Genomic DNA, 72089 nt, shown 5'->3' on the forward strand with positions numbered 1-72089 from the left:
GCAAAAGTAATTTCAAGATAATGCTGTAAATTTTTTAATTTGAAAGTTTTTACAAAGTGAATACATTAATATCAAATACCTGATACGTATTAGATAAGTGGACAATAAAATTTCGATTTGCCGTGTGTGTGTGTGTGTGTGTGTCTGTGTGTGTCTGTGTGTTGATGGTGGTTTATGCTGTTTCAAATATGTGTGTGGGGGCTTCCCTGGTGGCGCAGTGGTTGAGAATCTGCCTGCCAATGCAGGGGACACAGGTTCGAGCCCTAGTCTGGGAAGATCCCACATGCCGCGGAGCAACTAGGCCCGTGAGTCACAACTACTGAGCCTGCGCGTCTGAAGCCTGTGCTCCGCAACAAGAGAGGCCACAACAGTGAGAGGCCCACGCACCTCGATGAAGAGTGGCCCCCGCTCGTCGCAACTAGAGAAAGACCTCGCACAGAAACGAAGACCCAACGCAGCCAAAAATAAAAAAATTAATTAATTAAAAAATATATATATATATATGTGTGGGTATTATAGGAAAAGAAATTAAATTAACTCCCTCATGTTCAACATGGGATTTCCCCCCTCCCTGTCTAAGCATTACAAGAATTCAGGCCAGGATCACACAAAGCCACATGAGGCTAAAATAGCCATTTCCTCTTCTGTGGTTTTAGTGTGATGGGTACCCAAGGAAACAAATGCTGTCTACAGATGGTCTTTGCTGCCTGCCCAAACATGTTTGTTATCAGCATTGGCCTGACAGGATCTGGTTTCTGATCCTAACTAGCTGTGTGGGAACTAAATACGAGTCATTTAATCTCTCTGGAGGAGACTATCCTCAAAGTCCTTTCTATTTCTTAAATCCTTTGATTTAATGGTTCTGTTCCATATCTATCTGGTCTGGGAATTAACTAGTTTACATGGTCAACCAAGACCCGATCCATATGCAATAGGGCTCCTCCACATCTGTCACAGTAACAATACCTTTCTTCTAACTTATTACAGGGGGTGGAGAAGTTATTTGTTGGTAGGTTATTTGTTGCTTTTCTTTTTTTTTAAGGTTTTTTTTTGATGTGGACCATTTTTAAAGTCTTTATTGAATTTGTTACAATATTGCTTCTGTTTTTGGGGGGTTTTATGGGTTTTTTTTATGTTTTGGATTTTTTGGATGTGAAGCATGTGCGATCTTAGCTCCCTGATCAGATATCGAACCCGAACCCCCTGCATTGGAAGGCGAACTCTCAATCACTGGATTGCCAGGGAAGTCCCTGTTGTTGTTGTTTCTTGAATAAGAAAACCACAGCATCTGGGCTTCCCTGGTGGCGCAGTGGTTGAGGGTCTGCCTGCTGATGCAGGGGACACGGGTTCGTGCCCCGGTCCTGGAGGATCCCACATGCTGCAGAGCGGCTGGGCCCGTGAGCCATGGCCGCTGGGCCTGCGCGTCCGGAGCCTGTGCTCCGCAACGGGAGAGGCCACAACAGTGAGAGGCCTGCGTACTGCAAAAAAAAAAAAAAAAAAAAAAAAAAAAACCCACAGCATCTGATGCATATTTTCTAACGACTAGGATATTCTGAATTTTTGTAATTTTTTTTTTTTTTTTTTTTTGCGGTACGCAAGCCTCTCACTGTTGTGGCCTCTCCCGTTGCGGAGCACGGGCTCCGGACGCGCAAGCTCAGCGGCCATGGCTCACGGGCCCAGCCGGTCCACGGCATGCGGGACCCTCCCGGACCTGGGCACGAACCCGTGTCCCCTGCATCGGCAGGCGGACTCTCAACCATTGCGCCACCAGGGAAGCCCTGTAATATTTTTATATACCTGAATAAATCATGTAATTTCAACACTGTTAATGTCCAAAGCCACCATGTTTGGAAAAGGCAGGAAATGTCAGAAACTATTTAAGCTGCTTATAAATTGTATCCCAAAGCAAGAAGTTTACTGGACGGGAAGGACCACAACAACAGTAGCTTAGACAAGAAAGGCTTCTCTGAGGCTCTAAGACTGGGCTGGTTGCTCTACCCAAGCACTTTCAGGGCACCCTGTCCTTGCCCCTATTGTCACACCCCAAACTGTGTTGTTTGTTGGCCCCCCTGATTACACAGTGCAAGTTCTGCAAGGACAGGAATTGTCCACTGATGTACCCTTGACAGTACATCAGGGGTACAGTATCTGACACATAATAAGGACTCCATAAATAATTATTGTATAACTGTTGAATAAATAACTGGCTGTCCTCACTTATTGCTCTTCCAGGGGCAACAGAAGCAGGCAAGGGTAGCATCACATGACACAGTAATAAGAGGCACCATTATCAAGAGCCTAGTGTTTGGTGGTTGCCAGGTGGACATAGGTCCCTATCAAAGTGTGATTGATGGGATCCCCAGAAATTTCCATTCAATGATGTCCCTATAGTACGTTATACTATACCTGCCTACTCTGAGTAGCACCAAAGGATACAAGACATTTTGATGGGATAATTTTGACGGGACCATTTATCCAACTCTAACACATACCTCAGCAAAATGTACAGTGTATTAATCATGAGTAGCTAAGCACAAAGAATGAATACTCTTCAAGGAAAAGTGAGTTGGTGTGGGCTATATTTTAACAGGAAATTCCTCTGGCTATGTTTCATAGGAACTAGGTGCAGTAACTGTTGTGTAATTGCTCAGCATACCGTTTGGTAAAGGATTAACAAAACCTTTTCCCCTTCTGTGTGAGAATTTAACCTTGGGTTACCTTCCCCTGGCAACCTAATAAAGAGTAGTATATCAACCATGTTGGTAGGCAACATTACATATGGTAGAAATGACCCTGAACTGGTGAACTGTATCCAGACTGGGAGAACTACAAATGCCTGATAGGAAGCCACACCTCTGGGCTTCCCGAACCACAGTGACTCTTGGCAGAGACATGTCTCTTGTGGGGACCCTGGAAGTTATTTCTATGGAGTTGTTATAAGAGATACTTGCCCCCATGGGACAAGAGGCTTTTAAGCCAGAATAGCTTCCATACTTGCCTGATGTGTGTCTGTCTCCTTGCACCTGATCCACAGGGACAGATGCAGGGACTCCGACAGAGGAGCAACATCTGGCTCTGCCCTGCTGGTGACCCGTGCTTCCCATCCTATGTCCTTCTAAGCGAATCTGCTGTGGTAGTTCATGAGTTTGAATGTTTCTAAACATTCAGTTGTGCCTAAGTAGACCCCTGGAGGGCACTATATTACTATTTGCTTGCTTTTTCTGGTGGCAGGAGAAGCTCCTCAGAGACTATGGATAATAGAAAGAAGTGAAACTGTCTGGCATATTCTTCTGCTTCCAAAAAAATCCTAATCATACCCTTCACAGTCTGCATGACAGATAATCCATATCCATTACACATGATCAAGACATATATCTCAATTGATGCCTTCCCTTAAAATCCCCAAGCTTGTTACTGCTAAACCTTCTTCATCTGAACACATAATCCCAATCCTAACCCCCAATAATTTTTAATATGCTACTGACAGAGGGCCAAAAAAAAATCAAATGATGGATATAAAAATTGTTTCCCCAAACCACAGCTGTCAATGAAGCATTGGCAGTAGTAACATTACCCATCTGGAGGGTCAGAACAAATGCTAAATGTCCTCCTCAAGTTATGAAGCTTCCATATCATCTGATCACAATGGTGTGAGTTAGTGTCACCTTTGAAAACTAGGACGTATTAGAAACCAACCAAACTACCCTTGCCAAGCAAACAACTTTTCATTTAACTCTACAGAAGCATTATTTGAAAAAAAGAATTCAAATTTTCAGAGCTTTAATGAAAGGTTTGAGGAACACAGCAATATTTGGTGGAAATATTGAGCAAAAATCAATGAAAACATTGCCTATCATAAGCAACTGAATAAAGCACCCCCCTTTTGGGGTTAAAACATAGCACGAACACATGAAAGCACAAAGCAAGTTACAAAGGACCAACAGTGACAGGAAGTACAGTGGTAATGCTCAAAACAGAGTGTAACAGGAACTTCTCACCCACCCCATCCCCTTGCCCCTCTCTACCCTATTACATTACACTTCACAGAGATAATTCTATTGTCAATGCACAAAGGACACACAAGAAAAACCTAGACGTCCAAATGAAACAGTAAGAATTCAAGTGACCAAAGGCCACTCCAGTCTCCCCACCGCCCTCAGAATCAGTGCATGCAGCCCTGCCTGTTGCCTTTGTCTACGTGGGATTTATTACAACATCAGTTAACAACAACAAAATAAAAAACCCTTCGTAGTATTCTGAACCTCCAGAATACTCAATTTCACAACATTCTGCAGACCACTGGGTCAATAGCTTTCTTAAGGAATATTCAAAGTATAGTGACCACCAAAATATTTACATCAGACTGGCATCTTTCTGCCAAATGACCAGAAGCCATGATGCTCTATGTCATTTCTAAAGGTATTACAGATCCAGGCCTTATTTATATTCCTTTCCAACCCCTGTGAAAGACTGTTCCCTTCTCCCAAAAGAAACAACTTCCCAAGGGTGCCACTTTTCAATCCCATTACAAGTAAAAATCCTGTTCCCATCCATGCAGTATATGTAATATTAGAAAAAAAAATCCCTTTGCAAACTTGGACTGAATATGCCAGAAAGATGTCAAATATAAACGAAATCACTAATGGTCTGCGTTGGGCCCAACTGTGAATTTACTTATAAAAATATCACCGGGCTTCCCTGGTGGCGCAGTGGTTGAGAGTCCGCCTGCCAATGCAGGGGACACAGGTTCGTGCCCCGGTCTGGGAAGATCCCACATGCCGCGGAGCGGCTGGGCCCATGAGCCATGGCCGCTGAGCCTGCGCGTCCGGGGCCTGTGCTCCGCAACGGGAGAAGCCACAACAGTGAGAGGCCCGCGTACAGCAAAAAAAAAAAAAAAAAATTCACCAACTCCACAAATTAAACCTCAAAGACACTGTGCAGATTATAAATACTGACCACCAAATGGGAACATAAATTTAAAACTGAGGACAGTTTATTATCTGATAGTCCACATAGAGGAAGTATCTCCTTTAAAAGTGATAGAATTCAGTGACGGAATTCAGTTATTCCCAATGCCAACACGCAAACTCCAAACAGCCAATGTCTCCAGACATTGCCAGATATATGTACTCTGGGGGGCAAAATCACCCCCAGTTGAAAATCACTGTCTTAGAGTGTAATCTCTAATGTAAAATTTTTTATTTTGCACCCAGTGATGTGAATAGGTTATGGGGTCACCAGAGAGGATCACTGCTTTGCCAGAGAAAGCAGGCAGAGCGTTGAACTGTGAGGTAGAAAAGTCATATTAAAACATCAGAAATGCTTTGAACGGAGAGAGTGAAAATATCGAACATAACTCCCTGCAAAGTATATCTTCTACACCTCCTTTTAGGTTTCCCTTTTGCTAAGGTCCTGCTTTTAAAACAATGCTAATATTTTCATTTCTGGTAAGAAGTGTTTCTGGTCCTTGAAAATTTTCAATGTAGAACAATACTTTTCCAGCTATCTCTGTTAATATACCGGTTTTTAAACTTCCAGTCTACTTCAGGCCAATGTGTGGTCCTACTGTGTGGACTGGGATCCAAGAATTCAGCTGCTGTCTGGGGCTAGCACCATCCTAGGGTTGTAACTTCTATTGAGAAGTACAGTTTAAACACCTTCTGAACCCTTCAATGCTAACATTTATTTACAAGCCAGTTCACAATTTTTTGATTATCTCTTTTTGTTCAAGAAGCAGAAAGGAAAGTGTTTTTTTTTTTTTACCATCTTTTGAAATATAACTATAGTAAAATTAAAGGAAGAAAATTCATTTTGGATACTTTAACATAAGACAAAATTATGAAAGTGCCCTAAATATCTTTAATCCCTAATATTTCCTGCTCTTTAGACTTTTAAAGAAGTACAGTCTCTTTTGTTAGAATAATTGCATGGCTGCAAAGTGGGTGAAAAGCAGACTCGTTTTAAAAACCTGTTCTTGTAGTAACCTTCCCTTTCCCTCCAAAGGATCTTTTAAAAGGTAAACAATTTAGACATATAACTTGCTTATATTGGCTTACCCTTTCCCTCCAATTAAAGTTCTATTCATAAACGAAGTAAAGGAATGTCAGTGGTGGCTGCATTTCCAGGTTACACAGCAGTGGCTTCTTGGAAATGGCTGGAAAACGCATAGGAGCATTTTGAGTTTTGCCCAAATGCCTTGTTTTATGATCATAAAACAGGTTATTTGTGTGCACAGAATTGTTAAATCCCAAGCCAGACAGGGAAACCACCCAGACCTGGGCTCTCAGGCTCCCTTCCCGGGGTTAACTTAAAATTTAATTCAACGGGACAAGTCACAGTGCCATAAGGAAATTTTCAGCTCATTTCCATGCTTGTCTGCACATAAATACCCCCAGCCTTTAAAACTGCAATCTTAGATTTAGAAAGTAATTTTTACAGTCATATAGCCAGATGACCCTGTCTGCCTTATATCAAGGAAACTTTCTCCTTAATACTTCACCAGAAAATTAAAGTACGGAATTCTTTAGGAGAGGCTTGGCAGAAGTAAGATTGATCTCAAAACTTAATATATTCTTGCCCACCTTTTCAGAGCAAGAGGATGACGACACAGGAATGCAGAAAGATTGAGACACTATGAAAAAAGGATGGAGATTTTCTTATCTTCCTTCAAACCAGAGTTTGGATGCACGGCAGGAAAAACGGGATGCCTCAGAGCCAACCTTGATTCACTCAGAAAGCTTTCAGAAATCAAGGGCGGCACTAAAAAGTCCTTTGAGTCACAGAATCCAACCTCCACCATGTAGTCTAACAGAAAGGCAAATAATTAACAGTGAAAAAATGTTCCTCTCAGGGTTCCACAAAATTGGACAAAGGGTGGCTTTCAACCACAGAACTGGCAAGAACAAATTCTAAACCCTCTTCTCCACTAATTTATTGCTACGTAAGCATCTCTCCATCTGATAAGCTGGGCTGAATTTGGGGTCTATCATCCGAATCCTCTCCGCCGGGGGCGTTTTCCTCACCAGACTCCACGTAGATTGGCCAGTCATTGTCTGTGTCACTCTTTTCTTGGCTCTCGGACGAAGCCTCCACCAGGCTAAGGTTGATGGGCATCAATTCGTCATCATCATCATGTGTGTCTGTAATGCAGGTGCAGCTGTCACACAGCCCGGAGCGCCGCAGCCCCTGTGACAGGTGACTTGTGAAGGTTCTTCTGCAGCCCTTGCAGATAATTGAACGGTTGGACCTATGGACCTAAAATCACCAGCACAGTAAATGTCACAGAAAAGAGGTTGAGTCATGGCCTTCAGGGCCCCATGAGACATGGCCCCTGGCTGACCCTCCAGTCTCATTTCTCACCACTCTCCCTCTTGCTCTCTCTGCCACAGTCTCAGCCTCACCAAGGTCCTTTCCACCCCAGGGCCATCGGACATGCGTGGAGTGTGCCCTCCTCCCCACTGTCACCCCTCCCTCCTTATTAATGCCTTTCCCCCCACCACCAGCTGTGCCACACAGCTTATGGGGATGTTAGTTCCCCAACCAGGGATGGAACCCGCGTCCTCGGCCGTGAAAGCTCAGAGTCCTAATCACTGGACCGCCAGGGAATTCCCACTAATGACTTTCAAGGAAGTCTTCTCTGATGCTCCAGGCCAGATTAGGTCCCCCAGCTATATAGCCTCACCTATACTTCTCCCTTTGTTTTATTCCTAACAAATCATCGGTAAAATTCACTAGATTCTAAGCTCCAAGAGGTCACGAACTATCCTCATTCATGTTCTCTGTCCTCTGTCACATTTGTTACTATATCCCTAGTGCCTGGCACATAAAGGGCACTCAGTGAACCGATTAGGATTTTAGGCATGGCATCTTACATACCTTGGATTGTTTAGCTATTAGGAAGGCAGATTTGCCAGACAGTGTATTCTCTAAAAGTGCCAGCAGATGCTTCACCCTTGACTTTTTCATTGATAAATGCGTTCCTTACTTATGAAAAGAGCTTTGCATACTAGAAGAGAGAACCTGATCTCCTACTCCGTGCAGCTCCTTGTGAGGGCAGCAGTCCCAGGGGTCCCCTCTGTATAAGGAGCTATCTTTCTAATGCATGCACTTTTCAGGAACTCCAGCCAATAGGGGATCTGTGAATCAATCAGAGCCTCTCTTTTAGAGAGCTCTGGATGCAGGATACACACAAGAGGCAGTGACAGAGAGAGGCTGATGCAGGAGAAGGGTCAACAACGATACCCAGGTTGCTGGAGTTGCCGTTACATCCTGACCTATGTCCCTGCTTCCCCTGAGGTTTCCTGGGCTTCCTATGCTAAGCCCTCAATGCCTGAGCCAACCCGAGTGTGTATGTGACCCTTGCAACCTGATGGAGCCTTTGAAGATCACCTCTTTGGGCTGCAGTAGACTGGACCTCGTACAAAGTGGAAAAATAGAGGGAATGAGGATTCCAACCAATGAAACATCTTAAAGGTACCCAGGGACCTACTGTTGTCAAGATGGACTGGAGATATAATCTGAAGAAAAAAAAAAGACAAACAAAAACTTAAGGCCTTGGGGTAAGGCCACTCTCAGACAAGTATGCTAGGGCCAGCACTGAGAGCAGAGGCAGTCAGTAACCTTGTACTTATCTTAAATCTGGATTCTTTCAAAACCATAATTCACATACCATAAAATTCACCCTTTTAAAGTGTACAATTCAGTGGTTTTAAGTATACTCATAAGGTTGTACAACCATCACCACCATCTAATTCCAGAACTTTTCATCACTCCATAAAGAAAGCCTGTGCGCATTAACAGTCATGCCTCTTCCATCCCCCAACCACTAATCTACTCTCTATCTCCATAGGTCTGCCCACTTTTTATATTTCATATAAATGAGATCACATAATAGGAGGCCTTTTTTTTTTCTTTTAATTAATTAATTTTATTTATTTTTGCTGTGTTGGGTCTTCGTTTCTGTGTGAGGGCTTTCTCTAGTTGTGGCAAGCGGGGGCCACTCTTCATCGCGGTGCGCGGGCCTCTCACTCTCGCGGCCTCTCTTGTTGCGGAGCACAGGCTCCAGACATGCAGGCTCAGTAGTTGTGGCTCAGGGGCCTAGTTGCTCCGTGGCATATGGGATCCTCCCAGACCAGGGCTCGAACCTGTGTCCCCTGCATTAGTAGGCAGATTCTCAACCGCTGTGCCACCAGGGAAGCCCTAATAGGAGGCCTTTTGTGACTGGCTTCTTTCACATAGCATAATGCTTTCAAGGTTGTTCCATGTTGTAGCATGTATCAGGAACTCATTTCATTTTATGGCTGAATAAAATGTATATATCGTATAGATATGCCACATTTTGTTTATTCATTCATCAGTTGATGGACGTTTGGGTTGTTTCTACTTTTTGGCTATTATGAATAATGCTGCTACGAACATCTGTATGCAAGTTTTTGTGTGAATGTCTGTTTTAGTTCTCTTGTGTATATACCTAGATGTAGAATTGCTGGGTCCTAATGGTAACTTTATGCTTAACCTTTTGAGGAACCGCCAAACTCTCTTCCACAGTGGCTGCACCATTTTATGTGCCCACTAGCAGTATATGAGGGTTCTAGTGTCTCCACATCCTTGCCAACACTTTGTTATTATTTGTTTTGGGTTTTTTTATTATTATTATAGCAATCCTAGTTTGTGTGAAGTGGCATCCCATTGTGGCTGTGATTTATATTTTCCTAGTGACTAATCATGTTGAGCATCTTTTCATGTGCTTATTGGCCATTTGTTTATCTTCTTTGGAGAAACGTCTATTCACATCCACTGTTTAATTGGGTTGTCTTTTTATTGTTGAATTATAAGAATTTTTTTTTTTTTTTTTTTTTTTTGCGGTACTGGGCCTCTCACTGCTGCGGCACCTCCCGTTGCGGAGCACAGGCTCCGGACGCGCAGGCTCAGCGGCCATGGCTCACAGGCCCAGCCGCTCCGCGGCATGCGGGATCTTCCCAGACAGGGGCACGAACCCGTGTCCCCTGCATCAGCAGGCGGACTCTCAACCACTGCACCACCAGGGAAGCCCAAGAATTCTTTATATATTCTGGTTATTAGATCCTTAGCAGATAAGTGATTCACAAAGATTCTTCTCCCATTCTGTGGGTTGTCTTTTCACATTCTTGACAGTGTCTTTTGAAATCCAAACCATTTTTATGTTGGATTTTCCAAAGACTGGTTGCCTTGCTCAAAGACGATCTTAAATGCAATGCCTTTCTAAATGGCCTGAATGCTTTTTAGCAGGTAGGAATCACCCACTCACATGGGAGACAGAATCCTAGGTGGCAGCCAGTGGGAGGGAAGGTCCACTTGGGCTGGAGTCCTCTTTGCTGCTCACAGGTAGCCCTATAAATGGCAGTATATCTCTTCCCCACCCCGGGGTGCTGAGGTTGGGTGGGAAACCGAGAATGCAGCTTACCTCTGGCATCACACCACAGGGAACAGACCCACAATCCCCTGTCTAAGCCTCAGTGTTCTCTACCTTTAGACAACCATCCCTGACTAGGGTCTAAACTTTCTTAACTTTCCTCCTAAGCAAACTAGTCTGTTACCGTATAAGTTTTAACTTTCTCTAAGTGCCACCAACCCAGGTGTAATTTAGTAGCAGAAATACATGTTTAAAATTCTCTGGAAAGACCCCAGTGGACAGAGAAGAGAAAGACAGACTGGCCTTGCCCTCACATTAGATGAACGTCATGAACCACCGCCACTCCCACCCCACCGTCCCGAGAGAACCGCCAGCTCCTCCACTTACGCTGAGCGCGTGGCCCCGCAGATGCTCCTGGCGGGTGAACCTCTTGCCGCAGGTCTCACAGGGGTAGGGCCGCTCCCCCGTGTGTGAGCGGATGTGCCGCTTAAGGATGCCCTTCTGTTTGGCAGTGTAGGGGCAGAAAGGACACTTGTGCAGCTTGATGGGCACCACCAGCACACCACCTGGGGAACCAAATGGTACTGTAAGCAGCAACAACACTGGCCGCCCTCCGATGGATGGGATCCAGAGCAGGGGAGTTCGACCAGCCCAGGTTGAGAAGAAGGACCCCAACTCCACCAGCATCTCACAGCAAAACATTGTCTGCAAATTGCCACTCTGGCTCCCAGTCAGCCAGAGGAGAAGGTGGGCTTCTCATATAAGATTGCAAGGAATGCTGTAAGGCCTCAGCTTTGAAACTTCTCTGTGGCTCACAGTTAGAAAACACAGCTTACATTACAACCTTAGGACACATATACCTTCATGTGGACAACTTGAAAAGCTTCCCAAAATAATACTCACTCTGATAATGTCTATTCTCTTTGATTTCATTTTAGGACAATAATGATTGAGACCCTATTCTAGACTGAATTTCATCCCCCTCAAATTCATACATTGAAGCCATAACCTCCAATGTGACTATATGTGAAGACAGGGCCTTTAAGGAGGTAATTAAGGTTAAATGAGGTCGTAAGGGTAGAGCTCGAATCTGGCAGGATGGGTGTCCTTATAAGAAGAGGAAACTATGCCAGAGATGGCTTTCTCTCCCTACTCTTGCACAGAGGAAAGGTCATGTGAGGACCAGCAAGAAGGCAGTCGTCTGCAAGCCAGAAAGAGAGCTCTCACCAGACACCAACACTGCTGGCACCTTGATCTTGGACTCTGCACCTCCAAAACTGTGAGACAATAAATTTCTGTTGTTTAAACTGCTCGGTCTGTGGTATTCTGTTATGGTTGCCTGAGCTGGCTAATACAAACCTCCTGAGTTGATTTAATGACCCCCAAAAGTTTGAAAAAACTATTATGATGGAACAGACCACTGGGTCAGGATTCATGCTTTCTTTGACAGCAGCTCCTAATAATAGCTTCCAAGCATGTGTAGAAGTGGTTTGCTATGATGCAGACCCTACATTGTTTGGAGTTCATATTAACTCTATATATCTGAAATCATCAAATGTCTTAAAAATTCACTTAAATTTTTTAGAACTCTTTTTTTTCCACCTTGCTCATACACCGGTTAAGGTGACAACATGATTATCACCCACATGTATAAAAACTGTTCCTTTCAAGTTTCCTGAGTTACCCTTATTGTAGCATTCCAAGATTTGTCTCCTCTATCCATGCCCTTCAGAATTTTACAGACTTTGATCACATCATATTATATGTGGAGGCACTAGTAACTCAAGCTTTCCAGGCACAGAAACCTGAGTTCAAGTCCTGGCTCTACCACTTACCAGCTGTGTGACCTTGCACATCTCACTTAACTTCTCTGTGCTTTACTCATCTGTAACATAGGGATGATAATAGTTCCCACCTCATAGGATTGTGGTAAGAATGAAATGAGGTAATGCCTAAAGCACAGCAGCTGGCATATAGTAAGCTCTCATAAATGTTAACCATTTTTGTCACATCATCATCACCTTGGTGTTTCTTTTCTGATTAAGCTGGCCAGGCTCCTGTGGTATCTCTCAACACGGGAGTAACTCCTTTTCTCTGGGACCTTCTCAGGACACCTAATTGGGCTTTACCTTTCCTGAGGTCCTGCCCAAAGTATGGCAAATTGAATGTCAAGTGAGAACCCAACATCATTCTACGTACTGGTGAAGATTATTCTCTTTAGTTTCTAGTTCCCATCCTGATAATGCTTAACATTTTGCATAATCTATAGTGACTCCAAAATCTGTTTCCCAGAATAAAAGCAGCAGCTCATGGCTCAACACTGCATATATATGTTGGATTATTTATTTCTCACTGATCACACTGGTGCTGAGATGCCAGTTTCCTGGTCACTCCTCTGGCACTGTGGACTCTTCCTGTCATTTATCCCCATCAGCCTGGCATTGTACTATCACCTTCTTCCCGACTATAAAAACATTCAGTAAAATGGGTCCAGTGTTAATCCTTGGAAAAAAACAACTGTTAACTATTTTTCCAGCAGAAAAGTATGAATTATCGCAACACTTTCCTTCCTCTCTTATGATCTGATTGCTCCAAAAAAAAAAAAAGACAGTTCACCTGAATGCCTATTACATGCGAGGCACTGTGTCAAGGTGCATCTTTACCAAGATACCTGTTTCTTCCCTCAAGAAGTTAAGTCTAGCAGGAGAGAAAGACATGGAAACAAATTCATACAATATAATATAACACATGTAAAATTCAAAGTGTTGAAGAAATGTAGAAAAGAATGTAATGAATTCTCTCCTGGAGTTCAGAGAAGATTTCACAGGAGAGATGACCTTTGAGCAAGGTTTTAAAGGATGAATAGGAGTTCACTGGGAGTTTGAGAAAGAGAAAGGTATCTCAGGCAGGGGAACAACATGCTTAGGCACAGAGGTAAATGAGAATAGGAAATATTAAGTGGGGTGGAGAGGAATGAGGAATGAAGCCAAGGAAAGGGCAAGGAAAGGTCAAGAAGGTCACATTCATGCATTTACTCAAGAAATTTATACTGAGCACCTATGATGTGCCAGGCTGTGTTCTAAGCCCTGGGGATACAGCAGTGAACAGAAAAGACAAAAATCCCTGCCTCTGCAAAGCTGATATGTTAAGGAACTTGGACTTTATTCTCTAAGCAGGTGGGGTTTTAAGCTGGGAAGGTACAAGGTGAGACTTGACTTTTAAAGGATCCCTCTGGGGATAATGCAGGGGAAGGATTTAAGAGAGGCAAGATTAAAGCCAGGAAGTCCAGGTGGGAGGGGATGAGCGATGACATGAATTAAAGCCAGGGCTGTGGAGGTGGAGAGAAGGAGAAAGGTTTGAGAAGTAAAATTAATAGCACTCGATGACCACGTTGGGGAGGAGAGAGCAGGGAAAGAGAAGATTCTAAATGACACTGATTCTGGGTTAGCTGACTTAGTGGGTGACGGTGGAATAAACCGAGGCAGGGAACACAGGAGGAAAAGCAGGTGCAGGATGGATGAGGAGGTTTGTTTGGGTTTTACGATGTTTGAGGCAGGCTCAGAGCATCCATGGGGGAATATCTGGGTTAGACAGATAAATCTGGAGCTCAGGGAAAGAAGAGAAGCATACAGTTTTGAGAGTCCTCAGCAGATTGGAGTGGTTGCTTTAACTGAGGTCTGGCGCTCCCCTAAGCACCCTGCTTCCCTTAACCCACTGCCTTGACACCCTGGATCAGGGGAGGGTGGTCTTCCTTGTGCTTCACTGTCATCTCCAGACCACTGTCCCTCCCTCCTTCCTTAAAAACCCTAAGATCTTTTGGAGCTCATCCCATCAGATATACTGCTACTCATCCTTGTTACAGTCATCCAGGAGCCCCTAGATCATCCTCTCACTCCTGATCACATTGCCTTCAGACTCAACTCCTGGCATAATTCTTGGTGTGAATACCGAAAATGACCCTTGCAATACCCTGGTCTCTCTGTTCCCGGACCTCCTTTCTTCCAAAGACCTTATCCTCCACTCCACCTCAGCCACCCAATCCTAGACAAAGAGCTCCCAACTCTGCCTGCATATTAGAATCATCTGGGAAGCTTAAAATGAAAATAAATATTGATGTCCAATCCCTATCCCAAGCTAATGGGTGGGGTGGGACCCAAGCATCATATTTTTAAAGCATCCTTCCCAGTCTAATGTACGGACAGGGATGAGAATCATGGTCCCATACCTAGATATTGCCAATAACTGTACTCACTGCATAACCCACATTTCAAGCGCTCCACTTTCCAATCACCGCTTTATATCTTTCCAGCTCACCCCGTAGGTGTTCCTTCTCTACCGGGACGTCCAAGCCATGGACTATACTGTCATTTTACTGCCCTTCTCCTCCTCGAGTCCTCATTCCCCTCCTTCCCCAGCTGAGTGCCTAGAGCCCATCAATTAAATCACTCCTTTGCATATACCCTCAGCTGCCTTGGTCCACTGTCTCCCTCTATCTGCATTCATCTAATTCAATATAACTCTCTGCCTATTCTGTAGGTAAAACAAGGCAAGTTAACGTCACTGGAAAAAAATGCACAACTCTGTTCCGGTCTCACTTTAAATCAATCCAACCATCACCATCTGACTACTATAATATCAAAAGAGCCCTTGGGGGGCTTCCCTGGTGGCACAGTGGTTGAGAGTCTGCCTGCCGATGCAGGGGACACGGGTTCGTGCCCAGGTCTGGGAAGATCCCACATGCCACGGAGCAGCTGGGCCTGTGAGCCATGGCTGCTGAGCCTGCGCATCCGGAGCCTGTGCCCTACAACGGGAGACGCCACAACAGTGAGAAGCCCGCGTACCGCAAAAAAAAAAAAAAAAAAAAAAAAAGAGCCCTTGGTTCTGCCCAGTAACCCTAATAACCCTAAGTATTTCCCTGGTTCATTCACTCCCACTCTTCTCAGTGACTACTTCATACCTTCCCTCTGCTCAAATCTCCCACCCCTCCTACCCCTTCCTCACTGTCAGCTGCTGTCCTTGCTTCTTATTTCATTGAGAAGGAGGAGCAAGCAGAAGAGAATGTCTACATGGTCCCAGCCACCCCCCAACCTCCATTATGAACCCATCTAATCCGCTTTCACTCCTGTTACTATGGGTGAATTGTTCTCCCTCCCATCCAAGGCGAGACCATCCCTCCACTTATACATGGGACCCCCATCTCTCCTCGATCTATCCATTGTCCCTCACTCTTCCATTATCATTTATCTTCCTCTCTCTTGGATCATTCTCATCAGTAAAGAAATGCTTTTAGATCCTCCACCTTAATAAAAACCTTAACCTTATACGCTCTTTCAGCCAGAACTCAGAACCCCTGAGTTCTCTTTTAAGGCTACTCTCTTTGGTCCTTTGTCCACCACTTCATTGATACTGCTCATCAATGACCTCTCCATTACTAAACCCAATGATCAGCTCTCAATCTGCCTATACACAGTACTGGACATAGCTGATTTCTCCTTTTTCTTGAAACATTTTCTCCTCTTGGCATCTATCAGTCTTTTTGATTCCCTCCTACCTCACTGGTTGCCCCTTCCCAGTTTCCTTCGCTGGTTCCCCTATTTTCCTGACCTCTAAATGTTGGGTCAGGGCTCAGTCCTTAGGTCTCTTGTCTTCTCCTTCTAGATCTATAGGTTCATGGAACATACAGGTTTTAAATTCCATGGACCCATTAATGACTCCCAAATTTATATCTCAGCTCCAATTTCTCCCCAGAACTCCAAACATATAAATGTAATTACTTACTGCCTGTCTTCAACGGGATATCCAAAAGGCACCACAAACATAACATTTAAATCAATCACTCAAGCTAAAAACCTTAAGGTCACCTTTAATGCCTCTTTTTCTCATACCACTTATATAAGCCATTAGCAAATGTGGTCAGCTCTACCTTTCAGAGACAGTATAGTCCTAATCCAACCCCATCTCACCTCTCTACTGCTACCACACGGATTGAAGGAGCACAGCTCTCACCTGGGTTATTGCAGTCACCTCCTAAACGGTCCTGAGGCTCCCACCTATGCTCCCCTCTAGTCAACAGGAGAGCAAGAGTGGAAGCAAGAGGCCCACTTAGGAGAATGACGGCACACAATACCCAGAGGGATCCTTTTTTTTTTTGCGGTACGCGGGCCTCTCACTGTTGTGCCCCCTCCGTTGCGGAGCACAGGCTCTGGACACGCAGGCTCAGCAGCCATGGCTCACAGGCCCAGCCACTCCGCGGCATGTGGGATCTTCCCGGACCGGGGCACGAACCCGTGCCCCCTGCATCGGCAGGCGGACTCTCAACCACTGTGCCACCAGGGAAGCCCGGGATCCTTTTAATATATGTCATCTCAAGTCACTCTCTGCCAAGACCCTCTGGTGGATTTCCTTCTAAGAGCAATATTCAAAGGCCTTCTCATGGCCTTCAAAACCCTACCCTGTCCGCCCTCACTCAGCCTCTCTGACTTTATCCCCCACAACTCTCTGCCTTGCTCACTCCACTCCAGCCACACCAGCATCCTTGCTGTTCCTTTCATTCACTTGCCAAGTGTGATCCTACTCCTGGGCCTTTGCACCTTTCTCTTCCCCCTGCCTGGAATGTTCTCCCTGATATCTCTACAGTTTGCTCGCTTAAAGGCAACCTGTTAGAAAGGCCTTCCTGGTCAACACTAAATAAAACAGCATCCCCTTCACTTTCTATCAACTTTGTCCCTGCTTTAGTTCTTCTTCATACTATATACGTACTTATTGGTTTATTGTCCGGCTCCCTACGCTAGAATATCAGCTCCATGAGGACAAAGACTGTCTTCTGTTCACTGCGATGAATAGTGCCTGGCATATAGGAAGTGCTCAGTACATATCTGTTAAATGAATGAATGAACAGGAATAAGATGTTGAAGAAGCAAGGCAATGGTGAAATGCTGACACACTGACATGAAATGACCCCATGATGAGGCTGAAAAGGAATGGGCAGAGGTGAGAGCAATGGGTACCTGTAGTGTCAGAAGCCAGGGGAGGGAAGAATTTCAAGAAGGAAAGATCAGAGTTAACTACCAAGAGTAGTCAAGAAAGATAACACCTGAAAACCACTCCCTGGATCGGCCCTGGAAATGTATAGCTCACCTCAGGACAGTGGTTTCAGGGAAGGGGGAGTTGGTGGTAGTGTCAGAGCACAGTGGGCTGAGAAAAGATTGGGAAGTAAAACAGTGGAGGTGGCCGATATAGATGAACTTTTCAAGAAGCAATGGCAGGTGCTGGAGCTGGGGATGGGAGGTCCAGGGGAGAAGATTATAGGAGGACCATGTACTTTGACAGTGTCTGCTAGTGTCAGAGATGAGCAATGTGAACACAGAACTACTGTAACAGCCTCCTGACCATCTCCCTGCCCTCGTCTCCCATCTCTGCACCATCTTGTGCTGAGGCCAAATTAATCTCTCCTGTCCACTCCCAAGCTCAGAAACTACTAAAAATTCTCCTGTGCCTACAGATAGAAACCCACATTTTAGCATGGGTTTAGCTTTTCCATGATCTGGCTACAATTTCTCCCCATGTCTTCTCTTCTTACCTTCAGATGCCACTTTTTTTTAATTGAAATATAGTTTGATTTGCCATATTCTGTTAGTTTCAGGTGTAAAGCAAAGTGATTTTATAGGTATACATGTATTTTTTTCAGATTCTTTTCCATCATACGTTATAACAAGATACTGAATATAGTTCCCTGTGCTATACGGTAAGTCCTTGTTGTTTATCTCTTTTATATATAGTAGTGAGTACTCAGATGCCACCCTCATAAAGGCTCTCTGACCTACCAGTAGGAAGCCAGTTCTGCTTCTGGACTACTGTGAAACTCACACCTCCATCTGTCTTCCAGCCCTAGTACCTTTCTACCACACGGTGCCATTTACACACCTCTTAACTCCTCTAAGACACCATCAGTTCTTTGAGAGCTGGAGCCACATCTGACTTATCTTTGTATCTTCACAAGGAAGGTGCTCAAATATTTGAGCAAATAAAGGAGTAACCAAACAAATCAGTCCTACTCTGTGCCTTGGCACTTGGAATAAATGTAGCCCAGAGCCAGGTGAACCAAATCAACACCTGGCGGACAACAGGCATGGCAAGCGGCTGGGATGGCTGCCTTGCCACAGACCCCTGTAGCTGGAAAGCTGCCTCTACAGATGGACAGATGGACTTGAATGAGGGTGACGTACAGCTGAATTACTATTTCTTGATACTTGTGCTTACAGGCAGAAGGGTTGACAGACAAAACCAGTGCATTGAAATCCTCTATCCACTTGTACTGCCTTCACAGTTTGTTTTATGAGTGAAACGAAGCCAGCCAGGGTTGCTAGTATTAGCTGTGACATTTACCAGCTCTGCATTCTTAAGAAACTCACTAAACCCTCTTGGGTCTCAGTTTCTCCACACTTCTTCTACCTAACTCATGTGGCATCATGAGGGGCTGATGGATGGGAAAGGGGGACACAGTCTGTGAAGTGCTACTATATACACGGAAATTAGATTTCAACAAGTTCCCACAGTGTAGTCACTGAAAACAACCGCTACCTTTTACATGCTGGTTAAGCCACTGTCTCTGAGGACCAGAAACCGTACTTTCAAGTTTTTCAAGTCAAGTTTTAATCAGACATACAGAGCATTCTTGATTTTTTAAAAAATGAAATTTAGATGCAGGAATGAAGTAATCTTTCATTAAAAACTGTAAAAATGAAAAAAAAGAAAGAAGTTAAAAGTCTCCAGACAGACTCAGTTTTCCTGGGTCTCTCCTGTGTGTTCATGTTATTAAATTTTTGTTTGATTTTCTCCTGTTTAAAAAGTCTCCCAAAGGATACAAGAAATTTACTCACATGAAACCAAATTCAACTCTAAAATATTCTACAGTGAATCACACCATCAACCATAACATGTTAACTGAGTGTCTACGTGGGCCAGGCACCATGATTGACACAAAGAAGGATAAATTTCCTACCTGTATAGAACATGTTCTCATATGTGAGAAAAAATTCTGAAAACCTTTTCATTTGGTCCTCAACCCTGTGAGAAAGGCAAGGTGGGGGTGATTATCTCCTGAACAAAAAGAGTTCAAAGAAATTTCATGATTTAACCAAAGTCTCTCTGCTGGTTAGTGGAAGAGAATGGGTTCTTTCCATGTCTCCATACTGCACTCAACATGCTTATACTCTAGTTGCAGAGGTAAAAGACAAACATATGTGAAGAGGCAATGCCCTGCCCACAGCAGGTGCTCAATTAATACCTACTGGTGGTGGTGGCAGTGATAACGTGGTGATAACAGTGGCAGTGGTGATGGTGGTGATGATGATGACAATAGTGACAATGCCAGTGATGAGGATGACAGTGGGAGACCAGAAGGCACACAAGTGTGTGCTAAATGAGTGGCAGACGATGGAGGCTCATGGAGCTCACCTGAGTCCTCTCCATACCAGTCAGTCTGCACATCCATCATGGAACTCATGGCTGCTACTTCTGCACCACCTGGTCTTCCCTCCAAACTCCGAGAAAAGTGCTGGTCCGCGTCCTCTTTGCTCTGGACAGCACTGTGGCGCAGGAGCGCCTCCAGGAATTGCTTCACGTGGTAGCTACTGTAAGCCAAGTCGACCGCCTGGCCTCTGGGCAAACCCTCCTCCCCGTGGGCCAGGCTCAGCGGGGCCATATGCTGCTGCAGCTGTCCACCCACCTCCACCTCCACCTCCACCTCCTCGGCATCGAACTCCACCTTGGGCTCCTTCTGTTTGGGTCGAATGGAGCAGTCACTGTCCACTGAGCCACTGCCCTGGCTGTCTTTCCCCACCAGTGCCAGAGGGTGGCAGCCTCTGCAGTCACCACGGGGGGACTCTCTGGGCCGATCCACACTCTCTTCCCCCTCGGCTGGAGAGACCAAGCTCTTGGTCTCACAGGAGGTCCCTTCCCTGGCTGAACTGGGGCTTCCACTGTCCACCCGATGAGGCGCTGCTGCCGCTGCCGCTGCCGCTGCTGCTACCGCTGCAGCCACAGCGGCCTCCTTCTCCATCTTTCCGCAGATGTCTAGGGATGATCTGATGTATGTCTTGCAGAAGTTCACCACGTCGTTCATCTGCAGGTAGCTGGCAGCCGACATAACTTCAATCACGTTCTCTCCACACAAATCCAACTTCCCAGAATAGAGGAAGTCTAAGATGGTGGAGAAGGCGTCGGAGGTGACGATGTCCAAGGAGGCGGTGCTGTGCCGCCCGCTGTCCTGGATGTAGTGAATGAGCAGGGCTCGGAAATAGCCGCTGTTGGCAAACAAGATGTTCCTGTGGGCCTTGAAGATCCGCCCTTCCACAATGATGCTGCAGTCACAGAAAAAGTCCCTCTGCCGCTGTTCATTCAACTCCCCCAAGAGCTTGGCGTAATAGGATTGCAGCTCCATTTCTCCACCAGCTGCTGCCGCTTGGAGTAACCTGGATCTCTGCCAAGATTTTTTTTTTTCAGTTAATTCACAAATCCCAACCTTACAAATAAGATGTTCGTTTTTTGTTTGTTTGTTTTGTTTTGTTTTTCTTTTAATTCTTCCATAAACCTTGGTTGAGTAATGTCTTTATAATATGGGCTGTTTGGGATCTAACAAAAATCAAAGGTGGTCTAACTGGGTTAACTGATGAAAACAAGAAAAGTAACTATTCCTAACTGTATATGTGGGTGCAATACTTAGTATTTTACATGGATTCTTTCAATGAATTTTTATAAAAACCCTACGAGTAAGTACTAATATTATACGTTACAATATTGTACTTATTAATACTGTACTTTTGAGACTCAGAGAGGATAGGAGATGATCCAGCTGCAACAGAGCCAGGACTCAAAACCTCCAGAGTTCATGCTCTTATAAATTACATTCTACTTTCTTCAAGGCTCAAAATATAGATAATACCTGAATCTAACAGTTACAGTCTCCAGGTAGGTCTCCAGTGTCCCAATACAGAACTTAGAGACTGACAAGTACAGTCTCAGCTCACACCCATCACCATAAGTTTGTGGAAGCATTTAGTGGATGCTTGGGCTACGCAGCATGCATTCTCCATTCTTATGGTTTTAGTGCCCTTTTTGGCTTTGGTGGAATCATCCTTGGCCCCAACCACAGCCAACGTGCTTTGCATAACGCTGGCACCATCCCCAGGCTCCGGACGTGTAAGAGGTAACATAGGCTAAAACCATCAACACATCTTACCCTCTGACCACAGTGACTGGCTCAGAGATGGCCATGCGACTTGGTCAGAGCCAATGAAAAGCAATGAAATGTTTGCTGGGGTCTCCAGAAAAGAGCGCTCTCTACTCTGTGGGCACGTGGGATGTGAGGGGTGCTGCTGCTACACCACAAGGGGAACCAGCCTAACACAGATGACAGCCCAGCTCAAGCAGGAGCAACAGAGGGAGCCCAGGGACACCATCTGAGCCCCAGCTCATGCTGTGCCAGAAGCCAATTGAGTCCCTTTTTGCTTTAGCTGGTCTGAGTTGGATTTTCTATCTCTTACAACAGAGACACTCCTAATTGATTGACTCCATAACCCTTGGTTCTCTCCTCTGTGTTTTTATGTCCTGGACCTTCTCTGTCAGTGGACTATAAGCCCTTTGAAGGCATGAGCCCTGTCTTACTTCATAGATTTCCCCCACAGCCCCTGGCAGAGTGCTTTGGACAAAGTAGGTTTGCTAAATACAAAGGAATACTCCTTTCTTACCTGCTAAGTAGAACAAGTATAAATCAAGTTTAAAATCCGTCTGCTAATGAGGAAGACAGAAGCTGACCCTCCCCGAGCTCTCCTCTCCATCTTTTCCCATCACACAAAGCACGCAGCCATCCATCAACTTACCCCCTTTAGTTACTGACTCACTGAGCTCTGAGAAGTTCCTACATCTTCTCCCTCTATCGGAATCCCAAAAGGCCTAGTTAGAGCTGCCAACCACAACTAACAACTCTTCAGCACTCTTTCTTTCAACAAATGGAACACAACAATTACCTCACCCAACAGAAATGAGGCACCTCCACCCCCCAGAAAGACTCTTTCCACTGGCCAAATAGATCCCTCAAGGCCTATGTGCTAACCGAACAGACTTTACTCATAAAAGACCAACAACAACCTCATTAAATGGCAACGTACATCTACTTTACACATATTTATAACAAGTGATGCATTAAGTTTAGAAGCTAGAGAACCAGTTAGGGAAAGAAGTAGAGGGGCCTCTCTAAGCAAGTAAACTGACAAACTTAAAAGTGAGAACTGACAGTTAGGAAAAGGTAAAAAAGTTATAAAAAACAGACCTAGAAATTTTTTCAAAATATCAGCCCGAGGCCACTTGGCTAAGGGTATTAAATGCTCCTACATATTCAAAATGACCTAAGGACATCACTAAATTATAGCCCAGGGCTATAATAGATGGGACTAAGTCATCAAGATGATTCTTTTTATATTGATTTTAGACTCAAGGAAGTTATAATTTTGGGAATTTTTTTTCATCCGAAGTAGTTATAATTAACATTTTCATTCAGAAAGGAAGAGAACTGTCAGATATCTGAAAATTTCTACTCTTCCCAAATAAATCAGGTCTGAAAGTTTTCACAGGACTAAGACTTCACTGTCATTCTCGCCTCTTCCAGCCACTCCAAACCTTCCTGGCTTTGGCAATCAAAATATTAAGGGGAAAACAAGACACAAGAGAATGCTACCTTTAAACACCATATTCTGTTCTTCCTCAGAACTGAAAGAAAACCTATCAGACTGGTAAAATCACATTTTTCAATGTAATAATATCCACTGTTGATGGAACTGTCATTTGGAACACCATTTTAGTGGGGAATTTGTCAATATTTATCAAAACTTGAAATGTACACATCTTTTGTCCCCAGAATTTCATGGCTAAAAACTTACCCTTTTGAATGTATTCCCAAAAGTACATCAAATCAAAAGTACAGAGATGTCCATTGCACGAGGTTTTTGTTCAAGTGCAAAAGTAGAAACAATCTGAATGTCCACCAATGGGGGACAAGTTAAATCAATGAGGTACATTCACACAGTGGAATACTATGCAACCATGCATTTAATGAGCTAGAGCTGTCTGTGTTCATATAAAAAAGTCACCAAGGGCTTCCCTGGTGGTGCGGTGGTTGGGGGTCCGCCTGCCTATGCAGGGGGCGTGGGTTCGTGTCCCAGTCTGGGAAGATCCCACATGACACGGAGCGGCTGGGCCCGTGAGCCATGGCTGCTGAGCCTGCGTGTCCGGAGCCTGTGCTCCGCAATGGGAGAGGCCACAACAGTGAGAGGCCGTGTACCGCAAAAAAAAAAAAAAAAAAAAAAAAAAAAAAAAAAGTCACCAAGATATATTAAGGAAAAAGGCAAGATGCAAAACAAAATGTACAGTATGATCTGATCTATGTACATGTTTTTGCTGGTATATGTAAGAATTTTTTTCTGGAAGGTTTTATGAGCAAGAGTTAACAGCAGATATCCTTGAGGAGAGGGACTAGGGGTAAGAGGTGGGTGGAAGGACCTTCATTTTTCATTTATAAACTTTCTGTACTGTTAGGATCTTTCACTGTGTGCTGCTTTTATTTTTCTTTCCTTTTTAGCAAAGAAGAAAAAGGAGGAGGCGTAGAGGGATAAGGAGTTGGTAAATCAGGGAGATAAATACCTAAGTAGGCCCAATACTTCTTAACTTGTAGAATGGTCTTATCTACAGGGCCTCCTTCCAGGTACTTGCATTTTTTCACTGGAAGACGCTCCTTTCCAGCAATAGTACCCAAAACCCATTTCCTCTGGCTTCCTCTCTGCAAACATTCTAGATTCTACCTGGTCGTATAAATACCCCCTGACTTTGCAAACGTCTATCCACATACTTTCTTTGAACCTTTCTCCAATCCTGCACTTGGCATACAATGTGGAAGTGTTTATTCACATCAGTCCCACTTGCCTTCAGTGCTCTCCATCCCTGGCACATGCCGAGGATCACCACTTCTCCTGGAAAGGAAGCTCTTAGGGTACACTGCTCCCAGAAGCACATTTATCCACATTCTGGCAGTGACACTCCCAACCTTCCCACGGTTCCAATTCAACAGTTATTGGCTACAAGCAATGACTGACACAAGGAAGATGCTAGGAATAGAAAAATGAACCAAGTACAACTCACGTCCTCCAGGAGAGGGCAGATGCCAACACTAGTACCTGCAACCAACTCCGACATTCCCCTGAGGGGATCGCAAGACCGTCTTCACTCCAGTGCCAAAAGCAGCTTTGAATTCCACCCACTCTTTCTGACAACACTCCTCCAGTATCACCAACAGGAGAATCATGGAAACCTGCTCATCAATTGTTAGCATGTACTGAGTGCTACTCCTCATGAAGCACTGTAAGAAATACTTTACAAGCATTAATTAATTTTAATCTCACAATAACTCAGTGCAGTAGATAAAATCATTATATCCTCTTTTTCAGAGAAAGAAATTGAGGTTCAGATTTACAGATAACATGCTGAAGCTAGGATTGGGACAGAGATTCGTTTGAATCCCTGAGTTAACATCCTTAACCACTATGCCAAATTGATTTCCCAAACCCTCCAGGAAACCGCGAGAAGGGCTGGGGAACTCACTCACTCCTTTCCCCAACGCACGGAGTGCTGGGGAACTACTCGAAAGAAGAGTTTCCACTTTCACAGAAAGTATTTCTGAGTCAACTGTATCTTTGATTCACCAGCTAAACTGATCGCAAGACAAGGGGATCCTTCCCCATCCGGAGCCAGACGACCCGGCAGAAATCACCAGAACCCGTTACTGTACATGGTCTTTGGCCCCCGAGGGTGAGAACCGAGGCCTTGCCCCTCCCATGGCCTCTCCCGGACAAAGTGACCATCGCTGCGACGGCCACTGCCCCAGCGCCCTGGCGCCATCAGAATGAGCGTGTGCCCATACCACCCGCTGGACGACGCCCGGGGTAGGGGGCAACCCAATGTCAGGGAAGGAGGGGAGGGAGGGGGTCGGTCATCGAGTGAGGGTTCGCCCGGCTGGGTCCGGGGATTCGCCAGGGCAGGACAGTCCGAGAGAGGCCGACCAAGGCGGAACATCCCTGCCCGCTGCCCACCCCGGGCCCCTCCCCGGCGCCCCGAATCCTCCCCAAGCCAATGGAAGCGGCAGCGTAAACCCGCTTCTCAGCTCTCACCTTCCAGCGGGTTGCAGCCCCGCCGCCGCCGAGCTACGCGCACCGGCACGCCCCCCTTTCATTCACCTGTCGCCCCCTCCGGTGAGAGGCCGGGCAGCCGACTAATCATGGGTGCTCCTGGACTGAGGAAGGCGGGCCCTTGGGCCAGAAGGTTGGTCAATGGCTCTGGTGCCCCCTCCAGAGGATGCGCTCTGAAGGCTCCAGGTCTCGCGGGGTGATGGGAGTTGTGGTCTCAGCGTTCATTTTTCGGGCAAAGATAGAGTGGACAAAACTACAAGTACCAAGATGCCAAAAGGGGCAAGGACCAGCGCTTGTAAAAGGCTGGAGCTCGGTTCGGTCTTCTGAGTCCCACTTGAGGGACCTGCGAAGTAACGGTCTCTTTGTCCGAAGAGCTAAAAGCACGTCGTGCATATTAATACAGCCTGGAGAGTAAGAGCTATGATCTGTCAGCCCACACGCATTTTACAACTGCCAGCGCTCTCCGCAAAAATTCTGGAAATGAGTGAAATGGTTTAATGTACTCAACAGGCTTTTCTTGAACACCCGCAATACTGTCTTCCCTTGAAAGAATTTCAGGTTTATATACACAAGTGAAACTGTTAAACAGCAGTACTGACATGTTCCAAGTAACAGTACAGGCATGTTCTGGGACGGTTGTGAAACAGACAAACCAGGTTACTGCTCTCAGAGAGTTTAGTTCTAATGAAGGGTGTATTCGTTTGCTAGGGCTGCTGTAACAGAGTACCACAAACTGGCTTAAACAACAGAAACTGTATTGTCTCACTAATCTGGAGGCTAGAAATCCAAAATCCAGATGTAGGCAGGGTTGGTTCCTTTTGAAGGAAGAATCTGTTTCAGGCCTCTTTCCTTGGCTTGTAGATGCCCATCTTCATGTTCATACACTTCTGTGTTCAGACTTCCCCTTTTTATAAGGACACCAGCCACATTGGATTAGGAGTTCACTGTACCCCAGAACCACCTCATCTTAACTAATGACATCTGTAACAGCCGTATTTCCAAATAAGGTCACATGCTGCAGTACTGGGTCGTTAGGATTTCAACATAGGAATTAGGGCAGTGAAAGGGGACACAATTCAACCCGTATCAGGGACAGATGGCCAATAAATAAGTAGACAACTTAAAAAAGGAAATAGGTAAAGTACATGCCAAAGAGTTAAAATAGGTGGTAAAGCAACAAAGAATGATTCGGTGGCTAGGTTAGGTTGAAGGTCATGGATGGCCTCTCTCGGTTGGTAACATTCCAGCTGAGACCCTAACTAGAAGAAGTGAGCCATACTAAGGTGAAACAGAAGTGCATTCCAGGCAGAGGAAGAGTTAGTACAAAGGCTCTAAAACAGAAACAAGAGGATGACCCCTGGAGTGAGGGGGTGAAGGAAAGGCAGACCAGCTTAATGGGCATGCAACCTGTGCGATCCTACGGAGCCCCACTCTCAGAAAGGCCCCATGCTTGGTTTAACGTTCTGCTGCCTTAATTGCCTTTTTGCAATTCTTAATAATGTTTGAACAAGGACCACTATATTTTCACTTTGTACTGGGCCCCACAAATTATGTAGCCAGTACAGGTGACAGGAAATGTGAGTGGATAGAGAAGCAGAGGCCAGATCGCCTAGGGATTTGTAGGCCAAGTTAAGGGGGTTGGATTTTTTTTTGGTCTGTTTTACATGGGATGAGATACCTTTGAAGGAACTGAAGCAAGGGAGAGATATGATCTGGTAGTAGTGGTCACGGTAAAAGATGCTAATTGGTGGGGTTAGGGCAGAGGTGGTAGAGATGGAGAGGGCTGGTTTGGAATATACTTTAGAGCTTGTCAACGACTAAACTGCAGCTCACTCTTAGATAATAACTTAGATAATTTAGATAAAGATAATTTAGGAGGTAAAATGTCAGCCAAACATCATTGTACAGTCCATCAGAGAAAAGCAGTTTATTTATCCCTTGTAAAAGCAGACACCCAGAGAAGGACAGCAGCAGTTACATCTTTACTCTCAGGGTGCCTCTCCTTGTCACCCAGTTTCCAATGACCAGCTCAGGACCCAAGGATGCTTGATCCTCATGGCAGTGGAGAAGTCATCAGAAGGGAGGCATCTCCAAGCTCAGCCTCTCATATCTTCTAACCTGGGAAGTCATGTAATTGGTGCCTTAACCTTAATTACAACCATATATGAAACTCATCCTGTGTTAGTAATTCTACATTTCCTGCATCCAGTATCCAAATTTAAGGTATCAAATTTTATGGCTGTGACACATATGCCCTGTGCTAGATAACTTAATAATAGTCCAGGCTACTAAAATAAAGGGGCTTTTAAGACATGGAAGCAACCTAAATGTTCATTGACAGTTGAATGTATAAAGAAGATGTGGTATATATACAATGAAATATTACTCGGCCATAATAAAGAACGAAACAACGACATTTGCAGCAACATGGATGGACCTAGAGATTAACATAGTAAGTGAAGTAAGTCAGACAGAGAAAGACAAATATCATATGACATCACATATGTGGAATCTAAAAAAATGACACAAATGAACTTATTTACAAAACAGGAAGAGACTTACAGACATAGAAAACAAACTTACAGTTACCAAAGGGGGGGGGAAGGGATAAATTAGGAATTTGGAATTAACAGATACATACTACTAATAGAAATAAAAGCAAAAATTTTAAAATGGGACCTAATCAAAGTTACAAGCTTTTGTACAGCAAAGGAAACAATAAACAAAATGAAAAGACAACCTACGAACTAGGAGAAAATATTTGAAAATTATGCGACCGACAAGGGCTTAATCCAAAATATACAAACAGCTCATACAACTCAACAACAAAAACACAAACAACCCAATCAAAAAATGGGCAGATGATCTAAATAGATACTTCTCCAAAGAAGACATACAGATGGCCAACAGGCACATGAAAAGATACTCAACACCTCTAATTATTAGAGAAATGCAAATCAGAACTGCAATGAGGTATCACCTCACACCAGTCAGAATGGCCATCATTAAAAAATCTACAAATAACAAATGCTGGAGAGGGTGTGGAGAAAAGGGAACCCTCCTACATTCTTGGTGGGAATGTAAATTGGTGCAGCCACTATGGAAAACCATATGGAGTTTCCTCATAAAAACTAAAAATAGAATTGCCATATGATCCAGTGATCCCACTCCTGGGCATATATCCAGACAAAACTATAATTCAAAAAGATACATGCACCCTTATGTTCACAGCAGCACTATTCACAATAGCCAAGACATGGAAACAAACTAAATGTCCATCGACAGATGAATGGATAAAGAAGTTGTGGTACATATATTAAAAAGAATGGAGTAGGGCTTCCCTGGTGGCGCAGTGGTTGAGAGTCCGCCTGCCGATGCAGGGGACGCGGGTTCGTGCCCCGGTCTGGGAAGATCCCACATGCTGCGGAGCAGCTGGGCCCGTGAGCCATGGCCGCTGAGCCTGCGCATCCGGAGCCTGTGCTCCGCAACGGGAGAGGCCACAACAGTGAGAGGCCCGCGTACCGCAAAAAAAAAAAAAAAAAAAAGAATGGAGTAATGCCATTTGCAGCAACATGGATGATCCTAGAGATTATCATACTAAATGAAGTAAGTCAGAAGGAAAAAGACAAATACCATATGATATCACTTATATGTGAAATCTAAAATGTGACACAAATGAACTTATCTACGGAAAAAAAACAGACTCACAGACATAAAGAACAGACTTCTGGTTGCCAAGAAGAGGGGAGGTGGGGGAGGGAAGGGGTGGGAGTTTGGGATTAGCAGATGCAAACTATTATATATACAATGGATAAACAACAAGGACCTACTGTATAGCACAGGGAACTATATTCAATATCTTGTAATAGCCTATAAAAGAAAAGAATCTGAAAAGGAATATTATATATATATATATATATATATATATATATATATGAATCACTTTGCTGTATACCTGAAACATTGTAAATCAACTATGCTTCAGAAAAAGCTTTTTTTTTTTTTTTTTCTTATTAGTATTTTATTTGTAGTTTTGGAGATTTACAGTTTCACGAGAAACACTGATTTTTTTTCAAAAAATAGAAAAAGTTAAAAAAAAAAGAATCTATTGTCTTGGAAGAATAGAACAAGTCTCTTCAGCAAGCAATGGGCCAATTCAGATCGGAGGAACTAGTGAAGTAAGTTAGATATAGGAAGTTCCGATTTATTGTTTTAGGAATAACACAAATGTCTTCTTGTCCAGTTGTGTAAGGCTCCAAATGGGCCATCTCAGCTTAAGACTGGTAACACACAAACAAAGGCTCCAGGGTCCCATCGAGTGTGAACGCAGGGGTAGCTCACTCTCCAGGAGGCTGCATCTGTTTACAGAACTCATCAAACTGCTGCTGCTCCAGTTCTGTCATGACTCTGTTGAGGGCATAGATCTCTGCTCTCTGTCTTTGCTTCAGCTCCTGCTGGGCTGATTTCTGCTTGGCCTTCTCAACTCTGCTGACAGCCTCTTTAACTTTGGATTTTTCTTTACGTGCAGGTGGATCCATGACTTGGCTTCTGTATACTTCTTAGTCAGCTCTGACCTGGATGGTACAGGAGAAGGCGGATACTGTAGCGCGCTGCATCCAGTGTGGGACTGCCAGAATTACGAGGACACCGCGGCCCAGAGGGACCGACCGGCCGAAGTCTCGAAGCGGGTTGGCGGGGAGCTCCCAGAAAAAGCTTTTTTTAAAGGGGCTTTTTAGGGTGGCCTGAAAAGGGGATATTACTGGCAATGAGGTATAGGAGATATTCTTATGATCCCTGGATTTGATATAGTCTGTTGTGGAGCTCATTATCTCCAGACCAATAAAACCTTCAGAATTAAGTACACTGAACCTCAGTATATCATTCAGGGTTTCGTTGTAGGAAGCAGAAACCACCCTGGCTAGTTTAAACACAAAAGGGTTCATATAAGAAATTAGGTGACACCAATTCTTGAGAAGGCTAGAAAAGTGGACTCTGCAGGAATGACTCCAAACTATCCCACTAGGGTAGCTGCTACCTTTGCTGAAATCAGGAATGAGAGAAGTCAGGAGGCCACCACTGTACCTGTTGAGTTTAACAACACACCTCTGTGACTGCAATCCAGGGATCACTGGATTCAGGGATCACTGCAATCCAGGTACCACCACTGCCTCTAAAACAGCCTCTCAACCCACAAGGCTAGTGACTGGTACCCTGGAACCCAGTTGCAGAAACTCCTCACACTTCCACTGCCATGTTTGCCATCAGCAACAAGCAGCAGGATGATGGCCCCCACCTCACTTCTGCCTTCCAAATCTTGGCATGGCATTTTAGCTTTCCAGTGTCTGCAGCACAGGGACACTGGAGGGAGGTAAGAAAGGATGTTGAGTGCCAATCAACAATATCCAGCACACCAAACACCATGAATGGCACAGCACTGTGACACTGATTATAAAACCTGGGAGCTACAAAGCAAAATAGAGAAAAACTCCCAAGAAACTATTTCCTACAGAAAATCAACTCTATCTTCCCAAAGAAACATGAAAAACCGATGCCACAGGCACCATTTGTTTCCCTTGCCATTTTAATCATTTTGATTAAAAATATAATAGGATACTTTGAGCTGCTGATTATTAGCTTCTGCCACACCAGAGCAATTGATTTATCAGGGTATACCCCCCACTTTCTGGTAGCTAACAAGTTACTGAGTACTGTCTGATGTTACAAGTCTGCTTCTGTCAAGAAGCACTCTTTCTGGAGTGCTGCAAAGGATACCTTCATGAAAACCTCTAGTGGTTATGGACAAACTGTGAAGACCCACAAGGTAACTTTTGCTCTGTAAAAAAGGAAAAAAACAAACCCCCTACCCCTGACATCAGGACATACTCTGGCCTGATGGTGCCCTGTGGAAGCACTTGCTCCATCTGGATGGAGGGCCAGTGTCACAATGCCAGCCAGGTGCAAGTACCCAGTGGGGCAAGTACTTGACCCAATGTCCCAAGATCAGACATTGTAGACATTGACCCAGGTTCGGTCTTCACTGAACCACAACAGTCCTCCCACTAATACATGCACAGCGCCAGGGACCTTGTGCTTTACCCAGATGGGTGCCAAGTAGAGTGAGGAGCAGATTCCCTTTTAACGCATGTCAATGCTTTGCATAAAAACAGAGTCGGATAGAAATGTGTGATGCCTCCTCTTCTGACCTGTGAGTATTCCTCAGGTGATGCCTGGTTAGGAATTATCAGCTGGCTAAAAACAACACTTTTCCTACCCTAGGTGGCCCAATCCATAGGCTGTGAAAAAGAGGTTTCTAAAAAGGTGGCATTCTTTGATGATACCCAGCAGGCTTCTTCCCCAGGTCCCTTTCAGTTGCTTTCCTTCTCTATGGATGTTCAATTTCAAGGAGTTCAGTTTCCCAACTTGGTGCCATATGCATTGTGGATAGAGATGTACAGGGACCAATAGACTGATGCCCAGAGCTTGGGTACAATGAAATCGTTGAACAGAGTCATAATAGGACAATATATATTCTCCACAGACTGAATAAAGAATGACAATCATGGCTGCATGTTTAAGACCATGGAGTCCATATGGACATACCCAACTACCACATTGTACACATTAACTATATTTGATTTCTGTTTTGGGAAGATGGAAAAAGGCTAGTTACTTTTTATGAGAGAGATTTTTTGTTTTGGGGGTTTTTTTGGCCGCACCGTGGGCTTGTGGGATCTTAGTTCTCTGACCAGAGATTGAACCTGGGCCCTGAGCAGTTAAAGCATGGAATCCTAACCACTGGACCACCAGGGAATTTCCTGGAGAATTTTAATATACAAAGTACATTTATTGTAAATATCCTGTATGGGATTAAGGAAGTTCCCTAATGGGAAGGAAATAGGGCCTGCAACCCATTCCCTCTTTCTCCTGGGATCTAGGGGGAAAGAAATGTCTTTGGTCAAATCTTGTAAACATGCTAATAACTCATGCTCTTGGTAAACACATTAATCGTACTTACTAGCAGAAAAATAACAGAGAATCCTTATCTATGAAATTTTTTTTTTTTTTTCTTTTTGCGGTATGCGGGCCTCTCACTGTTGTGGCCTCTCCCGTTGCGGAGCACAGGCTCCGGACGCGCAGGCCCAGAGGCCATGGCTCACGGGCCCAGCCGCTCCGCGGCATATGGGATCCTCCCAGACCGGGGCACGAACCCGTATCCCCTGCATCGGCAGGCGGACTCTCAACCACTGCGCCACCAGGGAGGCCCTATGAAATGTTTTTAATAGGGTATATCTGCCCTGTCTAAACTGCTTACCGTATATAACCCTGGAATTTATGAATTTATGGGGAGCATGGAGAATGGGGAATATAAGCAGTGTAATTAATCAGGTGTAAGATAGAGATGTTCCAGAACCAAAATACTCCCCTCTGTGTAAGCAATGGCTTCCTACACATTGCTCAGAACAAACCTCACCTGTTAAATCTGAAACTAGGACACATCTTATTGTTAGAGAGGAAGGACACTCTCTCTAAATGGGGAGCTGTATCTGACAGTATTGGACTTCTCCAAGGGAAGAATAATTTGCTTATGCTTTGTAATTGCTTTTATCCTTTAGATCATTAGTCTAGCATAGGGTAAGAGCTATGACTTAGGTGAGTCTGATTCAACAATTCAATTCCTCTTATTACCACTCTTCAGTTTGTTTTTTAAATCATGAATAGATGTTGAACTTTACACTTCTTCTACCTTTATTGAGGTGAATGTATGATTTTTCTCGTTTAATTTGCAAATTAAATGAATTATATTAATTGATTTTTTAAATTGTCAAATACATCTTGCACTCCTGGGATAAAATTAACTTGGTCGTGATTTATTTCCTTTTTCATAATTTGCTGGACTTGACTTGCTAGTATCTTTTTTTTTTAATCTTTTCTTTAAAAATATTTATTTATGGGCTTCCCTGGTGGTGCAGTGGTTGAGAGTCCGCCTGCCGATGCAGGGGACACGGGTTCGTGCCCTGGTCCGGGAAGATCCCACATGCCGCGGAGTGGCTGGGCCCGTGAGCCATGGCCGCTGAGCGTGCGCGTCCGGAGCCTGTGCTCCGCAACGGGAGAGGCCACAACAGTGAGAGGCCCACGTACCGAAAAAAAAAAAGTATTTATTTATTTACTTATTTACTTACTTACTTACTTGTCTGCGCCAGGTCTTAGTTGCGGCATGCAGGATCTTCGTTGCCACGTGTGGAATCTTCATTGCGGCATGCGGAATCTTTAGTTGTGGCATGCAAACTCTTAGTTGTGGCATGTGGGACCTAGTTCCCTGACCAGGGATGAAACCTGGGACCCCTGCCTCGGGAGCGTGGAATCTTAGCCACTGGACCACCAGGGAAGTCCCTTGACTTGCTAATATCTTGTTTAGGATTTTTGCATTCATATTTATGATTGAGATGGATCTTTAATTTTTATTCTTGTCCTATCCTCAGTTTTGGTTTCATGGTAATGTCAACTTCATAAAATGCCTTGGAGAATGTTCCCACTTTTTCTCTTCTCTGGAAGAACTTATGTAGGATGGTAATTACTCCATCTCTGCACAGTCCACCTCTTTAGATACCAACATCTACACTCATTCTTCTTCCCAAACATCAAATACACTCATCTCCTCCCTGACAGACCACCTAAAGTCCTATCCAGTTAATGCATCTCACTGAAAGTCTCTGTGTGATGTGCAGTCTTCTCTATCAAGTCCAGATGCAGAAAACATGATCTGCCTGTCATTCAACACTCCCAATATACAATGATAGAGAAGAAACAGGAAACCTGCAATTAAAAAAAAACAACTATCATTCGAAAAGAAGAGATTGTGAACCCCCAGAAGTCATGGCAATTGTCCAAGGCATTTATTGAAAGCTCTGGGGCAGGAATAGTGAGGATTCCCTGCACAGTCAATATTGTAAATTTTCTTGATGAGCTCATCAGCCAGCCAGCACCTGGATCTCTTCTCTGGAAGGATCTTCTTAGTCCATTGTTTTCTGTGTCCACATCTGAGGTGGGCACTGGAGAAAATGTCCTTCTTGGCAGCTGCCCAGCTTTTATTTTTGAAGTCTCTTGGCTTCAAACCCACCCTCAAAGCTCTGCTTCGTGATGCCAGAGCTGAGACTCCTGGAAAACACAGTTCTTTTTTGCCAGCTGCCAATAGTGGATCCCAGAGGGAGACTGCAGTTCTGGAACAGGGTGAAGGTGTATCCTTCCTCCTGTCTACTTCTTATTCCCTCCAGCATCACCTCAGCAATGATTTTTCACTCTGGCAGCTGCAGTTTGTTCCAGTAGCGGCAGTTGATTTGGGTCTGTACTTTTCTAACATTCAAGACTCTATTTCGTTGTGCCCCTCTCAGAGATACCAGTGATTGCAAGCAGCTCCTCTTCTCAGAGGTCTGGGTTCCAGCCAGGGTTGCCAGACTTCACAAAGAAAAACACCGAACACCAGAGAAATTTGAATTTCTGATAAACTATGAATAATTTTTAGTATATGTATGTCCCCTGTGATATTTGGGACATGTTTACATATAAAATAATTCATTGTTTATTTGAAATTCAGATTTAACTGGTGTTTGGTGTTTTTCTTTGCAAAATCTGGCCACCCTAGTTACAGCTTCTAAATTGAAATGATTCCACACTCTTTCCTGTGATGCCACAGCGGTATGGGTGGTAACTGCTTCTTTTTTTTTTTAATTTATTTATCTATTTTATTTCTTTTTGGTTACGTTGGGTCTTCGTTGCTGCGTGCGGGCTGGGCTCTCTCTAGTTGCGGCGAGCGGGGACTACTCTTTGTTGTGGTGCACAGGTTTCTCATTGCGGTGGCTTCTCTTGTTGCGGAGCACAGGCTCTAGGTGGGCGGGCTTCAGTAGTTGTGGTGCACAGGCTCAGTAGTGGTGGCTCGCAGCCTCTAGAACTCACGCTCAGTAGTTGTGGCGCACGGGTTTAGTTGCTCCACTGCATGTGGGATCTTCCTGGACCAGGGCTCCAACCCTTGTCCCCTGCATTGGCAGGCTGATTCTTAACCACCGCAACAGCAGGGAAGTCCTGGTAACTGCTTCTTGAAGTTACTCTTTTTATGATACTTTAGTTTCTTTTTGCCTTTTTGGTTCTCTAACATCTGCTTAACATTATTTATATTAAATGCTCTCTTTTAAAATAACTGATATGTTTTCTGTCTCCAGATTGGATCCTAACTGATAGACCAGCACAGCCCACTTCCTGGTGATGTAGATTCCAGGACCCAGGAATGGCCTCAAATACAATCCCTCAAAAACTTAGTAGCTTCTAGTCTCTTTGCTTCCAGTAAATTTGCTTCCATATGTAAACAAACAACTACAGCCAAAACTCTCCTCTGACTCTGCCCATCAACCCCTCTCTTAACTTAATGGCCACTGTCATAGAAACAATAGATGAGCTCATTCGTGAGGGCTGGCAGGTGAAAGATGCTTTAAAAAGGCCTTAAAGCCACAGTCTTATCTTCTTCCAAGGTAACCACTTTGCTGGCACCACCAATGGCCTGTCCAATTTGGGATACAGAAGCAGGTGGCTTTTTCAGCTGTGCAAGGGACCAAATTATGGGGCTCTAGCCAATTTAGATTTCAGGCTTTAGGCAGAGTTCCTTCCTTAGTAAAGCTATGCTCCAATCATCTCTTCTTGCAAACTGGCTGGCTCTACTGTGAGCTCCTCTTTCCATCAAAGAAACACACCAACAATCTGAATTTTCCTATCACTGCCCCTAAAGCTACTACCTCAGTTGGTTTATGATCTGCTTTCCAAGATAAGACAGGCAACATTGGGAATAAATATTTCGCTTCTGTCACTTTATTATTTTTTAAATTTTATTGAAGTATAGTTGATTTACAATGTTCTGTTAATTTCTTCTGTACAGCAAAATGACTCAGTTACACATATATATATTTCACTTCTGTATTAAAAAGTTCACCTTGGGAATTCCCTGATGGTCCAGTGGTTAGGACTCCACCCTTTCACTGCTGACGGCCCGGGGTTCAATTCCTGATGGGGAAACTAAGATCCCACAAATGCACAATGCGGCCAAAAAAAAAAAAAAAAAAAAAAAAATCACCATTTCCAGCCTGCAAAAATCTGTTTCTTTACTGCTCCAGACCCTACCTCCTCCCTGATTCCACCTTCTCTAGGTTCTGTTTCCTGCAACAACAGATATGAAATTCTGATTAAAGTAGGAATTGTTATGTAATAGAGATCTGAAAAATCTATAACTTAAATTCTGAATTTAATTTTTCTAATGAAAAGAGAAGTCCAGAGATAGGCAGCCAGGGCTGTGTAGTTCCATAAAATCACCAGGGACTCAGGTTCCTTCTGTTCTTCTGTCGTCTAGCACACAGCTTTCATATTTAAGATTCCCTCAGAGGCCATAGGATAACTGCTGGAGCTCCAGTCATTAAAGCCAACCTCCAGGAAGGAAGAAGGGGAATGTAAAAGGGCAAAAGATATATACTAACTGAGCTAGCCCATCTTGTAAAGGAGTTTTCCTGGAAGCCCTACCCAATAATTCCTACTTAGACTTTGTTAGCCAGAATGTAGTCACATGCCCACTCCTGTCTCCAGGAGAGGCTGGAGAATATAATTTCTTAGCTGGGAATATTGCTATCTCAGGATGGTGTTAGTAAGAAAGAAAGTGGGAAATGAATATTGGTAAGTACATCTCAGCTGGTGGGATCAGCATTGACAGGGGATACTAGAGCATAGCCCACAAGCTACAAGCATCCCACATGCTGTGGGCATCAGTAAGTATGTTTAAAGAAAGCATGGACAACCCACAAAGATCAGTTTTTATTCTATATACCAGCAATGAACAATCTGAAAGGAAATCAAGAAAACAATTCCATTTACAATAGCGTCCAAAAGAATAAAATACCTAGGAATAAATATAATCAAGAAGATGAAAAATTTGTACCCTGAAAACTATAAAATATTGCTGAAATTAAAGAAGACCTAGTATAGCAGAAAGTAACACAACATTGTAAATCAACTCTACTCCAATGAAAAATTTTAAAAAATCATATTGTGGCTGTATGTTTTAAAAAAAGAAGACCTAAATAAATCAAAAGACATTCCATGTTTACAGATTAGAAGATTTAATATTATTATGATAACAATACTCCCCACAGCAGTCTACAGTTTCAACACAATCCCTACTAAAATTCCAATGGCCTTTTTTACAGAAATAGAAAAGCTGATTCTCAAATTCATGCAGAACTGCAAGGAGCTCTGAATAGTCAAAACAATATCGACAAAGAAAAACAAAGTTGGAGAACACAGACTTTGTGATTTCAAAACTTACTACAGGGCTTCCCTGGTGGCGCAGTGGTTGAGAGTCCGCCTGCCGATGCAGGGGACACGGGTTCGTGCCCCTATCCCGGAAGATCCCACATGCCGCGCAGCGGCTGGGCCCGCGAGCCATGGCCGCGGAGCCTGTGTGTCTGGAGCCTGTGCTCCGCAACGGGAGAGGCCACAGCAGTGAGAGGCCCGCGTACAGCAAAAAAAATAAAATAAAATAAAGTTTAAAAAAAAAAAAAAAAAAAAAACTTACTACAAAGCTACAATAATCAAAACAGTGTGGTACTGGCATAAGGATAGACATACAGGCCAATGGAAAAGAATTGAGAGTCCAGAGATAAACCCAAACATCTATGACCAACTGACTTTCAGCAAGGGGGCCAAGACCAATAGGAAAAGAATAGTCTTTTCAACAAATAGTTGGTAATTGGAACAACTGGACAACCATGTGCAGAAGAATGATGTTGGATCCCTACCTCACTCTGTATACAAACATTAACTAAAGTGGATCAATGACCTAAATATAAGATCTAAAACTATAAAACCCTTAGAAAAAAACATAGGGGAAAACCTTCGTGATCTCAGATTTGGCAATGGATTCTTAGACTTGACACCAAATGCTCAAACAACAGAAGGAAAAATAGTTTGCACTTCAAAAAATTAAAAATTTTTGTTTTATTAAGAATGTGAAAGCGGGGAGTTCCCTGGTGGTCCAATGGTTAGGACTCGGCGATTCACTGTCTTGGCCCGGGTTCAATCCCTGGTCAGGGAACTAAGATCCTGCAAGCCGCATGGCATGGCCAAAAAAAAAAAAAAAAGAATGTGAAAGCAACCTACAGAATGGGGGAAAATATTTTCAAATCACATATCTGATAAGCTTTCAGAATATATAAAGAACTCTTAACAACTCAACAATGAAAAGACAAACAACCCAATTTTGAAATGGGCAAAGGACTTAAATACATATTTCTTCAAAGAAGATATACATGTATTCCCAGCACACACATGAAAAGATGCTCAACATCACTGGTCATTAAGGAAATCAAAATCAAAACCACAATGAGATGGGAAGCAGCAGCATAGCACAGGGAGATCAGCTTGGCACTTTGAGATGACCTATGACCTAGAGACGTGGGATAGGGAGGGTGGGAGGCAGGCTCAAGAGGGAGGGGATATGGGGATATATGTATGCATATGGCTGATTCACTTTGTTGTACAACAGAAACTAACACAGTATTGTGAAGCAATTATACTCCAATAAAGATCTATTATTAAAAAAAAACCACAATGAGATACCACTTCACATCCACTAATATGTCTTTAATGAAAAAGACAGATAATGTAATAACAAGGATAACACGTATATGGAGAAATAGAACACTTGTACATTGCTGGTGGGAATGGTATAGCTACTGTACCATTTGAAAAGAGTTTGATGAGTTCCTCAAAAAGTTATAGATAGGATTACTATATGACCCAGAAATTCCACTCTTAGGAATATACCGAGAGAGATGAAAACATATGTCTACAGAGAAACTTGTACACAAATATTTTTAGCAGCATTATTCATAATAGCTGAAAGGTAAAAACAACACAAACGTCCATCAGCAGATACATGGATAAGCAAAATGTGGTATATACACACAATGGAATATTATTCAGGCAGAAGAAGGAACAAAGTACTAATATATGTTACAAGTTGCATGAACCTCAGAAACATGCCAATTGAAAGAAGCCAGACACAAAAGGTCATATTTTGTTTGATTCCCTTTTATATGATATATCCAAAATAGGCAAACACATAGAGACAGAAAGCAGATTAGTAATTACCAGATAATGGGGGGAGGGGAAAATAAGGATATGAGGTGTTTTTCTGGGGGGATGAAAAAGTCGAAACTAGAGAGAGGTGGTAGTTGTACAACATTGTGAAAACAATAAATGCCGCTGAATTTTTTATTTTTTATTTTTGCCTGTGCCACAGGACTTGCAGGATCTTAGTTCCCCAACCAGGGATTGAACCCAGGCCACGGCAATGAAAGCGCCGAGTCCCATCCACTGGACCTCCAGGGAACTCCCTGAATAGTATATTTTTAAACGGTGAATTGTACGTTATGTGAATTTTTCTTCAATTTTGTTTAAAAGCATGGAGAAAACAACTGGTCACAGAGAGTATAAGTTAAGCAAGCAAGTCAGTTAAGTGTAGGTCAGATAAGAGCGGCTTCAGCCTTCCCTGGTGGCACAGTGGTTAAGAATCCGCCTGATAATGCAGGGGACACGGGTTCGAGCCCTGGTCTGGGAAGATCCCACATGCCGCAGAGCAACTAAGCCCGTGCGCCACAACTACTGAGCCTGCACTCTAGAGCCCGTGAGCCACAACTACTGAGCCCACGAGCCACAACTACTGAAGCTCACACGCCTAGAGCCTGTGCTCCGCAACAAGAAGCCACCGCAATGAGGAGCCCGCGCACCGCAACGAAGACCCAACGCAGCCAAAAATAAATAAATTAAATAAATTATAAAAACAAAAAAACATTGTTTAAAAAAAAAAAAAAGAGAGGTTCTTCTAGGGACTTCCCAGGCAGTCCAGCAGTTAAGACTCCCCCTTCCAATGCAGGGGGCGTGTATTCCATCCCTGGTAGAGGAGCTAGGATCCCATGTGCCTCGGGTCCAAAAACCAAAACATAAAACAGAAGCAATATTGTAACAAATTCAACAGAAACTTGAAAAATGGTCCGCATCAAAAAATCTTAAAAAAAAAAAGAGAGGTTCTTCTAATACATTTAATCCAAGTTGTGAGACTGGACTAAATTTCTTAGCAGGAGTGTAGAGGGTTATCTACTGAGCCACAAGGAAGCGTTCTCTCTTACCTTGCCTGAAGGTTTTTATCCTCCCTTAATTGACAAGACTGAACCCTCATTGCTGGAAGAAACTTAAGTCCCTTCTTGCCCTCTGGCCAGAACCAAAGTCCAAACCTAACACGTCTTATAGGATGAAAAACAGACCAAAAAATAGGGAAGAGGAGGTCCACCAAAAGAAAAAATTGCAGCAATTTGCTATTTTATATAATGAAAAAGCAGGAGACTATTTATGGAGGTGGATTTGGAGGGCACTTAAGGAAAGCCTGAATATAATCTCAGATCAAAATGAGTGTATTGATCTGAGTGTACTTACTGGAGAGTCTGCATTCAATGTGCTCCCTCTGACAGCTTGCAGCTGTTATTCTAGCAGTTTGAAGTGTTGGTTTATGCAAATGTGGATACAATACTGACCCATCATTAATTTGTATGACAGTAGAAAACTCCTGGCATAAACCAGAGGAAGAAATTCAAAGATCTCAAGAGGCAGGATGATTGATCGAATTTATATATGCATCTTGCTGACCAAGCCAATATTATATTCCTTGAAAAGGCCCAAAATTCACCTCCTTTACCAAAGCTAAAGGACAACTGATGAGGCATATGCCAAAATCATTAAACAGCACTCTCCTGACCATCCTCTGTAAGCCAGGAATGGTGGTAGATGGGTCTACAATTGAAATAGACTCTCATCTCAAGGACGATAGGAGGATTCTAGGGTGGTAGAGCCCGGGTGGTAGCAGTTACCCACCAAATACAAAGTGGGAGGGTTTACCAATAAGGAGCAGAGTGGGCATGAAATCAGAGTGGTTTGATCCACAGAAGTCTTTGGCAACAACTAATCATAAACAGCCTACTAAGTTCCCATTTAGTTTTTATAACACTAACAAAAAAAAAAAAAACTTCTGTGTCTAGTGAACAAAGGCCTCTATTGACATAATAGACAAATTTGATCTTTCATCCAATCCCCATACCTAAATTAGTTTACAAGTGCACTGACCACTGAGAAAAAAGAAAGTTAAGGATCCTTAAGGAAAGATACAACAAAAATACCATAAGACCATACTGTGAGTCTTTCTCCTTGTCCAAAGAACTTATGCGCAGACACTGGCCACACTTATTCCTAGGCACCCACAATGTCTCTGTGCTGCAAAAGAGTGTGGGCTTATGGAAATGTGTGAATCAGTACCCAGTTAGGAAAACAGAGCCCACCCTACGTACTTCAAGAAGAGAGGAATTTAATTCAGGGATTGGTCACAAAGATAGTGGAAATGCTGGGAGCTAGGGGTGAAGGGTGGCATTCCCCAGAGCCCAGGAAGCTGCTGCCACCCTTGGGCTGATGCCTGCAACCCCACACCCACTACTGACAATGCCAGAGGACCCACTGCTGCCAAAGACAAGGCACCTCCTGAAACAGAAAGAGTTTCTCCCTTCCTCCCACCTTCAAACATAACCAAGGGCCTCCCATTGGCAGAACCTAACTGGGACCCAGCTAGCAATGGAGTCTGGAAAATGGATTTGCAGGCTTCTAGCCCTGGCTGCACAGAGGAGATGACAAAGGTACGGATGAGAGACTAAGTACCAAGAGACAATATGAAGTATAGGGAGTCAGGCCGTAAATGGAGTTTTGATCAAAGTCCCCTTAAGGATAGATCTAGGTCCCAAATCCATGTACTAGTTTTTGTGCTCATTTGTATAATTGGAATAGATATCTTAAACCACTGACAGAATGCTACATTGGCTCCCAGACCACAGGTTAAAAGCTTTTACTGCAAGAAAAATGAAGTAGATGTTATTGAAGTTCCTCATTCCCACCAATATGTAAATTAAAAGTAAAAATCCTGAGAGCATTGCAAAGATTAATGCCACCATTAACAACTGTAAATATGCAGACATGGTGAAATTTGTAACATCATTATCCATTCTTCAGACAGTGGAAAAGACAGATGGTCATGAAGAACACAGAATAATATGTACACTTAATCAAACGGTGGCTCTAATTGCAAATGCTGTTCCAGATGTGGCTTTTGTGGGGGGAGTGTATCAGCACAACCCCCAAAACTTGATCAGAAAAAAAATGTATTTTTTCCATTGTGACAGAGAATATAAGAAGCAATTAGCTTTATAATCTTGCTCCAGAGAAAAGCCAACCCCTCTGTTCTGTGCCCTAATTTAGCCTGCAGGAATCTTGATTCTGCCACCATCTAGATCAGACAGTTCAATGTAGGAAACAGAAACCACTCCAGGTATTTCAAGCAGATCGTGCTTGCCAGTAGCCACTCCTGCAGAAAGATGTCTTCTGCCTCACTTTTGTTTTCCTAAATCTCATCTAGAACGTTAGCTGCAAGGGAGTCTGGGAAATGTTTTTAGCTTTACAACGCCTCAAAGAGAACGAATAGAGGTCAAGAGCCAATCCAAGTATCTGTCACTTCATCCCACAGGCAGTCACACTGGAGGCGCCATATGGACAGAACACAAAAAGTAGAAAATAGCAGGTACCGAAGGGTACAAGATGAATTCAGTGAAAACAGAGCATCATGACACTTCATTAAAATTCTAGAGTCATATGGCCTGAAACACGTCAGGACATTAGCTCCAAAGCAAAGGACAGGGCTGCTGCACTTTAGACTTTCTTCCTCATAGCAGGAGTCCCAGTGCTTGGTGGATCTCTTTGGATTTGGGAGGAAACAATACAGCATGATTGGTTCACTAGTCCTACCCGTCTGCCAGTTACCCGCTTTGAGTAAGGCACAGACAAAGAGAGGCAAGAGAGGCTTCTTCAGCTGTCCAGGCCGCAGTGCAAGTAGCTCAGCCTTTTGGCCCTGATGACCGAACAGATCCACGGCTCAGAGTGCCAGGTAAATTAGAATGCTCTATGGAGCCTATTGCAAACACTGATAGAGGGATCTCTGTAGACAGGCCCTTAACGTTTAGGGGTAAAGCTATGCTTCATTCCTAAGAGAGTATTTTTCTTTTGTGAACTAGCTCCTGGAGTTTTAATGGGCTCTGATAGATTGTACACCTGACCAAAGGGCTCCAGATGACCTTGTAATCTGAGCTTCCCATCATGGACTGGATGTTTTCTGACCCCTATGCCCACAGTTCTCAAGGGGAAATGGTCCATGTAAAACCTGGCCCAAACAGCTCTGAAGAGGCAATAAGCAGGTCGTCCTCACTCCCAGTGTGTCCATTCCTGCAACACTGTTACGACTAGTTCGACCCAGGTGATTGGGAAGGAAAAAATGTAGAACTGCTTTACTCATGGCTCTGTACAATGTGCAGGTACCAGCCAGAAATGGAGACTGCTGTGGCTTGAGCACCCCGCTCAAGATGACCCTGAAGGAGAGCAGAAGAAGGAAATCGTCCTGGTGGCAGAACGCGGAGCGGGGCATATGGTTTTCCACTTTGTCTCGAAGGAGAGATGGCCTGAAATCAGGATCGACACTGAATCCCAGGAAGTGGCTACTGAAGGAAACAAGATGAGAGGCTTGGGAACAAAAGTTGGGGACAGAGGCACAAGGACAGACCTGCTGGAATAGGCCCAGACCATTATGTTCACAGCTATGGGAGGATTGCACCAAGGCTCCCTGTAAAGGAAAAACTATTAGAGCTTGGTTTTCAGATGGCAGACTCTGAAAGAGCAAGAAATGGTTTTACAGAAATGGTTATGTGGCCCCAAAGACTAGTGAAGAAGGAAATCCCTCAGCAGGTAAAACTGTAAGCAGTATATCTCATTGTCCGCTTTGCCTAGAAGGAGAGAAGGCCTGAGGTCAGGGTCTGTACCAGGTCATGGACAGTGACTAATGATGTGAGCAGCTCAGTCATAAAGATTGGAAGTTCATGAGAAAGAGGTTTACAAAAGATGGATTTCTAGAATGATCCTAGATCATAAGACAGCAGATATGCCATATGAATGCTCACCTTGGGCCTCCACTGGGGGGAAGCTTTTAATAACCAGCAAATAACATGCTCTGTGGATGTTAACTTGATGGCCTTTTCCCCCAGCTAGTCCAGCTCTTGTTCAATGGGTTCATGGACAAAGGACCATGATGACAGGGGTGAAGATAAGGCATGGGCTCAAGAACAGGGATATCCCCTTACCAAGGCCAATAGGGCAACCACCAGGACTGATACCCAGTTTGTCCAAAGCAGCTAACAGCCCTGGACTCTTGATTTGGTGTCACACGTTAAGGGAACCAGCCAACTACTTGGGCAGATTGATTATATAGGACCCCCATGATGGAGGCAGGAATTTGTCTCACTAGAAGAGGCACTTATTCTGGATTTGGATTTGCTTTCCTTGCCTCATATGCCTCTGCCAGAACCTCCACCTGTGGACTAAGTACACAGTCTTGGTATCCCACACAATATTGTTTCTGACCATGGAACTCACTTCACAAGAAAAGAAATGAGACAACGAGCTGACATCCATAGGAATCACTGGTCTTACCGTGTGCTCCATTAGTCAGCCTTCTAGAATGGCAGAAAGGCATATTGAAGGTCTGGATAAAGTACCAGCTGTTAGATAACATTTTGGGAGATAGAGAGCCATCTGCAAGATGCAGTAATGCTCTGAACTGTTTCTCCTTTAGCCAGACACAGAGTTCAAGAACCAAGGGGCTGAATGTAGGGGTGGCTTCCTCTAACAATGCAATTTTTTTTACTCACTCAAAAATTATCTGCTTCTTGGGGACTTCCCTGGTGGCGCAGTGGTTAAGACTCCATACTCCCAATGTGGGGGGGGGGGGCCCGGGTTTGATCCCTGGTCAGGGAACTAGATCCCACATGCATGACACAGCTAAGAGTTCGCATGCCACAACAAAGAAGGCTGCATGCCGCAACTAAGGAGCCAGTGAGCTGCAACTAAGAAGCCCATCTGCCCCAACTAAGGAGTCCACTTGCTGCAACTAAGGAGCTGGCAAGCTGCAACTAAAGGATCCCTCGAGCCGCAACTAAGGAGTCCACCTGCTGCATCTTAGGATCCCACGTGCCACAACTAAGGAGCCAGTGAGCCACAACTAAGGAGCCCAAGAGCCACAACTAAGGAGCCCGCCTGCTGCAACTAAGATCTGGAGCACAGGGGACATGGGTTCAAGCCCTGGTCTGGGAAGATCCCACAGGCCACAGAGCAACTAAGCCCATGCACCACAACTACTGAGCCCACGCACCACAACTACTGAAGCCCACGCACCTAGACCCTGTGCTCCACAACAAGAGAAGCCACCGCAATGAGAAGTCTGCACGCCGCAATGAAGAGTAGCCCCCACTCGCCGCAACTAGAGAAAGCCCACACGCAGCGACGAAGACCCAATGCAGCCAAAAAAAGAAAAAGAAAAAGAAAAAAAAGGGGACCTGGTGCAACCAAATAAACAAACAACCAAATAAATAAATAATCTGCTTCTTGACTCCATGACTGCAGGGAGGGGAGGTATGTTAAAAGCTTCTAGTGTCCAAGGAGGGAATGCCTCCACCAAGTGATGCAATTTTTCCACCATACTGGAAGTTGAAACTGCCACTCAACCATTTTGAGTACCTCATGCTGCTGAAAGATAAGCAAAAAAAGAAATCAAGGTATTTTCTGGGGTTCAAAACTTTGGCTATCAAGGAGAAATAAGTTGTCACCACACAATGGGTGTGGGAGGCTTAGGGATAGACTCACCTGTATTCACTAAGGATCATAGTCCTACTACAAATCCTGTGATCAAAGTTACTGCAAGACTACAGCAATTCTGTACAAGAGGATCTGGCTCTTCCATGGAAAAAGAATTTGACCATCATTGCTGACCGAAGGCAGAAGGAATCTGGGATAGTGAAGAAGGAAAGTCATAAATATAAGATCAGCTTTAGAATAATTCAAGGAGGTGAAGATTACAGCCTCTACTTGAACTTCCTTCCGTGTATATATTTAACATATTTTAAATACATTTTCTTCTCTTTCTTCTCTCCTTTCCCTACTATTGTCTCTTTGTGGTTGTATGTGGAGACTATCTTCACCATTCAGCCATAGATTACAGCTTTTTGAGAAGGGATTCAGAGAAAGCTACAGGGGGGACATCAAGGCATTGGGGTGCCTTTCTTGGGGGGTTAAGGGTATTTTTAATTAAAGGAGTGATAGCCGCTTTCTACTCACTGGGAAGCAAGTCTAAGTATGGGACACAGGGTATATATGTTTGGCAGCAAATGGGGTACATAGTTAATGTTTGGGCCATCCACACTGCAGGGAAGGAAAGACTTTCCCTCTACTTCCCAGGTTCCATAGCTGGGCCTATGAAATAAACTGATAACAGGCAGATTAACAGGAGAAAATGTATACAAATGTATTCATTTTTAATATTATGTGCATGGGACATTGCAGGGAAAAAAAAGTAAATACCAAAAAAAGTGGTGAGATTTGAAAGATTATATACTGCCTTAATAGGAAAAAGGGAGGGAAGAAGTAAGGCACTTAGGGGAGAGAGTAAATGATTTTTTGGGGGAAAGATGAATGGGCCCTTAGAAGAATATATGGTAGATAAGACAGTTTATGACAGTTTGTCTGGGTGTGGGGTCAACTTCTAGTCTCCCTATGATAAGAGTTTATCTTCCCTGGTTAACGAAACTCCAGGGGAGGGGATTTATGATAACTGAGTGCCTTTTGGAGGACCTGTCCCCAAGCAGATGAGGGAGGTTCAGAGAAAGACTCTCCCTGAATTTGCTGTTTTTCAAGTGCCTTCAGTGCAAAATAATCAATATACCAAGGCAACATATTTTGGGCTGACATTTCCTGTACTCCTTCAGCATCCAACCGCAGTCTCCGTTTTGGGAAAAACCCTCACTGTCTGTTGTCACAGTAGGAAGGAAATGCTAGTTCTCACCTCCCACTGCTAGGTCCTACAGAGCGGGCTAGCTCTTTCTTCTATCTGCTCTCAGATACAGCCATGGAGCAAGCTGATGATGTACAGGTTCCAAGCACAATGCTTGGAAGCAGCTGGAAATATATTACTATTATTGTTGTTGTGTTGTTCTCATTTTCCAACGCAAAAAAAGAGTCACAGAAGGGTAACGTGGCTTTCTTCCCTGAAGTCAATCCACAGCGCCACCTTCTGGGAGCCTTGGTGACAGCCACCCTGGGAGCCAAAGTCATCAGCTCTTCTGCAGAAATATCCTTTGCTCTTTGGACCACAATAATCTACCTCCCGAATTGCTGTAAGAGTTACATGAGACAAGAGTACCCCTCACAGAAAGGATGCCCCCCTTTTGTAAATTATAAAGTGATGCATAGACTTATCAGAGGCTGGAAGAAACAGGGCTCTGCCCAAGATAATACAACACAGCGTATTAGGAGTACAACGAGGACCAGGTGTGTACTGAGAAAAGTTTAACAACTGGCTTGGGGGCGGGGGACATGATTTGTCGTGTTTGTAGATTTGATGATGTAAACATTCCCACCTTCATTGATTTTGAACTACCAATGTGACATCATCTAATGCAGAGTTGGGAAGAGATTACAGTAAGTAACACACCATTATATAGTATTTCTTACATATAGATACAAAAAATGTAAGTTATTTCAAAAACATAAATGATAGTGAAATGTATAAAAATATGAGTTTGGGGTATTTATTACCTTTTGTTTTTATTTCATTTAATTTTGTTTTTATAATGTACGTTTTTGTAATGGCTGTGTTCAACAACCAGCTCATAAAATTCCCAAAGTTCTAATAGTCAGCTCTAGAAGGCTGAACTAGAACCATTCTGCTGGCTTTTAGATATTTCCTGTGCTGCTTCCACCAGCAACTTAGGCATTTTCATTTTGCACTGGGTCCTACAATTTATGTAGTTTGTCCTGCTGCCAACTCTATGCTGGAATTTCCACTGCAGAACCAGGGCGGGCTTTGCAAACTTCACCTCTTAGGATCATCCCGGGCCTGGCTGCCTTCCACTGAGGAAGCCCAGCCTCTCTAGAGGAACCAGAAGGGCATCCTAGGACCGCTCCCGTCAGCCCGGCTGGAGACTAGACGCCAGCTTCACTTGAATGAGTCCGTAGCACCATCTGGTGGCAGCTGGGTGTTAGTGTTCCCTGGGAGCCAAAGCTAGAAGGATCCTGGGGAAAGAACTGTTGGCCAGGAGGGATCCAACAATGCAGGAGAGGAGATGTGGGTCAAAGGAGGGTCTGAGGGTCAGGGACGGGATAAAATGATGCATTCATACTTCACCTTAGAGATAGAAGAGAACTTGGAGGTCCTAAGGATGGTGAAAAATAGTGCAAGAGAGAAAAAATGACCAATGCCCATAACCCAGGATTAAAATCTACCTCTGCTGACTCCCAATGCAGTGATTTTTCAACAAAACATTTAATTCAACAGATGCTTATAAATCCTCTACCAGTGCCTAGGACAGGGGTAAGGGGCTAAGACAATAATAATTACCACATTAAGGACTTTATGCCATAAGATATGTTGGGTGTTTTACTTTTTTTCTTTTTGGCAGAATTGCGTGGCTTGTGGGAACTTAGTTCCCGGACCAGGGATTGAACCTGGGCCCTACAGCAATGAGAGCATGGCATCCTAACCACTGGACTGCCAGGGAATTCCCTGTGTTTTACTTATTTTACTTAATTCTCACAACAACCAGGAGTGGTATCCCCATTTTAATGATGAAGACACTAAAGCCAGGGGAAGTTAACTTGCCCAAGGCCAGGTTGCTGGGAAGTGGCTGAGCTGGGATTTGAATCCAAATCTTCTTGATGCCATTGAAGGGAGCCAAGGGTCAAGGTGCAGGGATGAACAGATGCGGAAGACCAAAGAGACACAATTACAGTCCTACTCAGTCCACACACACTGAGGACCTCATGGGCAAGCACTGTGCTAGGCCTGGAGGTGAGGGAATGAGGCAAGGTGAGTAGAGAGAAGGAGAGGATGCAGTCCTTGTCTGTCTGCAGCTTGTGGCTGGGTGGGGAGGCAGGACATGAGACTGGACGAAGTGAAGGCACACACTATGTGCAGAAACTTGATTTTATCAGAAAGCCTTGGATTCAAATCAGAGTTCTGCCATTTCCCAGCTGTGTGACCTTGGAAAAAGTCATTCACTCCATCTCTCTGAATCTCTCAATCTCTCTGAATCTCAGCTTCTTCCACGACAAACGGAGATCAGAAATAGTTCCTACCACATAGGACTATTGGGAAGATTACACAAGGTACACCATGTAAAATGATCACCTGATTAATAAATGGCACCATTAGTGCGTGGTCACTAGGTCACATCACCTTCATAGCACAAGTCACTTCCTTATTCAAAAACCTCTAGTGACTCTCCTCTGTCCATGGATTAAGTTTGAAATTTTAGTTCTTCACCCAAGGTTCTCAGGAGTCTAGATGTTAATGACCTTTACAGCCTCCCCTCCATCTTCTCTTTTCCCTTTTCATTTTAGCCACTCCAGCTTGCTCCCAATTAGACTTGTCTTTGTCCTTACTCTCCTTACATTTATTATTTCACTTGCTCAACAAATATTCTATTCCAGGTACTGTTCTAGGTGCTAGGGGTAGACAGGTAAACAAGATAAATAAAAATCCCTGCCTTCACAGAGGTCATATTTCTAGTTGTAGCGGGGCAGACAATTTTTAAAAAAGTAAAAAGTGTAGTACATCAGATGGTGATAAATGGTGTGGAGAAAAAAATTAAGCAGGGGAGAGGAATGGGAATGCTGGGGGTACAAGCTGCAATTTTAAATAATGTGTCAGGGTGGATAAGAAGATGATATCTGAATCAAGACTTGAAGGAGGTGAAGGTTTGAAGCACATGAATGTCTGGGGGAAGAGCACTCTAAGCAGAGGGAACAGCAAACTCAAAGGCCCTGAGTCAGGAGAGTGCTGGGAATTTTCAAGGAACATCGAAGTGGCCAGTATGGCTGAAGCAGAGGGAATGAGAGGCCTAGTAGGTCAAGGTCAGATCAACTATGTAGGGTCTTAAAGGAAACTGTGAGGCTTTAGTGGCTTTTCCTCTGAGTGAAACAAGAAGACACTGGAGAATTCTGAGCAGAGGAAGATTGTGATCTGATTTACATATATATTTTTTATCGTGGTGAAATATACACAACATAAAATTTACCACTTTAACTATTTTTAAGTGTACAGTTCAGTGGCATTAAGTACATTCACATTGCTGTGCAGCCATAACCACCATCTATCTCCAGAAATTTTTCACCTTCCCAAACTCAAACTCTGAATCTATTAAACAATAATTCCCCATTCCCATCTCCCCCAACCCCTGGTAACCACCATTCTATTATCTGTCTCTATGAATTTGACTATTTTAGGCATCTCATATAAGTAGAATATTACAATATTTGTCCTTTTGTGACTGGCTTATTTTACTTGGTATAATGTCTTCATGGTTCTTATATGTTGTAGCATGTGTCAGAATTTCCTTCCTTTTTAAGGCTAAATAATATTCCAACATATGTATATACCACATTTGTTTATCCATTCATCTGTCAACAAACACTTGGGTTGCTTCCACTTCTTGGCTATTGTGAACAATGCAGCTATGAACATGGGTGTACAAATACCTGTTTGAGTTTCTGCTTTCAATTCTTTTGGGTACATACCTGGAAGTGGAATTTCTGGTCATATGGTAGTTCTGTGTTTAATTTTTTTTTTTTTTTTTTTGCCGTACGCGGGCCTCTCACTGTTGTGGCCTCTCCCGTTGCGGAGCACTGGCTCCGGACGCGCAGGCTCAGCGGCCATGGCTCACGGGCCCAGCCGCTCCGCGGCATGTGGGATCTTCCCGGACCGGGACACGAACCTGCATCCCCTGCAACAGCAGGCGGACTCTCAACCACTGCGCCACCAGGGAAGCCCTGTGTTTAATTTTTTGAGGAATCACCATACTGTTTTCAACAGCAGCAGCACCATTTCACATTCCCACTGTCTTATGCTTTTTAAAAGATTACTTTCAGGATGAATTAAGACTAGACTAATGGGGGACTTCCCTGGTGGCACAGTGGTTAAGAATCCACCTGCCAGTGCAGGGGACACAGGTTCGATCCCTGGTCTGGGAAGATCCCACATGCCATGGAGCAACTAAGCCCGTGCTCCACAACTACTGAGCCCGCGTGCTGCAACTACTGAAGCCTGCGTGCCTAGAGGCCATGCTCCACAACAAAAGAAGCCACCGCAATGAGAAGCCTACGCACCACAACGAACAGTAGTCCCCATTCACCACAACTAGAGAAAGCCCACGCACAGCAATGGAGATCTAACACAGCCAAAAATAGATAAATAAAAAAATTAAAAAAAAAAAAGACTACACTAACAAAGGCACGAGTGGGGACGCAGCGATACCAGTTACCCATGTGAGAGATGATGGTGGCTTGGACCTACATAGTAGCAGTGGAGGTGGTGAGAAGCGATGGGATTCTGGTTTTGTTTTAAAGGTAGCATCAACTAGATTTGCCAAGGAATTAGCTTTGGAGTATGAAAAAAGTGAGGAATCGAATTGTCTCCCAGGTTTTTGGTTTGAGCAACTGGAGGGATAGGGTTGCCATTTACAGCTTTGGGGAAGTTTGCAGGAAGTTGAGGTGGATACATCAGGAATTTGGGGACATGTTAAGTTTAATATGTCTATTATACAACCAAATAGAGATAATGATCCTGGTGTTCAGAGAAGATGTGTGGGTTGGAGAGAAGATTTGAGAGTTTCCAGTGTATAGATGGCATTTTAAATCATGAGACCTCATCTGGGGAATGATTACAGACATCAAAAAGGAGAGGGTCAAGGGCTGAGCCCTAGGACATTCTAGCGACAAGAAGTGGGTGTGAAAAGAAAACAGCAAAGAACACTGAGAAGGAGATGCCAGTGAGGTAGGAGGAAAGTCAGAAGAGCAAGATGTCCTGGAAGCCAGTGAAGAAAATGTGTGAAGGAGAAGGAAAGTGATCAATTGTGTTAAATAAGATACTGATGGTTCACGTAAGATAAGAACTGCAGGGAATTCCCTAGCAGTCCAGTGGTCAAGACTCCAAGTTCTCACTGCCGAGGGCCTGAGTTCAATCCCTGCTTGGGGAACTAAGATCCCCACAAGCCGGACCCTGCAGCCAGAAAGAAAAAAAAAAAGAATTGCAAATAGGCCATTGCTCTTGGAACCCTACCAAAAGTGATTCAAAGGACCGTGGGGAGGCAAAAACCTCAGTGAAGTGAGGTCAAGAGAGAATGGAGACAGTGAGTATAGGGAATTCTTTCAGGAGTTTTGCTGTAAAGGGGCGTAGGGAAATAGTGACAGATTAAGAGAGGGTTAGGTTTTGTTTGCTTGCTATTAAGATGCGAGAAATAACAGCATGCATGATGACAGAAATAATCCTGAAATCACTAGGCTTCCCTGGTGACGCAGTGGTTAAGGATCCGCCTGCCAATACAGGGGACATGGGTTCGAGCCCTGGTCCGGGAAGATCCCACATGCCATGGAGCAACTAAGCCTGTGTGCCACAACTACTGAGCCTGTGCTCTAGAGCCCGCGAGCCACGACTACTGAAGCCCACGCACCTAGAGCCCGTGCTCCGCAACAAGAGAAGCCACCGCAGTGAGTAGGCTGAGCACCACAATGAAGAATAGCTCCTGCCACCGCAACTAGAGAAAGCCCGTGCACAGCAACAAAGACCAAACGCAGCCAAAAATAAATATAAATAAATTAAAAAAAAAAAAAAAGAAAAGAAATAATCCTGGAAAGGGGGAAAACAAAATGGCGGGGGGGGAAATTACTAAAGCTACACCCATAGACAAGAGATGATAGATAACTAATAAGGACCTACTGTAGAGCACAAGAAACGTTTCTCAATACCCTGTAATGACCTATATGGGAAAAGAGTCTAAAAAAGACTGGATATGTATGTATGTATAACTGAGTCACTTTGCTGTACAGCAGAAACTAACGTAACATTGTAAATCAACTGTACTCCAATAAAAATTTAAAAAAGAGAGACAGACAATGGGATCTAAGCCAAAGTATGAGGGCGCGGAGTCCTCCTCCGGAAAATCTCTGCCTCTCTCTCTCCCTCGGTCTCTCTCTCTCTCTCTCTCTCTCTCTCTCTCTCTCTCTCTCTCACACACACACACACACACACACACACACTCAATCCCCCTCCTCCAGACTGTCTCGGGATTCCTCCAGACCACATCCAGCTCACGTTGTTTTGAGTTGGGTCGCCAAGAGCTGAGGTAACTAAATGTGTCTCCCCCATTTCCTGAGAGCCCCCCCAAGAGGCTGCATCGAAGTCACCTCTGAATTTTCCTCCACACACCTCCAAACCCCGGCCCAAAGCTCCGCAGACTGCGCTTGCTGAATTGGCCCGAAGAGACCCCAGGCAGCTGCTACGTGGCGGGTTTCATAAAGGGAGGCGGTCCTAGCCCTGCGCTCAGGGACGCAGACATTCGAGCTCAGAGCCGTCTCGTTCCCTTCCTCCCCTCTACTCCCAGCAATCCGAGCCCCGAGTCGCAGGGCTGATCTTGACCCAAAGCGGCCACCATATCGGATGTCAGGGGATACCGAGAGAGGTTCGAAGTTGGTGGGGGTGGGGCTAACACTTGGGGTGGGGCCTGAAGACAGTACTGGGTGAGGATTGGACCGAGAGCTCAGGAGCCGAGTTTTAAGTCCGAACTCTGGACCGAGACTGGACCTAGCTTAAGGAGGCGGAGCCTAATGAGGGAGCGGGGTGGAGATTGGGCTGAGGGCGGTGTCGGCGCGAGGATTGGGCCGCGCGCTCGGGGGCGGTGCTTGAGGGGGCGGTGCCGTGTCGGAAGTCAAAGGTCAGTAAATAGTGGTGATGTCATGCGGGCAAGATGGCGGAAGGGTGAGCCAGTCATCCACTTCTCGGGCGTTGGGCCCTGAATTCTCCCAGGGTTCGGGTGCTGGGCCAGGGTCCCCCGCGGGGAACAGGAGGCTAACGCGCGCCTGGACGGAGCTGAAAGGGCGGGGTGGAGTCTCAGCATGAGGGGGTGGGGAAGCGGCCTGCGAAGTCTCGGCCCGCGGGCCACATCTGAGGAGGGAACTGAGACCCGACCCTTGCGCGGGCGAGAGTCGCGCTGGGGGGCCGCCAGATGTGTCTGTCTTCCACAGGGAGGACGTGGGATGGTGGCGGAGCTGGCTGCAGCAGAGCTACCAGGCAGTCAAGGAGAAGGTAAGCCGGGCCGGCGCCCTTCCTCCGGCAGGGCCCCGCGCCGCCTCACTGCAGCCTGGTCCGAGCCGTCCCGCCGGACCCGTGTGGAAGCCGGGTCTCAGGGATGAGGCCGACTTGGGCCCTACGGGAAGACAGACCCCAACTCAGACCAGTGTGACTCTAGCTACAGTGAAATAAATACGGTCTTAAAGGCTGCAGCGACCCTGTGGTAGGAATCCGTGGGAAGGAGCGGTTTATGTCCGCTTGGGAAATTCACAACTTCGTAGAAGAGAGAACATTTGATCTCGGCCTTGAAGAAAAAGGATTCTAACGATAGAAACTTTCTCCTCTAGTCATTCAAATATTAGAGTATATGCCACAGCCAGCACTGTCTGACTCTGTGGTCCTGAGGATACCGACGTTAGCCAAGCAGGTGCAATCCTGGACCTCCCAAAACTCACAGTCTAGTGGGGAAACAGCAATCCCTGTGGGACAAGTGAGGCTTGGCTCTGCCGGTGGGCAATGCCATTGTGTGTTGCTGTTTCAGTCCACGCTAGTTTGTCAAAACCAACCCAACTGAATTCTGGAAAAAGTTAATTACTGTTTAGCTCAAACAACTGGGGTGAGTCCTGCTTCAGGGCAGACTCCAAGAGGCTTCTGGCTTCAGTTAAATCAATCCTCTATTTTGGGAGCATTTATAGTGTAGCATCACTACAGCCCAGCAAAATCTGAGAATGACCTGAGCTGTTTATGTTGTTGATGAAGACTCAGAGAATTTCAAACTGAGGTTTAATAGAAGAGACCCCAAAGGAGCTTGCTTTTTGTTGAGCAGTCTACTGGAAGGAGAGTCTGATGTTCATTTAGCAGATGTTGTGTGAGGGCCTCCTGTGTGTTACCCTTAACGTTGGTCTTACCATAACTCACGAAAAATGGGTAGTGGATTAGCCTTCCATCTTTGTTCTCTTATTTGAAGCAAGAGGAATGGGTGTTGTTTCTGCCTTTGACAGTTCCCCATTTGGAAAGAGAAAGCTTAAATTTCCTACTCTTATATGAACCTAGGCAAGATATTTAACCTCTCAAAGCCTCAGTTCCTCATATGTAAAGTGGGAATACTAATAATACCTAACTGCTAGGATTGTTGTGAGGATTAAATGATAATATATGTAAAGCACTAAGAACAATATCTAGCATACAGTAAGTACTAAATAAGTGCTTTTTTTTATTATTAAGTACTGAGAGCCACGAGGAAACCTCTTAAATACCTGCAGTCCGTTTTTCCTTCCATTTTGTTCTTGGTCTTTCAGTGCTTTCCTGGCCTTGCTTCCTTCCCTCCCTATGCTGGCTCCGTCTGGACCACTCAGTTCCCAGCACCCCCAATTCTCTTGCACCCCGTAGCATATGTTGCCCCAGAAAATACAGCCCTTGGTGCTGTGATCTGCCTTCCTCTGCCCCTTCATTCCTCTGGGGGCGTGTGTGTGTTTCCTTGCCCACGGACACTAGTAGGGAAAGTCACGATGCTCTTTGGCCCACCGCAGATTCCCCAAACTCTCTGGGCTGGGGCCCCTCACCGTCCACCCCTGCCCCAGCAACTTTTTTCAGTCTCATATTTGCTTCTCCCCTTGCCTTCAGAAACTTTCCCCAAACCTAACTCTTCCTCAAGTCCCCTGTCCAACCACTTCCTCTTTTACTTCCAGGAGACAAGGTCACCTCCTACTTTTTAAAATTTGAAGTCAACAACATGATCTCTCTTAACTCCCTCCCCACCCCTGAAGCCACTACACATAGACTTATCTATATAAACACTCAGCTTCACCTACCACTTGCCAAATCCAGTGGTGTTTTTCAGGTCTTATCTTTCTGGACCTTTCTGCTGCATTAGACACTAGTGATCACTCTCTCTTTCCTGAAACCCTACTCCCTTGGCTTTTGTGGCATGATTCTCTCTCAGTTCTCCACATACTTCTCCAGACTTCCCTGTTTCACGAATTCCTCTTCCTCGGCCTGCCCCCTAAAGGTGGTGTTTGAGGAACCGTATCCTCACACATTGCTTTGTTCACTCAACGAACTCTTTCATTTTAGGGAGACTCCTAATCCTTTTCTGTGAGATTTAGTATTTGAGAAGAGCTCCAGCTGGCCGGGTGTCCCAGATATCCCACAGTCACTGCAGATACTACATACCAAAATTATTGTCACCATCTTCTCTATAAAGCTGTTCCCCCTTCATCATTTTCTTCCTCAGCTGGCAGCACTGCAGCCACCCAGTCACCTAGTTTAGTTGCCAGTAGCTCTTCCCGACTCTTTCTTGTCCTGAGTCAAAACATCTATTTAATCACCAAATCCACCTTTTTTGCCTAGTATTTCTTGAACCAGTCCCATCTTCTCATCCTGACCAGCACTGTCCTTGTTGATTTTCTTCTATTTCCTTTCCTGGGCTATTGCAACAGCCTCCTGACTGGTCTTCCTTCATTTCTGATCTTGTCACTCTTGGATGTATAGTCCATGCCAGTCTCTGGAGTGACCTGTCAAAAACGCGAGTCTCATCATGTCCCACCTGCTTCAGACTTTGGTGGTTCCCCGTCACCAACAGGGCCGACCTGGCCCTCCAAGGTTGCCCTCTCAAGCTTTATCCCTCACCACTTCTGCGTTACCCTTTATTTTCATTAGGACTGAGGTGCTTGTAGGCCTCAGTAAACCCCAGGCCCCACCACGCCCAGGCTTTCTTAGTGACTCCTGCTCATTCTTTAAGGCTCAGTCCAGGCCTGTCAACAAGTCTTTCCACCCTCCCCACAATACACCAGTCACTGCTCTGCCCTTGCACATCAGCACTGTTACGTGAGCATTTTCCCCAGTAGACTGTGACCTGGAGGGCTGGCACCATGTCTGTTCATATTGGTCCCCTCAGAGCTCACAGTCTAGTGAGGGAGACAACCATTCACCAAATAATCATGTAAATGGTTATATAATTAAAATTGCCCTGGTACATACCAGTCTAACAAGCACACATTTTTTGAGTGCCTACTTTATGCCAGGCTCTATGTCAGACACTGGGAGAGCATCAGTGAACAAAAAACAAACGCTCTATGTTCACAGAGCTCACAGTTTATCCAGGAGGATAGACACAAACAGGTAATCATAAATCTAAAGGACAGTAAATGTTAAAGAAGAGAACGTGCACATGCCCATGAGCAGGGGAGCCAACCTACATCTGAAGGAAGTGACATGTAAACATAGCCAGGTGAGAGGGTTTGTTCATTGTGTTTGTTCGCTTGTTTTGAATAGTTAGAACTATGTGTCAAGGAGAGGGAATGATGTGTTCAGATACCCTGAGTTAGGGAAGATGGTAGAACATTTGGGAAACTTGAGGAAGGCCAGTTGGAGCTCAGTGAGGGGCATCGTGGGAGGGGATGAGAGTCCGCCAGAGATGAGATTATATGGGCCTTGTAAGTGAAGGTAAAGATTTTATACTTGCCGTAGGATACCATGTAATCACTGAAGAATGTAAAGCAGGGGCATCGTGGTCTGCTCTGACTTACAAAGCTCCCACTGGTGTCACGAGGAGAAGGTAATAGAGGTATCTGAGGCAACCTGGGCAAGGAGTCTGGATGAAAGAGCACATTGGCCTGGACTAAGGTGGTGGCGGTGTGGATGGAGAGAGAATTAATAAATGACTCTTCCATTCCAATTAAGGAGTCCCAAATCTGAAATGGAGCCATTCCCACTCACAGAGAAGCCTCTGGCTGATAGATGAGACTGTCCCATTCAGAGACTTCCCAGGATGATGAAAACTAGGCAGGCTCTTCTGCAAAGAAAAAATCACCAGAACATTCAAAAACATGCTTTTAAAGTGCAGGTGATTATCCCTGTGTAAAATGAAAGGGCTTGAAGAGGTGAGCACAGTGATAGTCCAGGAACGTGTCTTAGAGTGGGTGAGGATGAAGCAAGACAAGGTAAGACCTAGACAAGAGCTGAGGGCTTGCTGTCTCACACTGGGTTTGCGTGCAGAGTGAGAGTCAGACTGGTCCGACAAGCTAGTATCAATTCTGCCCAGAGGAGCTCTATGGATGAACAGAACCTTGGGGAAGGGTGGAACCAAGGCGGCCTAGGAGAGAATCCGATCCAGTATTTCTTTTCACACCCCCTTTGTTGAATGTAAAAAATCACACACCTTTTTCACTGGTGGTGTCAAAAATTGCTCATAAAAGCTTTCTAAACTATTGCTGTTACCAGTACAACATATTTATAAAACCTTTCACACAAATAATTTCACCTACTGTCTCATGTTTCAACTGAATTTCCCTGTGACAAAAAAAGTAAAAATAGAAAACACTTTCCTTTGATTAAAAAAAAACACACGCACACCTTCTCTTTGTGTTTGAAATTGGAAACAAAGGTCATGACTTACAGCATAGCTAAGTGATGCATCGAAGCCTGTTTTGTTTTCAGACTGCATGTGCCCCCTTCCCCATTCTGCTCATGAGAACTACTGATCTCTTCCACCTCCCTCATTTCCCAGGAGAAAACCGAGGGCTAGATGAGAGTTCCTCCTGGCCACATAGCTTATAAGTGTCTGGGCTGAGCTCAGTCCCCACTCTCAGAGCAGCAGGAAGTTCCTCTGTGCTCTCTGCTGTTGGGTAATCCCAGGTCATGGAATTGGGACAAGTAAGCATTGTTTCTGAGCCCAGGCTTCCCATGTCACTGAGTTTTCCATGTTTCTGTCTGATACTAAACCACAGGGAATAGGAACAGAGGGTGGTGGCACCAGCTGGCTCTGTCATCCCTCTCTGTCTTCCCTTAGTCCTCCGAAGCCTTGGAGTTCATGAAGCGGGACCTGACAGAGTTCACCCAGGTGGTGCAGCACGACACAGCCTGCACCATTGCAGCCACTGCCAGCGTGGTCAAGGAGAAGCTGGCTGTGAGTACCACCTACACCCTCCAAGTGACTTTCCCCCATAGCCTGACCTGCCTGGGACCCTGGTGGGAGCTCCCAACCTTTCTACCATTAAGTGATTATTTTTTCCCATAAGCTCCCATTTTGAAAATTATGTCTGTCAAGCAAACAAGCTACATATGTTAAGTAAGAATAAGCTTTCCCACTTCTGTATTGTTTTAGCAGATCAGCAAAGTCATTCATTGTAGACAGTTTAGAAAATATGGATAAATAAAAGAAAAAGAAAGACCCAGAGATACCCATAAGTCCCTCTCCCAGAGATTAACTACTGTTAATATTTGAGGAGTATATCCCTTATGTATACTTTCTTTTTCAAAACTGAGATCAAATGAACACCATGTTTCATAACCTAGTTTTTGACTTAATCATTGCAGACCTCGTTCTACAGCATGCATAAATGGCATGGTGTTCTGTTATGTGGATTTCACCAGTTCCTAGTTTCCTGTTTGTTTTTTCCAGTATTGTAAACAGAGTTACAGTGAACATGCTGATTGCTTAATCTTTCCCCTTAATATTTTTTTCCTAATAAGGTATTGGAAAGGATATAGGGTGAATATAGTTGTTTTAGACCTTTTAATATCTACTGTAAAACTGCCCTCCAGAAAGGTTTTGCCAACTTATATTCTTACTGGCCCTGGTTTTATCAATCAGAGATGTATAGTGGAATTCTCTTGTGAGATAGGAGTTAGATTCTAAAGTCAGCATGAAATTGAAAATTGTTTATGGTCAAAGATATCCCTGTAAACCTCAAATTTCCAATGAAGTATAGTATACTGGTTTTGTATTACAGTTTCTCCTTTAGTATTGGAACAGATTTCAGTTTCTTTGATCATCAGCTGAATCAGTTGCCTTGTAATTAGAGGCCATGTTATAAAAAACACGTTATGGAGTTTTTATAGCCAAGCTTCTTTCGTTGAATCTTGTAAAATACTGTCTGCCTGCTAACCACAGCTACTGATGAGCGTGAATGACAAGTAGTAATCGAGCTGAACTGCTGCAAGTCCAGCCAGTAGCAGAGATGCCACTTGTTTCTTTCACTTATTTACTCCTTTTCTCATTCAACAAATATGATTATATACCTGTGCCAACATGTGCCAGGCACTATTGATAGTCTCTAGGTTTAAAATACCTGGGCAGACTAATCAGGAGTAAATGTGACACTTTTCTACAAGGTTTGCAGAGCCTGGTCCTGTCTCTCAGCCTCCCATCCCTTCTTACTTATGTATGTATGTATGTATGTATGTATGTATGTATGGCTGCATTGGGTCTTCGTTGCTGCATGTGGGTTTCTCTAGTTGCAGCAAGTGGGGGCTGCTCTTCATTGCTGTGCATGGGCTTCTCATTGCAATGGCTTCTCTTGTTGCAGAGCACGGGCTCTAGGCATGTGGGCTTCAGTAGTTGTGACATGCAGGCTCAGTAGTTGTGGCTCACGGGCTTAGTTGCTCTGCAGCATGTGGGATCTTCCCGGACCAGGGCTCAAACCACTGTCCCCTGCATTGGCAGGCAGATTCTTAACCACTGCGCCACCAGGGAAGTCCCACCCCGTCCCTTCTTGCTCAAGGGCATTCTGACCAGTGTGGCTCAAGATTGGTGCCCCACTTGCCTCTTCTAGGAGGTCCATACATTGGCCTTCAGCTGGTCCCAGGTTTGCCTCTAGACAAGGCTGTCTATTCCCATCCTACCCATATGTCCTCAACCTTTCATACAAAATACTTCCTGAGCAATGATGATGATGAGATTGTAATATTACAGTACTGCTAGTTATTAAATGTTTGCCATGTGCTGGGCATTGTACACACCTTATCTCTTTTAATCTCCACAGTAACCCCCTGAAGGAAGTATATTTATCTGCATTTTACAGATAAGGAAACAGACTCTGAGAAGGTTTAGGTCTCATAACTAACAAGTAGCAGAGCTGGGATTCAGATCCAAGACTGACCCCAAAGCTAGTACCGTTTCCATCGCTCTACCCATAAGTCCTCTTCCCCACTGAATGTCTATGACATGGATCCTCCCCTGTCAATTTGTGATCAGCCTGGTCGACCTTGAAATTTTGTTGAAACAGCCAGTCAAGGAGCTCTGCTCTGACCTACACAGGCCTACTGTGGCCCTGTTCCACACCCCCATCTGGGGGATGGGGACTCTGGCTGCCCCAGAGATGAGGGTGAAAGGTCGTGAGCATTTCCGTGGTCCCCACACACAGTACACTTTGACCCCTGATGCTTCATACCTCCATACTCTGTACCCCAGTTTGCAGCCTGCTCCTGGGCCACTTGCTTCCTCTGTTGGCTTCTCTCTGCAGACTGAAGGCTCCTCGGGAGCAACGGAAAAAATGAAGAAAGGGCTGTCTGACTTCCTAGGGGTGATCTCCGACACCTTTGCACCCTCACCAGACAAAACCATCGACTGCGATGTCATCACCCTGATGGGCACACCCTCTGGCACGGCTGAGCCCTATGATGGCACCAAGGTATTCACTAGTGGCACTGGGCTCTAGCTTCCAACCTGAGCTCACAAAGCAGTACATGTTCATAAAAAATAAATACATGTATATAATTAAATTGGAGAATACCAGTAAGCAAGAAGATAATTGTTTCTAAACCCGTAATCCCGTCACTCAAAGAGAACCACTGATTCTTCGTTGGTGTATAACCTTCCATTTCTTTTTGCTTGCAAACACTGGTAAAGATAGTTTGGGGTTTTTCTTTTTAACAGGAAAAGCACTTTATACATACAATTTTGTAACCCACTTAAAAAAAATTTGCAATTCACTATTAGCATCTTTCCTAATCACCATCATTTTTTTTTTTTTTTTTTGCATTACGCGGGCCTCTCACTGTTGTGGCCTCTCCCCTTGCGGAGCGCAGGCTCCGGATGCACAGGCTCAGTGGCCATGGCTCACGGGCCCAGCCGCTCCGCGGCATGTGGGATCCTCCCGGACCGGGGCACGAACCCGTGTCCCCTGCATCTGCAGGCGGACTCTCAACCACTGCGCCACCAGGGAAGCCCTCACCATCATTTTTAATGTCTTTAAATTCTTGCAAGTGTGTATAGCATAATTTATTCAGTCATTTCCTTAGTGCTGCACATTTGGATTCCTTTCAGCTTTCATCCATAATAAGGAATGCTCTGGACAGCATCTTTGCGGGCATGATCTCCACATTTGTGTTATTTAAGACTAATTTCCAATAGGAATAAATGTACAGGGGGAGGATATCTTCAAAGCAATTAAATCAACAAGAATGGTAGTATATTTCTATTGCATTTTATCTTCTCACCATTACTTCTCATAGTTTGTGGAGCGTTTTCTCCCAGATTCACAGTGTGGTGTCACAGCAGTTTGGTTTTCTTCATAGCATTTTACCACATTGAATTTCAATTCCAAACATGATCTTTCAAGCATGTTTTTCAGCACTAGTATTAGCACCACCACTTAGTACACATTTAAGTGGATTGTGAAAATTTTTTAATTATAGGATTTTAAATTATAACAGTGAATCACCAAAATCGCTTGCTGAAGTTGTGATACAGCCAGCTCATGCTTCCTGCAAAAATGAGGAAGGAAGGAGGGGCTTTCCGTTTACCAGCTAAAGTTTGCCACTCCTGTGGCCCTAATGGGAACACAGATTGCAGTTCATTTGGCAGACTGGCTATGAAGTTAAGAAATTCTTGATGAATTGTTTTAATTTGGAAGAGTTAAATGTTTCAAAGTTTGCCAGTAAATTTTGGACTTTATTAATATATTTGCACTAACATTTTTCATATCACATAATTCAAAACCATTTTATACATATAATTTTATAGCCTCCTTACCCTTTATTTTCTTAGTTTCCAGGGGTGGAATACTGGGTGAAAGGCCATTTTTCTAGGAGCCCCAGTTTTGGACTCCTAGCCCAGTGCTCCACTCCATAGCCCACAGTGTTAATTGCCAGGTGCCCTGTGGGTATGGTAGCCGACAGGGGAGAAGCTGGGTTGTGGTTGATTGGCAGAGAGGGGTTGCTTTCTATCCCCATCACCCCAGAATTTCTGTTCTTTTCTCTGTTTTTTTAGGCTCGTCTTTATAGCCTGCAGTCAGACCCAGCAACCTACTGCAATGAACCAGATGGTGAGGGGGTAGCGGTGAGGGGGCAGGCTTGCTGGGCAGGGAGACCAAGCGGGTCTGGATTGCGCACCCTGTTTGTCTCTGGTAGCAGTGGCCAGGCACCCCCTGTGTAGAGGGACCAGAGTGGGGCTAGTTTGACCCTTACATCTGGTGGGATGGGTTGATGGTCCCCCTTCCTCCCTGAACCCAGATTGTCTTCATCCCCTTCTACAGAGGCTTTGCTCCTCTCGTCCCTCATCCTCAGCTTAGGCTCCTTCCCAGCCCTGCTGCCCTGCCTGCCTTCCCTTTGGCCTGTTTGCTAAGCTCCTGCTGCGCAGCAAGCCCCAGGCTGGGAACCAGACACCAGAAATGAGTCGAACCCTCAATCAACCCTGTCCAGACCTCCAGGAACCTGCTGTTAGGAGACAGAAACAGGGAATAAAGCAAAGATACTAGAGATAGAGTGACTTGACTGCTTCCACAGAAAGAGGGGAGCAGTGGGATCCCAGAAGATGGCATGTAACCCAGCCTGGGAAACCTAGGATGTGACACCTGAATTGAGGTTTTAACGATGAATTAGAAGTAAACTAATTTTACTTTTAGAAGTGGGGGAAGGGTGTTCAAGCAGGACAACAGGAATTTGAAGTTCTCGAAAAACCTAGGCATTTGGGAAGGCCAGACAAAGGGCGCATGTGAGGAAATGAGGGCAGTGAGAGCTGCCAGGGGCACCAGACTGGAAAGGCTTTGGGTACCAGACTAAACAGTTGGAATTTTGTCCCAAAAGGCTCAAGATAGTGGTTCTTAACCTTTTTTTAAGTCACAAAGGCCTTTAAAAATCTGTTGAACATAACAAGCCCTCTCTCAACAGAATTCTATATGCATATGGGAATTCTTTAACCCTTTGAAGCCCATCTTTGGACCATAGCCTAAAATGCCCTCCTATAGAGAACTGTTGAAGCGTTTTGAGACCTGATGTGATCAGATTTTGCATTTTATAAAAGAGCCTTCAGGCAGTGTTTTGTAGGATGAAATAGAGAGGGAGAGACGGAAGATGGGAAGACCAGTTAGGAGGCTTGATAGGAATCCTCATGTCAGAGGTAAAGCCGGAACGAGGGAAGGGGCGGGTGGAATGAAGAGGAAGGTATGCATGTATGAGAGATGCTGAGGAAGTGGAATCCAGAGTGACTCCATAAGGGAGGAGTCTGGGAGGGCCTCCAGCTCTCCAGTGGGTAAGTGGGTAGGACAGGTGGGGGAGGGAAGAAGATGAGCACATGTTGTATTTGCAGCATATGTGCAGGTGGATGTGTCCAGGCACCTGGACCTCTGGATCTGGAGCCCAGAAGGGCAGCCTGAGCTGCAAAGACACACTGAGGAGTTGTCAGTGGGAGGAAGAGGTTGAAACTCGTGGTTTAGTGGAGGTTATCTTGGGAGAAAATGGAAAACAAGAAGAGGTAAGGAAAGGAAAAAGAGGAGCCCACTGAAGACTCAGATGGAACAATGAGAGAAGTGGGAGGAAATACACAGATGAGAAGCCAGGAGAGAAGAGGGCTTCAAGAGGAAGGTAGTGGCTCCCAGGGCAGAAACTAGCATGGTCACATGAGGGAGGACAGAGAATCTGCCACCGGATTTGGCAACATAGGGTCACTGGTGGTAACCTGAGATAGCTGTTTCAGAGAGGAGAGGATTCAGTAGCCAAGCGCAGTGGGATAAAAAGCAAGCAGGCATGGGAGAGAGTGGAGACTACAGCCCCTCCCAGTGATCACTTAGGGGCCATGCCCTGATATCAGGCCTACCCACCCCTTCACCCTGCCTGACCCCCTACCTTGGGCCATATGGCTTTGGAAAAACCTTAAGCTTTCCTCATTGTCCATGTCCAGGCTTAGGTGTGATTTCTCTAGGCCCAGTGTTCTTTCTCCAGACCCACGGAACTGACCATCAGTGTCTGTCCCTCTACAGGGCCCCCGGAGTTGTTTGACACCTGGCTTTCCCAGTTCTGCTTGGAGGAGAAGAAGGGGGAGATCTCAGAGCTCCTTGTAGGCAGCCCCTCCATCCGGGCCCTCTACACCAAGATGGTGAGGGCCTAGCCGGCAGGACCTCAACCAACTCCCGGCCTGAGGTGTGGGGAGGTGGGAGGGACATGTCCAGAGGCACTGTGGAGTCCTCTGGCCTGGAGAGCAGCAGGAGGCCCTGTGGAGCCAAGCCAGCCAGCTCCTGAGCCAAGAATCCACATGGGGGAAACTAATTTGCCAGGCTTCTGGCAATCACAGTGAGAAATGGAAGGGCCAGCAAAGCCTGGTGGGAGTTCTTTTCTCCCTCCTTGGCCAAGCTGAGCCAGGAAGGTGGGTCTGGGGGGTGGAAGTGCTCTTAGAATCACTACTCAGCCACTTATCCCATCTGATATCCAGAGTGGCTGGGAGCTGGCTGATGAGGCTGGGAACATAGACCCCACACAACCACTCCCAAAGTCTCATCTCCACTGTCCCCTCCCTCCAGGTGCCCGCAGCTGTTTCCCATTCAGAATTCTGGCAGCGGTATTTCTATAAAGTCCATCAACTAGAGCAGGTATGCTGGCTTAACCAGGGAAGGTCCTCCACTCAGCCATGGGGGAAGGGGGCTGGATTTTGTTGAGGGAAGAAGGGCAGAGGGTGTCCTGGGGTCAGGACCAGAGTCTGGGAAAGAGGGTTCCCTGACTGCTCCTGGCCATCTACTCCCCCACATTCAGGAGCAGGCCCGGAGGGATGCCCTGAAGCAGCGTGCAGAACAGAGCATCTCTGAAGAGCCTGGCTGGGAGGAGGAAGAAGGTAAGAGGTATTGAGAGGTGATGAGAAAGTACCAAGTCCTGCCTGTGGGGGACTGTCTGGGCCGTTCTCTCTGAAGCCTGGAGGGACATGGCACCCCAGGGAAGAGGAGGGAATGAATATGGTGTTTGCACATGCCAAGGATACACTGAGCTAACAAGGGGTTGTTTACCAAGGCTGGTGGATCCCAGGTTTAGGTACAGAAGTCGCATGTGTCAGTTGAAGCAGATTTCCCTGCCAGCCCGTGGACCAGTACTTCAGAGTAGGGGATGCTTACTGAAATTCCAGATTCCCTTCTTCCACTTCTAAATAAGACTCTATGGACATGTGGCCAAACTTGATTTTTAACAAGCTCCACTGGTAATGTTAATGGCCAGCCAGACTTGGGAACTGCTGGCTTAGGGACGGAGCTGAGCTCCCTCTACCTGGTAGCTCAGCTTAGGACAGTGTGTGGGAGCCACCTGCATGGTATGTTAACACAGTTACTAAGTGCTTATATTATATGCCCAACCTGTACTAAAAGCTTTACGTGTATGGTCCTTACCACAACTTCATTATCCCTCTTTTGCAAATGAGGCAGGTAGGTTAAAGAAGAGTTAAGTGGCTCGCCCAAGATCATGCACATGGGATATAGCAGAGCCCAACCTGAACCTCAAACTGACTTTAAAGTGTTGGCTTTCTAAGCTATAATATTATCTTGGGCTGCAGTGCTAGAAGCTGAGTGCCCACCAGGCATGTGCTATGCCTCAAGGGTGGGAGAGACTTTGACCAACAGGGATTATCTGCAGAAGAATTGTGATGGAGAGGGAGGTGAGGAAACTGGCACCCACTAGTTTTGGTTAGAGCAAACTTTGGTGGGAACCTGAGGTCTGTTTTCAGAGAGCTCCAAGGTTGTCTTGGGGCTAACCAGGGTACATCACTCTCCCTACCTTTCTCTCTTGACAGAGGAGCTTGTGGGCATTTCACCCACATCTCCAAAAGAGGCCAAGGTTCCTGTGGCCAAAACTTCCACATCCCTTGAAGGAGGACCTGGCCCCCGGAGCCCCTGTGAAGAGAATCTGGTGACCCCGGTTGAGGCTCCAACAGAGGTGACTCCATCGGAGAGCAGTGAGAGCATCTCCCTCGTGACCCAGATTGCCAAACCTACCCCTGCATCTGAGGCACCAGTGCTGCCCAAGGACCTGTCCCAAAAGCTTCTGGAGGCATCTTTGGAGGAACAGGACCTGGCTGTGGATGTGGGCGAGACTGGACCCCCACCCCTAGCTCAGTCCAAGCCCCACACCCCTGCTGGCCGCCCCAGCGGTCCAGAGCCCCGGCCTCCAGCCAGAGTAGAGACTCTCAGGGAGGAGGTACTCACAGACTTACGGGTGTTTGAGCTGAATTCAGACAGCGGGAAGTCTACACCCTCCAATGGAAAAAAAGGTAAGCCAAGGCCAAAGCCCAGGGAGCGTGTGCGGGCAGGGCAGGTGAGAGTTGCCACCTCACAAGGCAGACTTGTCTCCTTGTCCCATGTGAGGATCTTAGGAGCAGATGGCCTTCATTTGTGCTACTGATGATGATGATGATGATGATGACAGCCTACTACAGTATTTAGTATACTCTATTCCATCAATTCCAAGATGCATTTATTCTCTGAAATTAGGATGCATCTTACAGTTGTTGGGTTTTTAGATTCCACAAAATAAGGTTTATGTCAAATCATGTGTTAAGGATGTAATATTGCATTTAATTTCTCAGTTACCAGGGGAGCTTGTTAATTTCCAGTTTACAATTCACAACTCCATATAACTGTCCTCATTTTACAGATGAAGAAAGTGAGCCTCAGAGATGTTAAGTAACTTGCTCAAATTCACACGGCCAGGAAGTAGCAAGCCCAGATTCAGACCCAGCTCTGTCTGACCTGAAACCCATGCCCTTAACTACCACACTGTGTCAGTTTCTATCCTTTTGAACAGTTCAACTTTGGGGTGGGAACTCCTGTGACATTGATTGCTGTCAAGGGTCTTCTTCCATGGATGACCTCAGGAAAGTCAGTTAGCTTCCCTAGGCCTGTGTTAATTGTTATTATAAAATATATAAACAAAACTTACATGTACAGCTTAAAGAAGAATAAAATGAATACTCATGAACTTGCAGTGACCCAGCTTAATTAATAGAGCTTTAGTTGCTTATCTGCATAATGAAATTTTAGACTGTAGACACTTTGACTTTATGTCAAGGGGGGACCTCTCTCTAACTCCTGCAATTAAAGAACAGGGATGGCTCTGGTGTCAGCTTGTTTTGCCACATCCAAAATACCTCTCCAGAGATAGCCAATTGTCAGCAAGGCCTCCCCTCAGCTCCTCACACGCAGGCATCCTGTCTGCCAACACTCAGCACCAGTTGGCCACAAAGTTTGCCCAGCAGGTGAGCACTGGCCTACTGGCAGTGAGGGACTGGCTTACTGCAGTGGATGGGAAACAGGCTGATTTCCAGTTTCCAACACAGTGTTTTCCTTCTGACTCTGATTCAGTGAGGTCATCCATTGAGCTCCTACCTACTCTTTATAAAGACACTGAGGAGGGAGGGGTAAAGGCTGCAGTCTATGATGAGGCACGAAGCAGTATGAGACAGGCTTGGTACAGGAGGAGTTCAGAGAAAGAAGGAACCTCTGTGCATCAGCAGGTGTTTCACCAAGGAGACAGGCACTGTATAGGAGAGTTGGAGAGTTTGCGGCAGGTGCGCGGGGAGCGGTAGTCCAGGCTGAGGGGGCCTGCAAAGTCCCCCACATGTCAGATCATGTGTTAAGGACATGGGGACATGGGGCACATTGAAGGTGGTGACCAAAGCCCACGATTCTGTATTGTTCCCAGGAGAGGGAGGAACAAGAACTTAAAATCGTAAGCCAAATTCAGAAAGTTGGACTTGGTGCCACAAAGCAGCAGGGCATGCTGCTTATATGCCCAACCTGTACTAAAAGCTTTAGATGTAGAGGCTAAGGGCTCAGGCTCTGGAGTTCAGACAGTTCTGCGTTCAAATCCCAACTTTGCTCATAAGCCATGTGACTTCAGAAAAGCTACTGATCTTCTCTAAGCCTCTGTTTTCTCCTCTGTAAGTTGGGGGTAATTATTTCCTGATAGGTCCTCAGTTAGGGAAGAAATTTGGGTAGAGCCCTGCTTTGGGGAGATGATGCAGATAATAAGATGTACCATTCTCTGAGCGCTTTCCATATGTCTGTATATCTCTGTGCTAAGCACTTGATATGCATATCACTCAATCCTCACAAAAATCCTGAGATCTGTGAGATTTTCCCTTTTTTTTTTTTTTTTTTTTTTTTTACTGGTAGGAAACTGAGATCAATCACCCATCCAGTAGGTATTTAGAAAAGTGTAACATTGCCTTTAGGAGAGTGAAGAGTAGGTGATGGACCCAATAGGTGGTGTGGGGTTGCTGGGTGGATGGTACGAAGGGTCCATTTGAGATAACGGTCGTGAATTTTAAGAGACACCAGTCAGCACAGTTGTACTTTTGTCCAGCCACATTCAGTTGCTCAGGTGCAGGCACAGAGCAGATGGGGAGTTGGACTTAATCAGGGTTCAGGTTTACCCAGGTGAACTCAAAAAGACAAGAGTCCAAGTGTATGCAAGAAGTGATCAGAATGATGGTTCATGGAATCTGAGCTGGGTAAGGGAGGGAATAACAGTGAAACAGTTGGAAGGTTAAAGAATTGTTTCCATTGGGAATTGGGCTGTTGGAGAGCGTGATGAGAAAAAATGAATGGTGGGTAGAGACTGGAAGAAATGAGATTATGGGGAAGATGCAGCATAAGCTCTTAACAGTGCGCTATACTGCCTCTAATGCACTGGGGGATTCGCAAAAGGAGGGCCTGGGGATTCAGTGCAGGAGACCCACCAGAAGTAGTTGTAGTCACTTACTGGGGGGAAGCTGGGGTCTTAGACTAAGGTGGGACAGTGGGGACAGAGTAAAGGGAGGAAGAATCTTAAAAGAGGCTTGGAGGCAGAGTGACTCCTCCCTCTTTGTCCAGATGACATGAGGGAGGCTTGGTCTCTGGATACAGCAGTCTCTGGAGGTGGCCCAGCCACAGGGACCTCTAAGGTCCCAGGGTGATGCCTGTCATTGCAGAGCTGCTTCCCACCTGTATATTGTGCCGAGATCCATTTGAGCAAGGAGACGAGACTTACCCTGCTCAGGCTACCTCAGCAGGGAGCAGAGAGGGGAGATTAGGGCAGGCCCTGTGGCCTGCGGACTGGAAGGAGCTCTGGGCTTAAAGCCCCACTTCACTACTGACTGACCTGGGAGTGGCTTTTGCTTCCATGTCTTCTCTGGAGAAGCAAAGAGCCAATTAAACAGAATAGAATGAGCTGTGAGTGGCAGCACCATGAGGTTAATAATCACATGAAAACTCCCCTTTCTTACAAACAAAAGAAAACAGTAAAACTGCATCATGAAATCTTAAATTGTTGTTGCATAGATCAGTTCTCTGCCACGTGCACAGTGTAAAGGAGAGCTTAGTACTCTCATTGTGTGACAGGACAGGAGGGTGGGAGGAGGCAGGTGGCAGAGAAAGCCCAGATTCACATCTCTGCCGCTCAAAGCCTTTGTTTCCTCACCTGTAAATTGGGACTGTTAATACCTATCCCAGAGGGTGGGTGTAAAGTGCTCCAAAAATGTTAGCTGATGCTTTCTTTTTTACCCCGAAGGGTCTGCCCTAGCATTTAAGCCTGAAGAGGAGAGTTTCAAATCCCTAGAGGGCAACCTGGGGTTAGGAAAAGCTGTCATGACCACAGCCACAGCTCTGGAGGGAGAAATCAGCCAGGAGTCCAGCTTCTAACCCACAGGAAGCCTGCACTGACAGGGAGCCAGACGCAAGCCACCAAGAGTGTCCTAAAAGCACAGGGAGCCTTAGATGTGGAGTCAGAAGAACTGGGTCTTGGTTGCACATCTGCCCCTGACTGGGTGTGGGACCATGTGCAAAATTACTTAACTCTGGGGCCAGGCCTTTAACAGCTCCATTTGTGAAATATCCACTGTGTATATATGTTACAGGCACTTTACATGATACTGCTAATTTTAACACTGTTGTATCTCAACTGCAGGCCAAGGTCTATACAGAATCATCTAGGTACCTGTTTATAATGCAGAATTCTGGGTCACCACCTACACCTGCTGAATCTGAATGAGGGGTCTGGGAAGGCAGGAATCTGCGTTCTAATAAGCTCCTCCAGTGGTTCTTTGCAAAGAGGGTGATTTTATCCTTATTTTATAAATAAACTGAAGCCCAGAATAACTTGCCCAAGACTACACAAT

General features: G+C 45.0%; 3 protein-coding genes across 5 annotated transcripts in view; 1 reads left to right on the forward strand and 2 right to left on the reverse strand.

Annotated features, from left to right (window-relative positions):
• Positions 1–6936: 6936 nt before the first annotated feature.
• ZBTB8B (zinc finger and BTB domain containing 8B) lies at positions 6937–20846 on the reverse strand (the record flags this gene model as incomplete). The annotated part of the gene is made up of 3 exons (XM_081224240.1): positions 19847–20846; positions 10778–10956; positions 6937–7254 (listed from the first exon to the last, which is right to left on the reverse strand). The coding sequence occupies exons 1-3, from the start codon at positions 20829–20831 to the stop codon at positions 6937–6939; spliced, it is 1482 nt and encodes a 493-aa protein (XP_081080366.1). The 5' UTR covers positions 20832–20846.
• An 8783-nt stretch (positions 20847–29629) lies between these two features.
• On the reverse strand, positions 29630–30320 carry LOC308612254 (small vasohibin-binding protein). The gene has a single exon (XM_081224607.1). It carries the CDS (start codon positions 30159–30161, stop codon positions 29961–29963), a length of 201 nt encoding a protein of 66 aa, XP_081080733.1. The 5' UTR covers positions 30162–30320; the 3' UTR covers positions 29630–29960.
• A 24287-nt stretch (positions 30321–54607) lies between these two features.
• Positions 54608–72089, forward strand: part of BSDC1 (BSD domain containing 1) — a 23397-nt gene continuing 5915 nt past the window's right edge. For 2 of the 3 annotated variants that reach the window (XM_081224764.1, XM_081224762.1), the window contains exons 1-9: positions 54608–54649; positions 54916–54976; positions 59751–59867; positions 62206–62373; positions 63954–64008; positions 65941–66056; positions 66478–66546; positions 66707–66785; positions 67728–68204. In XM_081224764.1, the coding sequence (XP_081080890.1) occupies positions 54639–54649; positions 54916–54976; positions 59751–59867; positions 62206–62373; positions 63954–64008; positions 65941–66056; positions 66478–66546; positions 66707–66785; positions 67728–68204 (1153 nt within the window). In that variant the 5' untranslated portion in view covers positions 54608–54638. Of the gene's footprint in view, positions 54650–54915; positions 54977–57974; positions 58806–59750; positions 59868–62205; positions 62374–63953; positions 64009–65940; positions 66057–66477; positions 66547–66706; positions 66786–67727; positions 68205–72089 lie in introns of those variants that run through there. The other variant, XM_081224763.1, reaches the window with a different exon arrangement.

This window comes from Mesoplodon bidens, assembly GCF_964165515.1.
Source record: "Mesoplodon bidens genome assembly, chromosome: 2".
NCBI classification, from domain to species: Eukaryota; Metazoa; Chordata; class Mammalia; order Artiodactyla; family Ziphiidae; genus Mesoplodon; species Mesoplodon bidens.

Bases quoted from the DNA above. Each gene is read 5' to 3' on its own strand.
- LOC308612254 (XM_081224607.1), bottom strand. From the start codon at position 30,161: ATGGATCCACCTGCACGTAAAGAAAAATCCAAAGTTAAAGAGGCTGTC.